Source organism: Pistacia vera, unplaced genomic scaffold (genome assembly GCF_008641045.1).
Source record: "Pistacia vera cultivar Batoury unplaced genomic scaffold, PisVer_v2 Contig19, whole genome shotgun sequence".
In the NCBI taxonomy this organism is placed as follows: Eukaryota; Viridiplantae; Streptophyta; class Magnoliopsida; order Sapindales; family Anacardiaceae; genus Pistacia; species Pistacia vera.
Genome location: NW_022195990.1, coordinates 163,646 through 217,912, shown reverse-complemented (window position 1 = coordinate 217,912; position 54,267 = coordinate 163,646). Strand labels below are relative to the sequence as shown.

Sequence of the window (54,267 nt, the reverse complement as noted above, 5' to 3'; positions counted from 1 at the left end):
CTCGAAACAATGCGTTGTGCGGAATTGGATTTTTGACTCTTCTTTGGGTTTGATTGGTTTGTTGGAGACTAAGGTTGAGCAGTCTCATTTATAGTCGGTGGTCTTGTCTGTTTGTCCTTCGTGGCAGTTTTTGTCAAATGCGACAGAGTCTATTGCTTGCCGTGTTCTGGTATGTTGGGACTCTTCTCTTTACTCTGTGCATAGTCTTCATTGCTCTCTTCAGGAGATTACTTGCAGGGTTACTCATGTTTCTGAGGGGTTCTCATTTGGGATTACTTTTGTGTATGGTTCTAATGACGCGTGGAATCGCTGCAATCTGTACATTTTGTAAAACGAAACAGAGTAAACCACTTCTTCCCACCCAAATAATGGTCTAATGACCATTTCACCCAAAACTTTTTAAAATATAATTTTACTACGCTAATAATTTTCCGTTAATTACAATAATATTATTGTGAAGACAAATAACTTACCATTTGACTAAATACCCCCTCTTAATTTAAATTACTAATATGCCCTGTAGTAATTCTGAGTAAGTACACCAAGAAGAAAATGATAATAAATTAAAAAAAATTAGAACTGATATAGAAAAAGAAGAAATGTAAATGAAAGGGAGAAGAAAGTAAGAAGAAAGGGAAGAGGAGAAGAGATGGAAAAACGAAAGAAGAGAAAAAACAATTAGGGTTCTTTTTAATAAAGAAGGAAGAATAAATATTTTATTCTTATTTATATTACATGAGGGCAATTAGTAATTTAATTTAAAGAGTGGGTATATTATAAGGACAATGATATAAAAATATATGCCTTCTAAATAAAATCTCAATTTTCTCACCGTCCAACCAAATCGGCAGGAGAAAGTTAGCTAGGTGGGGATTTTTAAACGAATAGTTGGTGTGCAAGCTGGTTGGGGAGTGACAATAGTGACTGGTAGGGTTAATCCGGCCAGACCAAACACAAGAATACTCAAATAAACAATCAAACAACACCCAAACTTCAATACAAACTCCAGAGTACTCCATCAACACAAAAAACAAGCCACACAAGAAAACCCGAAAATACAGAACACAATCACTCGAAAATACGAAAACAATCACGGCACTGCAGTTGGTAATCGGTGAGAAGGGTGACGGTGTGTGGGTGGGTTTTGAAAGCAAGTGAGGGTGTTGTGTGGTGTGACAGTGAGAAGTGAGTGGATGGGTAGGTGTTGCTATGCGGGAGATGTGGGAAGAGGTGGTGAGGAAGTGGAGCGAGTTGGAGGTTGGCAGAGCAGCGGGGAGGTAGTGGGAGGCGTAGTGAAGAGAGGAGAAGCGAGGGGAGACTGGCCATTTGGCTTTGGTTGGATATGAGAAAGAATACATAAGGAAGAAAGAAGAAGGATGAAAGGGCAAAAAAAGTGAAAGAAATAGAAGAGAATGAGACAAGAGTATGAGAAAAAAAGTAAAAACACGCGGCAACCATCAGCCCTACAATTACCTACACTTGAATTTAAAAATTTTGATTTTTGTATACAAAATATTAATTGACTATTCTGCCTTCCTTTTAACGAATTTTTACCACTCTATCCCTTTTCACAATAAAATTACTAACAAAAATTTGCTGTGGGTAATAAAATTGTATTTTAAAACGTTTTGGGTGAAAAAGTGTCATTATGCCGTTTTGGATGGAAAAAGTCCTTTACTCAACAAAATGTCTTAAATTTATAATTTATGGGTTATTTTGTTGTCATCAAAAATCGAAAAGTTAATTTTCTAAGATTTTCGAAAACTATAAAATATAGGTATATAGTTTCGTAACACATATTGTAAGTATTTTAACATAAGAAGATTAAATTACATTTCTTAGTTTATCTAATTAATTTTGAGTAAACAACTTTTCCCACCCAGGGTTTGCTTATTGACACTTTCCATCCAAATAATTTCAAAATGCACTTCTCACCAAAAGTTTATATTTCATTAATACTTAAAATACACTTCACTTTCTCAACTGGCATTCAGCAGTTACCAAGAGCCAAGATAAGAGGGATTTGTAGAATGGAGGTTGGTGGATCGAATGGTGGTATCGATTGAATATTCGCTACTAGAATCAGCCGAAAGTAAGCTAAGAACAGAGAACTCTAACTTTACGGTGGTCGAAAATCGGTGAGAATCAAGTGTTGAGTGAGAGGAGTTTCATAGAAAGAGACTGGAGGTTCAAATGTAGTGACATTATAATTTTTGCCATTGAAATCGTTCGGAACAGCTTTGGTTATTAATGGAATATAACTTTGGTAAAAAAAGTGGTATTTTAACCATTTGGGTGAAAAAGTCATTAAGGCAAACCTTGGTGGGAAAAAGTCGTTTACTCTCAATTAATATTTATTTGTTTATTAAGGTTGCGTTTGGTTCGGGTGATATAAGATTAATCTGTAATCTTGTTTAATTTTCAAGATTCCCTCGTTTGGTTGTCAAGTATAATAATATAACATAATCTTTTAATGCAATAGAATTTACTAGAGTATATTAGGGGTAATCAGATTACCTTCCCAATGGTTAATATAAGATTATCCAGGTAATCTTAATTTGACCCTATTTGCCCTTATCTTTTATCATTTCGAACACATTTGCCCTCATATGCTAACCAAATAACAATTACCCAGACCTCCTATATTTGAGAATTTAGCTAAATACCTAACCACAAAAAAGTTTAAAAGTTACAAAATACTCATAGTCACCTAAGACCACCGCTTGCCACAAGCGAAAGTCAACATATCGGTAGAAGGCTGGCGGGATCTTGCCGGTCGTGTGTCGTAAGGACGTTTCCGACCATGGATCACAGGAAACAACCAGATCGGCCGTTTCACAACCAAAGATGTGCTGTGAAACACCATAGATCTAGCCGTGAAACCCCATAGATCTGGTTGTAAAAGACCAGATCTTTGTAGAGATGGCAATGGGCCGATATTTCCTAGTACCTGACCGCCCGTCTGAAAAGGTCGAGCTTTACCCGATGTTCATGGGCTTGGCCTGATTTAAGGCCCAACCTCGGGTACGGTTGGCCTGGGTATGTCTTCAAGCCCGCTCAACAATTTTAGTATTAATTATACTAATACCCTTTACCATATATTATATAACAAGAGTATCTCACATACTCATTCTCCCAAACCCTACGATAGATGATGCACTTTGTGGAAAGTTATTTATATATTTGGTGAGTATTAAAAAATAATTATATTAAAAAATTGTTTCAGAAAAAAATTGAAATTTTAATATTTAAAAATTCACATTATAAAAATGGGCGGCTTGGGTCGAGCTTGAGGTTACAAAAAGCCTTGGGTTAGGATTGGGCTTTACTTTTCATACCCATCGGGCCCGGCCGGGCTTGGGCTTTTTTCATGAGGTCGCTTGGCCTAGGACAAGGGGTACACGGTCTTGGCCTGCCCATTGCCATCACTAGATCTTTGGCTGTGAAATGGCCGCTGTTTCACGGCCACATCTTGGCCGTGAAACAGCCATATTCACAGCCAGATCTAAGCCGTTTTTGCCATGGATCTTTGATTAGGCCTTACCGGCCACGACTAGCTAGATTTGGTCGGTCGTGCCCTATTACGGCGGCTGCCGGCAGTGGCTTGGGGTGGGTGGGTGATTTTACTATAAATTAAAGTTTTTATATGGTTGAGGTGTTTTAGCAAAATTTCAAATATAGGGGTTAAAAGAAATAATTAAAAAATAATATTATATTATTATTTAAAAGGAGGGCAATTTAGTAATCTACAATACATATCCACTCATTTATCACTCAACTAACATATTATTACATATTGTAAAACCTCTCCCTAGCCGGGTATTTCCTGATATCCCTTGGCCATTGAGAACCTAGAAACGCACGCCTAGAAAGAAGTTTACATTAGTCTTTATTATCCATAGATTCATTTGAACAATTACCTTGTTCTTGTCGTCACCTCAAATGACTCATGGTTCCCAAAGATTCAATTCCTCTGATCTTGGTTTATACCTCAAGAGACTTGTGGAATTCATTCTTTAACATTTCTAAATATTTTCATAAATCAACTAAATAGCTATATGCATTACCATTATGAATGCAAACAATGGGATAACATTCTCATGCTCAATCATACTATTCATCATTTAACATGTGACCTTGACCAATTGCACAACTCATCAATCAATTTAGCAAAACTCCATGACATGAATATTCTCCTACAAATTCATTATTTAAGTCATTCAATTTCTCATACAACGTAAGGAATTTAAACAGTAGATTATCAGTGGATATTAGAATATAAAAAAAAAATGGGAATTTTATTTAGGAGGTGGATGCCATACAGTTCATCACTTTCAATCAATTTTTTCCTCACTTTCAGTTCGAATTAATTTTGGCTAAAACATAAAAGTTTTAGGTCTATTTCTCAAATTTTACTACTTCAAGAATAACCTCAATCAGACTTTTATAACTTCAGTTAGACTGATTCAATGAGCATGTACATATAAGTCTTAAAAGCCAAATCCGAATTCTCTTCATTTTTAACCATGTCACCTTCATTTGCACATCCATAGTATTTGCCATATCATTCTAAGTATAAAAGGCCATAAAAACCTCCATTTTACATAACCAAAAAGTGCCAAACATCGTCCAACTACAAATCACTTAATTGGCATAATCATCCTCTAGATGTACACATACATCAATCACAACCCATTTACACAATCCATAACCAAAACATAGTATCACACTCAAATTAACATAAATAAATGTAAGTTTCATCAACCTTAGGGTTACAATTGTAGTCATAAGGGAAATTTTTTCTTACCTTAGTATTCAAAGTACAAAGACACTCCTCCTTAGCTTCAAGTTTACCCTTTCTACCTTACACACATAACCACTTATGAATTTCTCTTTTAACTAAAAATCAGAACAACTAGGGTTTTAAACTCACCTTAAACCCTGAAATTGAAGTTCTTAAAGTGTGAATGACGATCTCCTTTGAAATTCAACTGAAATCCTATGAAAATTTGAGAATAAAATGCTTGTTGTGGCTTTTATGTTGGATTTGAGAGATGAAGAAGAAGATGATGCATTTGAGTTACAAGGCCGACTCCTCTCTCTTAAAACCCTGTAGATATTATTCATTACTACTTTATTATGATTGGTCAATAAAAGTTAGATATAAGGGTCTTTGGCATAAAATTTTCATATACGGGCAGTTTGGTCATTTCTACCACAACAAATGATTAGCACTCATTAATGCCATTTGACTTATTTTACACCTTGGTAATTAAATCCTCCATTAGGTAAATGACTATTTACCCTTGGTACACTTTTATGGATACTTATTCATATAGATTTGTATGAAATACCATTATACCCTTGGTTACCGTGTACGCTATTTAACCATATCAATCACTTTATGATCATTCTACCCTCATTTCTCTTCAATGACATCACCCCTTACACTTTATAATGGCCACATCTCAAAATGCATGCAAATTGACCATTTTACACTTCCCTTCAAAAAAGAAAATTATATGAAAAAGTAAATTTCATACCTTAGGGCACAGAATAATAACGCTAGATTTACAAATACCCACCAATTTATTCCACACCAAACACATTTTCTAAGATTCCTTGGTAATCTATTTTTTTAGTATACAGCATTCCCAGTAATATAACATTCCTAAATCAAACGCACCTAATTGATACCTTTGTAGGATTGTGTGTTCGTCAAAATCTTGCAATCAATATGTGGCGTGAATATAGGAACTTCCCAGTTCCCACCCATGAAAAGAATTATATAAAGCAAATAAATTCAAGTGATTTGTTTTTTTTTACCGAGTGTTTAGGTCAGTATGTGCGTACCTTCATTAATCACAGCATATATCTTGAAATTAATAGTCAGGTATATCCCTCTGACAACCTAGAAGATCAACTCAAGACATTTTGAATAATATCCAGAGTTTTAGTTGACCGCTAAACACCTAAGGTTGTTTTCAAGTTAAAATTTTGAGGTGTGCTTGTTTAGAATAAGAAATAAATTTTTAAAATAAAATATGAAATCAATTTTATAGTTATATTTAATATCTTAAAATTTTAAATTCTAGTAGTATTATTTAAGAACTGTTTTTAGAATTAATTTTACACTGATTTTTTTGGAATAAAACTAATTATAATTTTATAAATTCCGATATTATTATTTGACATTATATCTCAAAACAATTACAATTTTTTTTTATTTCTTTTACTAAGAATTTGTATTTAAATTGTATATTAAATATCCCCTTAATTGTCATAATTGATGACTACTTTACAACAGGGTGGGCAAATTTTAGGGTAGAACCGGAATCGACGGCTACTCGGGTGTCGGTTTCGGTTCCTACTCGGAATGGCCGCAACAGGATATGTTTCGGTTTCAAAAAATTGGAATCGATACTGTGTGGTTTCAAAAAACCAGGACTAAATTGATATAATATTAAAGAATAGGGTTTTTTTTAGATATTTGCATATGGGGGCTTTTTTTTGGATATTTTGCATATGAGGGGTTTTTTGAATAGTTTACGTATCATATAAATATTGAGAAAATTTTGGTTTTTTTTTTTTATCTTAGTATCAAAAGTCTATTAATTTTCATTAAAAGATCAATTTCAAAATATTCTATTAATATTAAGTTTTACTTATAATTTGATTAGAAATTAATATCATTAAGAATATACGTTAAATAGCTTTTAAATGTTTGTTATCGGTGAAAACAAACAATTAAATACTTATATCAACACATCAGTAATATAAATAAATATATTTTAATGTTTTGCACTTAATTGTTAAGAGTGTAATTATAATTTTAAAGTTTATTTGTCATTTTTTAAAAAATAGGGATAATTGATATTTTTCAAGTTACCCGAAATCAGAACCTGTAACATAGGTTCCGTTCAAAGTTTTAGAAACCGAAACCGATGGTTCCGATCTTATTCCGAACAAGGAACCAGTCGTTTTGGTTTTAATTTCGATTCCTTTGACTTTGGAGGGGTACCCAAACTGCCCGCACTTTACAATGTCTTTGGGTTTAATGATGACGTAATCAAATTCTATGCCCAATTTTTTCTTAAAGATTAACCTACTACCTTATAAGCCCAAGAGGTAAATCACATAATTAACGTTAATCCTTTATTTATGATTTTAAATGACACGTGTTAATATTAATAAGCAATAAACGAATTTTAATAATATATTACTCAGAAAAATATTTCATTTTAAATTTTTTACTTTTGCTGCTTCAAGATTTACAACCTTGTTCTCCCATTTTCCTTCCAAATTCACGGAGAATTAATCGCCGCTTTACCCTCAGCTCTACTGAAATCCCGAAACAACCCTTCCAAAACTCGATCCTCCTCCCGTTATCGTCTTTTCACTTCTGTTGCGAATCCAAAATATCCTCTCTCCTTAAGAGCTAAAACATAACTAAAATAAATCTCCAGTAAATTAAAAAAGGTCCTTGGAGCCATCAAACCATCTCAAACAGATCTCAGCCCTTCATCTTTCAATCCAACGGCTCTCCTAAGTCGGCGTAGTGGTTTTCATCTAAACCCTAGCCCGCCACCCTTCCACAAACCACTTCCTCTCCCTCTCACAACAAGACTTACGTGAAACCCACAGCCCAATCGACCTCTCTTCGCCCCTTTTATCCACAGATCTTAACTTCTTCAGTTCTTTTCCGTCTCTCTCTTCTCCTTCTTCTTTTTGTTTTCTATATTTGTTGGATTTTAGATGTCCGAAGTCTTTTGTTATGCTGTCGTTAGGTTGTTGTTTACGATGTTGTGCTCGATTACTTTTATTTTTATTTAGTTTTCGTGGTTTGACTTGGATTCTGACTCGGGAAACAACTGAGTTATACTTCTAGATCGGTGTGAATGTCGAGTTTTCTGACGGTTTTTATTTAGATGTACTGAAAAACCGACCCGAAAGAGATATTCGAGGCTGGGGCAGATTTTGGACTGAGTCGGCTCGAAGCGAGTGAAGCTTTCTAACTCAGTGAGTCGAGGAAGATCGAGTCGGAAGAGTCGGTTGTTTTCAGAACCGTACGGCAATGCCGTCGGTGGGTATGCGACGGACTACTCGGGTGTTCGGAGTGGTAAAGGGAGCCGATGGGGCCCGCGTTCTGCGTTCGGGTCGTAGGTTATGGCCCGAGTTCGGTGACTGGTATCAACAACCGCTGGTCAAGAAGAGCAGTGGGAATGGGCCTGGTGGGCTTAAATGCAAGCCGAATGGGTGGACGCATGTGAAAAATTAAGCTGAAGCATGAAGAAGAAAGAGAAGAGAAGAGACAGATGTCACAGAGATTATAGATGAGAAGGAAACGAAAGTGTGCAAGAAAGTTAAGAAGAGAAGAAAAAGAAGGGAAGTTATGGACAAGATGTTTGGGATAGTGTATAGGAGAAAAAGGAAGAGACTTGGTGGTAAAGTAGTGAGCTTTCGGTGATAAAATGTATGGGATTCGGTTTCGGCGTAGACAGAGGAGGAGGAAGAGTGAGGAGAGTGGCGTTGGTAGTGAAAGATTGGCGGAACTTGTAGGGAAGACGAAGAAGTTGGAGGGTTTCGTGTGTTTGGTATCGGTTTGGAGAGTTCTTGTATTGGTAGGAGTAGTTGGTTTGCTCGTTTGTGAGTTTGGTTTTGAGGTACATGGTAAAGGCAAGACTTGAAATGCCTGAGCTTGCTTCATTTTTGCTTTCACAGCCGATCAACGAAGCACTCTCTACGTATGGAATTCGCTTTTTGTGGTATGTGTGCTGTTATTTATCTACATTTTGTGTTCTTTAGTTGTTGAGTTGCTATAGCCCTGTTTTGAATGCATTTCTTTCTTATTGAGTTGTTATTGGTATGTGTGTTTTTAGGATTTTGGTTTATACTGATTGCGGAAACCAATTCAATTTCACAGAGTTAAGATCTTTTTTGTTTGATGAGTTCTGTTGCTTTTTAATATGAGAATTAATTGAATGATTATGTGTTGTTCCTTGCCATTGAATTTTTTTTGTTGAATTTTATTTCAGGATCCTCCCATAGGTGTTGCTGGTATGTTCAAGCTTTTGGGGTCATGCAAGTCATGCCTTCGTTTCTCTGGATTTTTCCGCGTACCCTCCTGTTTTTGTACATTCATTGCAGTATGCTTATTAGGTTAAGCGCCTGCCACCTGTGCTTGTAATAATTTAGTGTCTTTGGACTCGAATGATGAAATAATTCCAGCATCAGAAGCTACCAAACTTACGAGTCTTCTGATGAAGATGTTAGACCATGATGTGACACCAAAACCATGATGCCTGTAGTTGATAGTACAGTGAACGAGTGGCATTACATCCTTCTGTCAGAGCTTCTAAGTTAACTGGGCGAAATGTGCAGCATAGAAATGCTCTGAATTCTCGCACAATTCAAGGAGGAGTTCGTTGAGGAGGAGGAGAGCCGAATCCTTCTCGGTGGTGCACAAAGGTAGTGGAACTTTAGTTTCTGATTTAGTTAGTAGTAGGAAAAATGGCATCCCCTTCTCTTCTGTGGTGTCCAAAAATAAGCTTAGGAGTTCAATTCGAAGTAGCCCTGCATCAAGATTCAAGGAAGTCAATTGCAACAAGGACCAAACACGCAAGACTTGGTTCCATCTTGTTGCTCTGCAAGTATATTGGTTATAGAATCAGACAGATGTTACAGGTAAGGAGCCAGTGTCATGTTAGAAGTGTCTTCATCAAGAGAGTGGCTTCTTGTAGTAAAGAAGATGGAGTAACAAGATATACCCACAGAGCGCAAAAAATGATGAGGCCCTGTTCTCTAACCGTGTCACCCATGATATTATATGGACTGGGATGACATTGGAAACTAGAGTTTCCCAACGACACAGACTGGCTAATTTTCAAGGATCTTTACAGGAATGTTCTGATCGCAACGTTCATGCTTCTGTAGCCAAGGTTATCCCGGTTCCTGGGGTTTGGGTGGTGTCAGGTTACGAGGAGTGTATTACTGTTCCTTTTTGCCGACCGAGTCATATATCTCTATTAATAATGATGAGTATTCTAGAGCTTTGACAAGGAGGACTGCGAACTATGACATGGATTCTGAAGATGTGGAATGGCTAAAGAAGTTCAATAATGAGTTTTTCACAGAAAATGAACTTCAGAACCATGTTTCGAGGATAATTTTGAGTTAATGGTTGATGCCTTTGAGAAGGCATACTTTTGTAGTCCTGATGATTCTCTAATGAGGAAGCAGCAGTTAATCTTTGCTTGGATCTGGGTAGGAGGGAAGTAGTGCAAGCTGTGTATAGTTACTGGGTGAAGAAACGGAAGCAGAAGCGCTCAGGACTACTTAGGGTTTTCCAGGTAAAGATTTCCTGCAAAGTGTATGCTTTATATTTGCTTGAGATTCTAGATATTTGGAAGAGTTGGAGTTACAACCCACTACAAATCAATATTTTGAACTTTTATTCTACAGATCCTTTTTCCCTGTCCTTCTTTTTAGTTTTCGGAAAACTTGGGTAGTATATATACAAATTCAGCTACATGTAGTTTTTGTTGCTTAGCAATTGGTTTATCTGATCGACCTGGATAATCCTTTCTAGCAGGGTCAGCAGTGAAAAAACCTGCTTTGATTCCAAAGCCTGCACTACGAAAAGAAAGATCCTTCAAACGGCAGGCTAGCCAATTGGGAAGAGGCAAACAACCTGTTCATGCAAGGTTTGTTCAGTCTAACCCCTGTAAATTTTTGTGCGTTACCTAGGTTGTTTATGCCAATATCCATTTCTAGATCCGCCCTGTAGGCTGGTTCTGGAACTCGATGAATTTATTGTTTATCAACTTTTGAAAACTGATTTGATTTAGATAGTCTTGCGATGATGCATCATTTAGGGTTGGCATGCAAATTTAATTAAAACATCCAATGTGAAGCACTGTGTTTGATTCCTCTTTAGTTCTTTTGATGGAGTATTTGATGGAAATATAAGAAACCAAAATGGTTACGAGTAAAATGCCAACGGATCTCATTCATTGCAATGTTTTACTTCATTTTGGTGACTTCCTTTCACTGAAGATATAAATCTGATGTTTCTTTCATTGTACAGCAATCGTAGAGCAGCAAGATGCCATGGAAGAACAGAATGCTATGCTTAGAGTTGAGGAAGCTAAGCCTCGGCAAAAAGATATGTTGAATCAGCAGTCGGTAAACGTCAGAGGCGCAACTGCTCATGGACGTTGCTGATTTGGCAACTTCCTCGTGGGTGGGACATTGAAATCATACCAATTATTATTTATTTATAATTGAATAAACTCAGTCAATATTCTACAAATAGCTATTTTAAATATTTAAAATTATTACCCTATTAAAACGTTAAAAAAAAAAAATCAGAAAGGAGAACAATATAATATCATTGTCCATTTCTTAATTTTTATTAAATAAAAAATAATTTATGTGGTGGATGTGAGCACTGAGCCGGTAGGTGACGTATACAATAAATAACTACACAGACTGAAATTGATGTGACGTCGTTTGGTCATCACTCATCATTGAGCACGCTTCATTAAAAACATGGGCAAATATGAACCATTAGTTAGTTACCAACAGCATTGACCAATTCACCTAATTCCCTTCATTTTACCAACACACGCAGGCATTTGAATGTACAGCCTATTGGGCCGAAGCATGGGCTGGCCCATTAGGTACAGCCCATATCAATAGAGTAGCTCCAAATACTCCCACTGCCTTGTTTCTGCATTATATTGCTAAATTTAGGGGTATTATGTCTTGTTATACAAATTAAACATAACTATTTAGTGTTGGAGCCAAGATATTCTCAAAATTAGGGGTGATTGGTTATGGGTACCATACATTTTTTTTAAAGAACTAGAACTGATCAATTCCAGTTTCTAAACCTGGAATTGGAACCTTAAAGTCTGAAATATAGGTTTCGGTTCCAGGTACCTAGGTAAATTTTAATTACCCTAAACTTTTTGAAAAATGACAAATACACCACCAAAAAATTACAAATATGCCCCCAATAGTTTGCAAAAATTATAATTTAGTCTCGGCTCCTACCCGGGTGCCCAAACCTGAGTTTTGGTTCCTGGTTCGGGCTCTATAGGCAGGGGCGGATCCAGCCCTTGAGGGCCAGGCCTACCCTCAGATTTTTTTTTTAAAAAAATTACTATTATATAGACCCACAAAAAATTGTTATTAATATATATAGTCAGACCCATCCTCAAATTTTTTTTAAAAAAAAATAAGAACTATTATACATATATCTAAGCCCACAAAAAACTTGTTATTAATATATATTCCAAACCCATATCACATTAAAAATTTAAAACTCTCTCCACTCTTCTTCTCTACGGCTCCACCTGCTTTATATGATTTTATCTTCAAAATTCTTTAGTCTCTCATTCTCTCTATCTTTTTCTCATAATATTTGCTCTTAAAACTTTTAAAGACTGAAATTATTGAAGTTTTCACTACTCAAGGTATCACAATTAGCTCTATTTTCTTTTATCAGTTTTAGGTATGTGTATTGCTCATTTCAATTTATATTATTTTAAGGTTGAATCATGCTTATTTTTTTGGAGGTTTTTTATTCGAACTTAAGAGAAAATGACATGAATCTTGTGAATTTATTTTGTGTTTTGTGTCTAACAATAAATCTGTTTTCCCAAACAAAAACATTAACTATGTTTTAAAGGAAGTTATTCTTCACCTTTCACCCACTATTTTTTTACATTTCAAACGTCACTGTTTAGTTGCTCAAAATAATTAAAGAAATTTGAGTTACTATCTATATTTATACCAAGAAAATTTCCTTTTTTTTATTAATTCATGTTAAAAGTCAACATAACGTTAAGTTGATTTAAGTTTTTGTTGACTTTAGCTTGGGTTGGGTCTTATCAAAGTCATGAAAATTAATATTATAATTTTTTAAAGCCAAAAATTAAAAAAATATATATTAAAAGAAGGTTTTGCTCAAGGTTTACTCAACACATTTACTCCAAATTTTGCTTCTCATAGGTTTATTCAAGTAGAAAAGTATTATGTCATTGCATTATTTTTTCTCAAATTCTTGATATTGTATTATTTTATTTGCTTAAAGTTTGATGATTTTTTAAAGTTTTCACTAGTTGTTTGACAAATAATGGCGAAACCATGGAGGCCCCCCCTCGACAGAAATCCTGGATCCGCCACTGTCTATAGGAACCAGAACTAGACCCGGGAATTCCTAGTTCCAATTTTTCGGAACCAAAACCGAACCCTAATGTAATCGATTCCGAATCTAGTTCTACCCTTTATCCATGCTCACCCTACTCAAACTCAAAATATCAGATACAATTTATTTTTACTATTTAAAAATATGTTTTATATAATATTTAAACTGTTTTTGACGTTAAAAACTAATAAATAACGGGAAAAAAAAAAATCTCTTGTTTTTTCATTTTACTCTACTTTTTTGGTATTACATCTCAAATCACTTTGCGGAATATATATTTTATTTATATCCTTTATTTTCAGTAATGTATTTAAATATTAGGTTAAAAATATAAATTAATTAATGGGAATATGTAACAAAAGTTTGTATAGTAATAGATAGAGAGCCCACAACTCATAGATTCCTTAATCTTTTATTTTATGAAAAGTCACTTTCAATTACTAAAAATATCTATCTAAACTGACATCTAGCCTTTTATTTCTCACGAACCCTTTCATGATAAACACATGAAATATCCAACATTTTGTAAAACCAAACAGAGTAAACGACTTCTTCTCACCTAAAACTTTTTAAAATACAATTTTACTACCCAAACGTTATACTCTGTTAATAATTTCCGTTAATTACAATAATATTTATTATGAAGATAAAAATAACCTTTACCATTTGACTTAATATACCCACTCTTGAAATATAAATTATTAATATGCCCTGTAGTAATTCTTGAGTAAGTACACAAAGAAGAAAATGATAAATAAATTAAAAAAAAAATAATGAGAACTGATATAAGAAAAAGAGAAGAAAATGTAAATGAAAGGGAGAAGAAAGGGAAGAGGAGAAGAGATGGAAAAAACGAAAAAGGAAAAAAAGGAAAAGAAAAGAAATGAAAAAACAATTAGGGTTTTTTTTTAATAAAAGAAGGGAAGAATAAATATTTTATTCTTAATTTATATTACATGGGGGCATATTAGTAATTTAGATTTAAACAGTGTGTATATTAATAATTAACAATGATATAAAAATAATATGCCTTCTAAAATAAAAATCTTCAATTTTCTCACCATCCAACCAAATCGGCAGGAGAAAGTTAGCTAGGTGGGGATTTTTAACGAATAATTGGTGTGCAAGCTGGGTTGGGGAGTGAATGGTAGTGACTGTTAGGGTTAATCCGGCCCGAACAAGCATAAGAATACTCCAAATAAACAATCGAACAACACCCAAACTTCAATACAAACTCCAGACTACTCCATCAACATCAAAAAACGAGCCACAACAAGAAAACCCAAAAATACAGAACAACAATCACTCGAAAATATAGAATAATAATCACGGCACTGCAGGTGGTAATCGGTGAGCAGGGGTGACGATGTGTGGGTGGGTTTTGAAGAGCAAGTGAGGGGTGTGGTGTGGTGTGACAGTAAGAAGTGATGTGGGTGGGTAGGTGTTGCTATGCGGGAGATGCGGGGAAGGAAGGTGGTGGGGAAGTGGAGCGAGTTGAGGTTGGCAGAGCAACGGAGGAGAGGTAGCAGCGCGTCTCAAGAACATTTGTAACCCTCGGCAAGAGTTGTTTCAGGGCCTTCCAATAATATAAGTATATATTAAAAAATTATTTTAAATTTATTTTTCTTGTCTTTTGAGATGTAAAATTATTAATTAAATTTTTATATTCAAACTTAGAAACCAAATCTTTTTCAATTGATAATATATCTAAATTACCTAATCTTTCTTGTGACATAGTTGAACGCAAATAAGATTTATTAGCTTTAATTTTGAAAAACTTCTTTCTGCTGAAACTACAATAACAGGAATAGTTAACAGTTTTCTATAAGTTATCCATGTATTTGGAAAAAAATTTACCTTTTTTTTATAAAATCTAGTATTTCAAGTGGTGCTTTAATTTCCACGTTTATAATTTCTTTTAAAACTTTTAATTATGAATATAAATCTAAACCATCAATGTCAGAGAGCATGTCATGTTTTAAAAAGTTTTCAAGATTTAAACAATGTTTATACAAACTATCATCATCAAGCAATTTTAACTTTTCTATATTATAAATGAAACCAAAATTATTACTATATATTTCAAATTGTTCAAACCTACTTTGAAGTGAGGAAATAGCATAATCAACTAAATATGTGAAATAATTTATTCTAAAAGATTATTCAGTAGACAATTTTATCTCTTTGTTTTCATTCTCATCAAATTGTTTTTTTCTCTTTATTATACGTTTTTTATGGAATTTGGTTCTATATTCATTTGCTTTGCAATCTCTTTAGTAGAAATAATAGAAGATATAAACCCATTTTCTTTATATTTTTTTAAAAATAAAACAAGACCTTTCAACTAATCTGTTGCAATAACAATGTCCATATTTTTAGATAGATTGTAAATATTTACTAACCACATTAACAGCAAAAAACATTTCATACCAAATATTCATGCCTAATAGAAATTCAAAATTTTCAATCTCATACGTTACTAAAGAAATAGTTTTACTTTTTATTTTACGATCTTCACTAGTTTCTGCTAATTGATATAAAGCATCTCTTATTTGTGGAGCTTGAAATTTTATTGTTTTAACACTTTCAACACGACTTTCCCAACATATTTGTGATAATGGCTTAAGTGTCAAATTAGAGATATGATCTTATAAAATTTTCCATCATTTTGTAGAAGAAGAAAATAATGAGTATATACGTTGTGTCACTCCAAAAAATGTAATAACATTAGCACATGAATTAGCCCTATCACAAAGAACTAAATTAAGACTATGACAACCACATGTATATAAAATGCTCTAGAATTTCTATCTAATAATTTTTTTTGCACACGTTGATGTTTACCTTTAATATTAGACCCATTATCATATCCTTATCCTCTCACATTATTTACATCAAGTTCAAGATTTTTTAATATATTTGTGAGAACATTAAAAAGGCCTTGACTAGAAGTATCATCCACTTTTATAAAATCTATAAAGTACTCTTCTGTTTTTATTGGAAAATATCTACACATCTTAATATAAGTGACATTTGTTCTTGATGACTTGTATATGGGGTACAATCAAGTATAACTGAAAAATATTTTGATTTTTTGATTTTTTTAATAATGGTATTTCTTATTTCTAATGCTAAAATATTTATCAACTCATTTTGTATATTATGACCAATATAATGAGTATGAATTTCTCCATTTTGAATACGTCTAAGGCGTTCTTGCATTATTGGATCAAACTCAGCAATCATTTCAATTAAACTCAAAAAAATTTCATTATTTTTTTGAAAAATCTTTTCATTTGTACCACGAAATGCCAAATTATTTTTTGAAATATTTTTTACGACTGCTATAATTCTTAATAGTACATTCTTCTAATGCTCTTTCTCTTTATTTATTTTCTCTTGTAAATATTTATCAATTGTTTGGTTTTTAAGCAATCTCATCTCAACATCAACCCAAATGTTCATATTTATAGTATGTTCATTGCTTATTTCGTGACTTTTAAGCTTGACACTAAGATTTTTCCAATCTCCACACCCTTCATTTGCTAATTGAATTGTATTTGCTTTTAAACTAAATAATTTACAACAAAAACAAAATACTTTATTTAATTCTTTTGAATATATTAGCTATTTTCTATCATGTTTTTCTCCATTTGGTAATTTTCGAATGTAATGAATTGTAGAAAATTGTCTAGAATTTTCATCTCTTGGAAAATCTAAAACTTGTATAATTGGACCTTTCTCAACTATAAATCACATAAATTTATGTCTAAATTATTCCAGTGTACCGGGTCATAAATATTTTTAATAGTTGTTTCATCTTTATCATTAATATTTTCATTTTTGTCGAATGGAATTTCTTCTTCTAAATTTTCATGAGACTTTACTAGTATTTGATGAATTTGAATTTTTATCTTTAAAAATTTCTTCACAATTTTCAATTGTTTTTTCATTTAAATCTTTATTTGGTTTTTCTAGCATTTGGTGTTTTGTATTATTAACAAATTTATCAAGTGCATATTTTTGGGATTGAATTAGTTCTTTCATTCTTTTTTTTTTTTTCCTTACGTTTTTCAAATCCAGATTCACACTTCCTAGTAGACATCTATATTCAAAGAATAAATAATTTAGAGCTCTTAATATTATTTTGCTAAACTAAAAATAATTATAAAAATTAAGAAGAAATTTTAGCACCTGATTTATGCTCCTGATTTTGCTTTTTGCTATGCTAATACTCAAAAATCTTATATTATTACCCTGCATAAAAATAATAATGTAAATCAGTTGATCAAATATAAAGTAAAATCAGTTAACAATGCTAAGAGTAAAATGATTTAAAACTCTTAATATTACCTTGCATCAAAATAATAATATAAATCACATTCACTTTATAAATTCATGTAATAAAGATGAGAAAGGAGAGACAATAGATGAGAAAGGAGAGACAAAAGAGTAAAATAGATGAGAAAGGAGAGACGGGAGTAAACTGAGGTAGAATAATAAGAGTAAAAGATGAGAAAACCTTGAATGAAATGAGATTTATATAAGAGATGGTGATTTCGATTTGGGGGAGAGATGAGGTGTGATTTGACATTTGAGAGTTGGAGAGTTGCGTGAAAGTGTTTCAATTTGCAACGGAAAAGTGAGCCGCAATTTGTGTTTTAAGTTTAAGAGATAGGCATGGCTGATTGGACGGATGGGGGAATTGATGGGAATTGAGAAATTATAATTATATTAAAAAACTCTTAAAAAAATCATTTTGGATAGAGGTAGGCATAGGCGAGCAAATGGTGGAATTGATGAAAATTGAAAAAATTATAAATATATTAAAAAGTACTTTAAAATATAATTTTGGGGCCCCTTTTTAACACCTTTTTTTGGGGGCCCTAGGTAGGTGCCTAGGGGTTAAGCCGGGCCTGGGAGGTAGTGGGAGGCGTAGTGAAGAGAGGAGAAGTGAGGGAGGACTCTCTGTTTTGGCTTTGGTTTGGATATGAGAAAGAATACATTAAGGAAAGAAAGAAGAAGGATGAAAGGGAAAAAAAAAAGTGAAAGAAACATAAGAGAATAAGACAAGAAGTATGAGAAAAAAACACGTGACAACCATTCAGCCCTACAATTACCTACACTTGAATTTAAAAAATTTTGGTCCGTTTGTTTTATTATTTTGGATAGGATTTTGGGAATAATATTAGGTAGTTGAATAAGGGAGTATTACGAGGTAAAATTTAAAAATTTCCAAAAAAAACCCATATGTTTGCTAATTTAACTAAACACCCCAATATATAAAAATTTTGTAAAATGACAAAAACACCCCCATCCACCCACAGTGCTAGATTCCGGCCACCACCACCGGAAAATGGCGTTACCACGTAAACCGATCGGATCTAGCAGGTAGGGTGTCGATATGACCTTTTTCGGGAAAATGCCAGATCTACGGTGAGACCTAGTCGTCGATGGCCATAAAAGTCCAGATCTGGCTGTCAATGTGTCAGCGATGGCCAAAGATATGGCCGTCGTTGACGGCCAGATTTGGCCTTTTCCGGCCAGATCAGTGAATTACATGTCAGTTCCGGTCGTTGTGATAGATTCTGGCTATCACCGAATTCCGACAACCACTGTCGGTGATAGCCAGAATCTGGCAAGTATGGGTGGATGGGGGTGTTTTTGTTAATTTTTAAACTTTTTTCTGGGGGTATTTAATGAAATTAATAAATTTAAGGGGTCTAAAAGTAATTAAAAAATATACTAATATTTCTCAAATAACAAAACAAACAAGTATTTTGAGAATAGGATTGAGAATATGGGTAGAAATAATAAGCCAAACGGTGATTTTTTATACAAACTATTAATTGACCATTCTGCCCTTCCTTTTAACAATTTTTACCACTCTATCCCTTTTCACAATGAAATTTACTAACAAAAATTTGTTGTGGGTAATAAAATTGTATTTTATAACGTTTTGGGTGGAAAAGTGTCATTACACCGTTATTTGGATGGGAAAAAGTCGTTTACTCAACAAAACATGTCTTAAATTTATAATTTATGGGGTTAATTTTGTTGTTCATCAAAAATCGAAAAGTATAAAATTTCTTAATGATTTTCGAAAACTATAAAAGATAGGTACATAATTTCGTAACACATATTGTAATGTATTTTAATATAAGAAAGATTAAATTACATTTATTAATTTATCTAATTAATATTGAGTAAACAACTTATTCCCACCCAAGGTTTGCCTTTTTGACACTTTTCCATCCAAACAGTTTCAAAATACCACTTTCTCACCAAAAGTTTATATTTCGTTAATACTTAAAATACACTTTACTTTCTCAACTGGCATTCAGCGAGTTATCAAGAGTCAGGATAGGAGGGATTCTGTAGAATGGAGGTTGGTGGATCGAATGGTGGTCATCGATTGAATATTCGCTACTAGAATCAGCCGAAAGTAAGCTAAGAACAAAGAACCCTAACTTTACGGTGGCCGAAAATCGGAGAGAAATCAAGTGTTAGAGTGAGAGGAGTTTCATAGAAAAGAGTCTGGAGGTTCAAATAGTGGTGACATAGATAATTTTTGCCATTGAAATCGGTCGAAATCAGCTTTGGGTATTTAATGGAATATAAACTTTGGGTAAAAAAGTGGTATTTTAAAACCATTTGGGTGGAAAAATCATTAAGGCAAACCTTGGGTTGGAAAAAGTCGTTTACTCAATTAATATTTATTTGTTTATTAAGGTTGCGTTTGGTTCGGGGTCATATAAGATTAATCTTGTAATCTTTGTTTAATTTTCAAGATTCCTTCGTTTGGTTGTCAAGTAATAAAATATTACATAATCTTTTATTACAAATAGTGTTTACTATTGGTAATATTCGGGGTAATCATATTACCTTCTTAAGGGGTGTTAATATAAAATTATTGAGGTAATCTTAATTTTGACCCCATCTTACCCTTAATCTTTTATCATTTCGGACACATTTGCCCTCATATGTCTACCAAATAACAATTCCCCAAACCCCCTATATTTGAGAATTTAGCTAAAATACCCTAACCACAAAAAAGTTTAAAAGTTAACAAAATAACCCCAGCCACCTAAGACCACCGCTTGCCACAAGTGAAAGTTGACATATCGGCACAAGACTGGCGGGATCTTGCCGGTCGTGTGCCAATAAGGACGTTTTTGACCATGTATCTATGATCCATGGCCGAAAACAACCAGATTTGGCCGTTTCACGACCAAAGATATGGCTGCGAAACGCCATAGATCTAGCCGTGAAACGTCATAGATCTGGCTGTGAAAAAACCAGATCTTTGTAGAGATGGCAATGGGCTCGATATTTCTTGATATCTGACCCGACCCATCCCGAAAAGGTTGGGCTTTACCCGATGTTCACGGGCTTGGGCTTGGGCCTGATTTTAAGGCCCGACCTTGGGTACGGGTCGGGCCTAGATATGTCTTCAAGCCCGGCTCAATAATTTTAGTATTAATTATACTAAATTACCCTTATACTATATATTTAATTACAAGATTATCCTACATATATATACTCTTTTTTCCCAAACCCTACATCGATGGATGGATGCACTTTGTGAAAAGTTATTTATATATTTGGTGAGTATTCAAAAATAAATTAATATTTAAAAATTGTTTCTAGAATTAAAAATATAAAAAAAATTGAAATTTATTAATATTTAAAAATTCACATTATAAAAATGGGCGGGCTTGAGGTTACAAAAAGCCCGTCGGGTCGGGCTTGGGCTTTACCTGTCATACTTGTGACGGGCCCAGGTCAGGCTTGGGCTTTTTTCATGAGGTCGGGCTTGGGCCTGGGCCAAGGGGTACCTGGTTCTGGCTTGGCCCATTGCCATCACTAGATCTTTGGCTATGAAATGACTACTGTTTCACGGCCACATCTTTGGCCGTGAAACGGCCATATTCACAACCAGATCTAAGCCGTTTTTGGCCATGGATTTTTAGGCCTTACCGGCGCACGACTAGCTAGATTCGGTCGGTCGTGCCCTATTACATCGATTGTCGGCAGTGGCTTGGGGTGGGTGGGGATGATTTTGCTATAAATTAAAGTTTTATATGGCTGGGGTGTTTTAGCTAAATTTCAAATATAGGGGGTTAAAAGAAATAGTTTAAAAAATAATATTATATTATTATTTAAAAAGGAGGGCAATTTAGTAATCTACATAACATACCCATTCATTTATCCTCTCAACCAAATATATTATTATAACATACCCATCAATTTGTTCCAACCAATCAAACACATTTCTCTAAAGATTTTATAGTAATCTATATTTCTAATAATACAACATTCTCCAGTAATATAATATTCACTGAACCAAACGCATCATAATTGATACCTTTGTATGATTGTGTGTTCGTCAAAATCTTGCAATCAATATGTGGCGTGAATATAGGAACTTCCCAGTTCCCACCCATGAAAAGAATTATATTAAAGCAAATAAATTCAAGTGATTTTTTTTTATTTTTTATCAGAGTGTTTAGGTCAATATGTGCATACTTTAATTAATCATCCGAGATCTTGAAATTAATAGTCAGGTAAATCTTCCTAGTGACAACCCAGAGAATTGAACTCAAGACCTTTTGAATAATATATCCAAAAGTTTTAGTTGACTGCTAAACAACTAATGGTTGTTATTCAAGTTAAAATTTTGAGGTGTGCTTGTTTAGAATACGAAATACATTTTTTTAAATTAAAATATGAAATGAATTTTATAGTTATATTTTAATATCTTAAAATTTTAAATTCGCAGTAGTATTATTTAAGAACTGTTTTTAGAAAATTAATTTTACACTGATTTTTTTGGAATAAAACTAATTATAATTTTATATATTATGATATTATTATTTGATATTATATCTCAAAACTAATTACAATTTTTTTTTTATTTCTTTTACTAAGAAATTGTATTTAAATTTTATATTAAATATCCCCTTAAATTGTCGTTAATTGATGACTACTTTACAATAGGGGTGGGCAAAATTTTAGGATAGAACTGGAACCAACGACTATCCGGGTGTCGGTTTTGGTTCCTACTCGGAATCGATCGTAACAGGATATGTTCCGGTTTCCAAAAATTGGAATCGATACTGTGCGGTTCCGGTTCCAAATCAAAGGAACCCAAACCGGAACCGAAATCTAAACCGGGACTAAATTGATATAATATTAAAGAATAGAGATTTTTAGATATTTTGCATATGGGTTTTTTTTGATATTTTGCATATGAGGGATTTTTTTATATTTTTCATATGAGGGGTTTTTTGAATATTTTACATATTATATAAATATATAAGAAAATTTTGGGCCTTTTTTTTTTTTTTTATCTTAGTATCGAAAGTCGTATTAATTTTCATTAAAAGATCATTTTTCAAAATATTCTTATTAATATTTAAGTTTTACTTATTATTTGATTAAGAAATTAATATACATTAAGACATATACATTAAATAATAGCTTTTAAATGTTTGTTATCGGTGAAAACAAACAATTAAATACTTATAATCAAACATGAAACATCAAGTAAATATAAACAAATATACTATTTAATGTTTTACACTTAATTGTTAGGGGTGTAATATAATTTTATAAGAGTTTCTTTGTCATTTTTAAAAAAATAGGGGGTAATTGATATTTTTCAAGTAACCCAAAGCTAGAACCTGTAACATAGGTTCCGCTTCAAAGTTTTAGGAACTGAAACCGATTGTTCCAATTTCGATTCCAAATCAAAGGAATTGGTCGGTTTTGGTTCTAGTTTCGATTCCTTTGACTTTGGGCGGGTACTCAGATCGCCACCCTTACTTTACAATGTCTTTGGGTTTAAAGTGATGACGTAATCAAATTCTATGCCCAATTTTTTCTTAAAGATTAACCTATTATCCTATGAGAGTGTTTGTCTGAGCTTATGAAAATTAGCTTATAAGTATTTAAAATTTTAAGCAATTACATGTTTGGTTAAAATACTTATAAGTGACTGATAAGTTGTTGACGTGTTTGGTAAAATATGACTTATAAGTATATTTTATTATAAAATGACTAAAAATGGTACTACATTAAAAAATGGTATATTATGGAATTTTAAAATTAAACAAGGATAATGTGGTAATATACTTGGTCAAACTAGCTTATAAGAAAAAAAAAAATAAATGTACTTTTCTCCCAACTTATTATTATTATTTTTTTGCTTATAAACTCAACTTATAAGCTCAAAAAAATTACAAACAAACATGTGAGCTTAATTTTAGAGCTTAGAAATTAGTTCAAACCACCCCTATGAAAGTCCAAGTGGTAAATCACCTAAATTAATATTAATCCCTTATTTATGATTTTAAACGTGACACGTGTTAATATTAATAAGCAATAAACGAATTTTAATATTAATTACTCAGAAAATATTTCATTTTAAATTTTTTACTTTTACTGCTTCAATATTTACACCCTTGTTCTCCCATTTTCCTTCCAAATTCACCGGAGAATTAATCGCCGCTTTTACCCTCAGCTCTATTGAAATCCCGAAACAACCCTTCCCAAACGATCGATCCTCCTCCCGTTATCGTCTTTTCACTTCTCTTGCGAATCCAAAAATATCCTCTCTCCTTAAGAGCTAAAACATAACTAAAATAAAATCTCCAGTAAATTAAAAAAGGTCCTTGGAGCCATCAAACCATCTCAAACAAATCTCAGCCCTTCATCTTTCAATCCAACGGCTCTCCTAAGTCGGCGTAGTGGTTTTCATCATAAACCCTAGCCCGCCACCCTTCTCTACAAACCCACTTCCCTCTCCCTCTCACAACAAGACTTACGTGAAACCCACAGCCCAATCGACCTCTCTTCGCCCCTTTTATCCACAGATCTTAACTTCTTTCAGTTCTTTTCCGTCTGTTCTTCTTCTCCTTCTTCTTTTTGTTTTCTATATTTGTTGGATTTTAGATGTCCGAAAGTCTTTTGTTATGTTGTCGTTAGGTTGTTGTTTTACGATGTTATGTGCGCGATTACTTTTATTTATTATTTAGTTTTCGTGGTTTGACTTGGATTCTGACTCGGGAAACAACTGAGTTACAACTTCTAGATCGGTGTGAATGTCGCGTTTTCTGACGGTTTTTATTTAGATGTACTGGAGAAACCGACCCGGAAAGAGATATTCGAGGCTGGGGCAGATTTTGGACTGAGTCGGCTCGAAGCGAGTGAAGCTTTCTAATTCAGTGAGTCGAGGAAGATCGAGTCAGGAAGAGTCGGGTGTTTTCAGAACCGTACGGCAATGCCGTCGGTGGGTATGCGACGGACTACTCGGGTGTTCGGAGTGGTAAAGGGAGCCGATGGGGCCCGCGTTCTGCGTTCGGGTCGTAGGTTATGGCCCGAGTTCGGTGACTGGTATCAACAACCGCTGGTCAAGAAGAGCAGTGGGAATGGGCCTGGTGGGCTTAAATGCAAGCCGAATGGGTGGACGCATGTGGAAAAAATTAAGCTGAAGCATGAAGAAGAAAGAGAAGATGAAGAGACAGATGTCACAGAGATTATTAAGAATGAGAAGGAAACGAAAGTGTGCAAGAAAGTTAAAGAAGAAGAAGAAAAAGAAGGGAAAGTTATGGACAAGATGTTTGGGATAGTGTATAGGAGAAAAAGGAAGAGACTTGGTGGTAAAAGTAGTGAGCTTTCGGGTGATAAAATGTATGGGATTCGGTTTCGGCGTAGACAGAGGAGGAGGAAGTGTTAGGAGAGTGGCGTTGGTAGTGAAATATTGGCGGAATTTGCGAGGGACGACGAAGAAGTTGGAGGGTTTCGTGTGTTTGGTATCGGTTTGGAGAGTTCTTGTATTGGTAGGAGTAGTTGGTTTGCTCGTTTTGTGAGTTTGGTTTTGAGGTACATGGTAAAGGCAAGACTTGAAATGCCTGAGCTTGCTTCATTTTTGCTTTCACAGCCGATCAACGAAGCACTCTCTACGTATGGAATTCGCTTTTTGTGGGTATGTGTGCTGTTATTTATCTACATTTTGTGTTCTTTAGTTGTTGAGTTGCTATAGCCCTGTTTTTGAATGCATTTCTTTCTTATTGAGTTGTTATTGGTATGTGTGTTTTAAGGATTTTGGTTTATACTGACTGCGGAAACCAATTCAATTTCACAGAGTTAAGATATTTTTGTTTGATTATGAGTTCTTTTGCTTTTTAATATGAGAATTATAATTGAATGATTATGTGTTGTTTGTGTTGTTCCTTGGCATTGAATTTTTTTTGGTTCAATTTTATTTCAGGATCCTCCCATTGGTGTTGCTGGTATGTTCAAGCTTTTTGGGGTCATGCAAGTCATGCCTTCGTTTTCTCTGGATTTTTCTGCGGTACCCTCCTGTTTTATGTACATTCATTGCAGTATGCTTATTAGGTTAAAGCGCCTGCCACCTGTGCTTGTAAATAATTTAGTGTCTTTGGACTCGAATGATGAAATAATGTCCAGCATCAGAAGCTACCAAACTTACGAGTCTTCTGATGAAGATGTAGACCATGTATGTGAGACCAAAACCATGATGCCTGTAGTTGATAGTACAGTGAACAGAGTGGCATTACATCCTTCTGTCAGAGCTTCTAAGTTAACTGGGCGAAATGTGCAGCATAGAAATGCTCTGAATTCTCGCACAATTCAGAAAAGGAGGAGTTCATTGAGGAGGAGGAGAGCCAGGAATCCTTCTCTGGTTGGTGCACATAAAGGTAGTGGAACTTTAGTTTCTGATTTAGTTAGTAGTAGGAAAAATGGCATCCCCTTCTCTTCTGTGGTGTCCAAAAATAAGCTTAGGAGTTCAATTCGAAGTAGCCCTGCATCAAGATTCAAAGAAGTCAGTTCCAACAAGGACCAAACATGGCGAGACTTGGTTCCGTCTTGTTGCTCTGCAAGTATATTGGTTATAGAATCAGACAGATGTTACAGGGTAGAAGGAGCCAGTGTCATGTTAGAAGTGTCTGCATCAAGAGAGTGGCTTCTTGTAGTAAAGAAAGATGGAGTAACAAGATATACCCACAGAGCGCAAAAAATGATGAGGCCCTGTTCGTCTAACCGTGTCACCCATGATATTATATGGACTGGGGATGACAATTGGAAACTAGAGTTTCCCAACAGACAAGACTGGCTAATTTTCAAGGATCTTTACAAGGAATGTTCTGATCGCAACGTTCATGCTTCTGTAGCCAAGGTTATCCCGGTTCCTGGGGTTTGGGTGGTGTCAGGTTACGAGGAGTGTATTACTGTTCCTTTTTGCCGACCAGAGTCATATATCTCTATTAATAATGATGAGGTATCTAGAGCTTTGACAAGGAGGACTGCGAACTATGACATGGATTCTGAAGATGTGGAATGGCTAAAGAAGTTCAATAATGAGTTTTTCACAGAAAATGAACTTCAGAACCATGTTTCAGAGGATAATTTTGAGTTAATGGTTGATGTCTTTGAGAAGGCGTACTTTTGTAGTCCTGATGATTACTCTAATGAGGAAGCAGCAGTTAATCTTTGCTTGGATCTGGGTAGGAGGGAAGTAGTGCAAGCTGTGTATAGTTACTGGGTGAAGAAACGGAAGCAGAAGCGCTCAGGACTACTTAGGGTTTTCCAGGTAAAGATTTCCTGCAAAGTGTATGCTTTATATTTGCTTGAGATTCTAGATATTTGGAAGAGTTGGAGTTACAACCCACTACAAATCAATATTTTGAACTTTTATTCTACATGATCCTTTTTCCCCTGTTTCCTTCTTTTTAGTTTTCTGAAAACTTGGGTAGTATATATATTCAAATTCAGCTACATGTAGTTTTTGTTGCTTAGCAATTGGTTTATGTGATCGACCTGGATAATCCTTTCTAGCAGGGTCAGCAAGTGAAAAAACCTGCCTTGATTCCAAAGCCTGCACTACGAAAGAGAAGATCCTTCAAACGGCAGGCTAGCCAATTGGGAAGAGGCAAACAACCTGTTCTCATGCAAGGTTTGTTCAGTCTAACCCCTGTAAATTTTTGTGCGTTACCTAGTTTGTTTTATGCCAATATTAATCCGTTTATAGATTTGCCCTGTAGGCTTGTTCTGGAACTCGATGAAATTTATCGTTTATCAACTTTTGAAAACTGATGTTGATTTAGATAGCTCTTGCGATGATGCATCATTTAGGGTTGGCATGCACATTTAATTAAAACATCCAATGTGAAGCACTCTGTTTGGATTCCTCTTTAGTTCTCTTGATGGAGTATTTGATGGAATATATAAGAAACCGAAATGGTTACGAGTAAAATGCCAACGGATCTCATTCATTGCAACTGTTTTACTTCATTTTAGGTGACTTCCTTTCACTGAAGATATAAATCTGATGTTTCTTTCATTGTACAGCAATCGTAGAGCAGCAAGATGCCATGGAAGAACAGAATGCTATGCTTAGAGTTGAGGAAGCTAAAGCCTCGGCAAAAAGATATGTTGAATCAGCAGTCGGTAAACGTCAGAGGGCGCAACTGCTCATGGACGTTGCTGATTTGGCAACTTACAAAGCAGCAATTGCACTTAGAATCGCAGAAGCTGCTGAAGTTGCAGAATCAGCAGAGGCTGCAGCTGCTCATTTTTTAGATGGAGAGGCATAGCTATTGACACTTCTGATGCTATTATTGATTGCTGATTGCTGAAGTTGATCCACAGCCTCAACATGGCTGTTTTTGAAGCCTTTGGAGGACAACCTATGAAGAGGAAACAAAGTACTGTAATCATGTATAGATTTTTGATTGATTGATGTACATTCTGTATTATTATTATAGCCTCACACCAAATATTTTACAAGGGGATTTGGTTTATTTCCTTGAAAAAAAATGGCGAAAAAAAAAGAAGAAAATTATAACCAAAAAAAAAAAAAAAAAGGGTTTCTAGCTTCTGCTTGGTTGAGATAGATTCCTTGTGTACATATTTTAAGCTAGAGTGACCCATAATTTTCTTCCTGTACATTCTTTTAGTGTAAGAGTGATTTATAGTTTTCTTAGCGCTTTGGAATAGACAGAAGAAATCAGGCTGTAAATGACAAAATTCGGAGTTCTGCAATAGATGAAGGTACAGTATTTTATATTAATGGTGGATTAGGTTCAATTAGAACATTCCATTGTTAATCTGTTGAGATAAATACTACTTTAGAATATCATGAAAATCTACAAATGGGGGAACCAAAAGCTTCGTTTGCTATACTGGGATTGGAATCAGAGACTTGTAGATAAATAGTTAATAATCTTCTTATTTATTAAAATATTTTTTGCAGTGTCTTGGCCGCAAAATGGCCTATCGCAGCTAAGAGTAGTGCTGGCCACCGGTGAGGTGGTTGGCGATGGACGATTCCGTTTGAAATTTTTAATGTGTTCTAATTTTGAATTTGTGAGATACCGAACTTGAAGTTGAAGGAGATAGGTATTAGAGGGCGTTTGGTTGGAGGGTATTTGACATTACTGGGGCTAAGTGATCTTATATAACTTGATTACCATGTTTGGTTGTCAAGTAATATAAGATACCGGTAATCTTTAAATACCAATAGTTGTTACTATTGGTAATATTGGAGGTAATCTGATTACCTTCATTTTCTTAGGTATTTTAAGATTACCAGGGTTATCTTCTTTTATTACAATTTTATCCCTTATTAATAAAAGTTTTGGACAATAATGCCTTTATTTTAAAAGAAATTTACATTAATATCCTATTTCAATTTTACCCTTGTTTAATAAAAATTTTGGACAATAATACCCTTATATTTAAAACAATTTACAGACCATCACTGTCACCCAGCCACCACCACCACTGCCACCCAGTCGCCACCGTCGACAGCGGGCCAACCACCACGGACCGCCTATGGAAAGTTGCTGGAGTCACTAAAAAAGAACGAGATTCGGTGAGAGGCTCCGGGAGGCTTCGATATGTCAATTTCCAGCCATATTGATGGCCAAAAACGGCCATATCAAGTCAGATCTGGCCGAAAATGGCCAAATCGATGGAATTGGCCGTTAACGGCCAGATCCTATCTGGCCGATAATGGCTAGGGATCTTCCCTGATATGGCCGTTTTCGGCCATCAATATGGCCAAAAACGACCATATAAGAGCCTCTTGGTCACGGCAAGCGATTCGCAGGGACTTTCGGAGATTTCCTGAGATGGTTTGCGGTGGTGGCAGCGACGGCAGGAGGTGGGGGTGATTTCATAATAAATTAAAGTTTTATATAAACGGGGGTGTTTTAACTAAATCTAAAATATTGGGGGTTAAAGATATTATTCAAAAATTGATGATAAAAATAATATTATATTAATATTTGAAAAGGGGACAATTTAGTAATTTCAATAACATACCCACCAATTTATTTCCCATAACCAAACATATTAATATAACATACCCACCAACTAATCAAACACATTTTCCTAAAGATTCCTAGTAATCTTCCAAGTTAATCTATCTTTCCAGTAATTCAACATTCCCAGAAATTTAACATTCCTGAACCAAACGCCCCTTTAGTGTTAGCCCCTTTCTTTGTTTATATATGTTGAAGAATGATAAAAATGCCCCTTTTCTACCAAAGTTGATGTCTGAAAAGTCTGAAACTGAAAAAAAGGGGTCATTTTTGGGAAATCAAGGGGGAAAAAGCTCCGTTTTAAAACCCGGACCAGACCAGCTGATCGAACCGATCGGATTGGGACTTGGCAACCTCTTCGGTCCAGTTTAGGCTCTAGGGTTTTTTTTTTTTTTTTTTTTTTTTTTTTCTATATTTCATATTTGTGGAGACTAATTAATTTTTTTAGGGGTGTTTTTAAAATATTTCAAAGATTTAGGGACTAATTCGTATTTTTATGGCATTTTGAAATAAATTAAACTTTTAGAGACTAATATATAATTTTTAGGGGTATTTTGTAATATACTAAAATTTAAGGGACTAATCAAACTTTTTAAAAATATTTTTATGGTTGACGGCACTAGTCCAACTGACTGGACCGGTCCACCCATGATGACAGGTCAAGTTTTAAAACAATAGGGAAAAGTTATTTCATGATAAATTGGGGGTCCGAACATTATATAGCCTTTTATATTATTTTAAATTTTTATGTACCACACTAAGTGAGCATTTGGTTTAGTGTCATAATAGATAACACGGATAATCTATCTTTTAATCTGGTAATTACTATATTTGGGTGTTAAGTAATAAAATACTTCGGTAATTGAATAATACCAATAGTGATTACTGTAGGTAATTTAGGGGGTAATTTGATTACCGTATGAAAGAGTGTTATTTTTTTATTATTAGGGTGATTTATTATTCATACCAATTTTACTCTTAATTAATAAACATTTTGGACATAAATGCCTTCATATGTTTACTAAATAACAATTAGCCTAAATGTGCGAAATGACTTTTGTAACCTCATATATTAATTTTTGGACATAAATACCCTCACTATTTACGTGAATAATACCCAAAATACACCTGACACCTAAGAAGATTATCAATCATCAGAACGACTCACGACCGGTCGGATCTGATTGATCGTGCACCGATCTAACTATTTTCGATCAGATCAAAAGATCGAAAATGGCCAAATGATCGTGGATCCGTTAATTTTCGATCAGATCCATGATCGTGAATGGCCACAGATCTGACCATTAATGACCAACACATTAAATAATAGTAATTTAATCTTCAAGGTAATCTATCTCAACATTAATCTTCTACTATATAAAATTCCTAAACCAACGCACTAAGTAATAGTAATTTAAAAATAATATTTAAGAGAATCATGATGCATGATAGCACAAATGCAAAATCCATAATTCGGTATCAATTATCTCCTTTTGTCTTTATAATTAATCCATCTCACTTTCATACAATGAAAAAAATATTAATTTCGCGGAACTTAATGCTTCAACTAGCAGACAAAACACGGCATCACACCATGCAAAAATCTCTCTCCTCTCTTCAAACTCTTCAATACCCTTCTCTGTCATCACCATCCCCATATCCTCCTACTTAAACCATCCCCCAAATCAACATCCATATCCAGCATTTCAAGCTTTCCCAGCTCAACTCTTGCATGCATTCATGCATGTCAATAAATAACTCTCAGAAACTCCATTAAATCATTCTTTTTCATATGTTATTTTTCTTCTTCTTTGTGTTGCATATATTTTTTTTTTAAGTTCGTCAGCATGGCAACTGCACTGGCTGGAGATGATCTTGCCAGGGCGCTTAGCAACCGCTCGACGAGCCGGAGAATGAGTTTGACTTCGTCGGCTAGCAAGAGAGGTTGGGCCTCAGCTAGTATCCGTGAGGTGTGGAATAACCCCACTGATGTGTTCCAGAAAAGTGGGAGAGAAGAAGATGAAGAAGAGCTCAAATGGGCTGCCATTGAGAGGCTGCCAACTTATAATAGATTGACCAAGGGACTCTTGAGGCAAGTTTTGGACGATGGAAAGATTAATTATGAAGAAGTTGATGTTACCAATCTTGGTATGCATGACAAGAAACATCTCATGGAGAGTATTCTCAAAGTTGTTGAAGATGATAATGAAAAGTTCCTCCTCAGGCTCAGGGAAAGAACTGACAGGTGACTCTCTCTCTTGTACTAATACCATTTTTCATCATTTGTTGCTTAACTTATTGCTGAGTGTTTTGAGTTTGTCATTGAAAAGGGTTGGAATTGAGATTCCAAAGATTGAAGTGAGGTTTGAGCATTTATCCATAGAAGGAGACGCATATGATGGAACCAGGGCACTTCCAACTCTGTTGAATTCTTCCTTAAATGCAATAGAGGTAATCATCTTATTTTACTCATAAAATTTCTAGATGCCAGTTTCATTTATGAAATGAATTTTTTTTGCTCAAAAGTACTTATATTTTCCTGTGATGCACAGGGATTCCTTGGATTTTTCAGACTTTTCCCATCTAAGAAAAAGGTTGTTCAGATTCTTCAAGATGTGAGTGGAGTAGTCAAACCATCCAGGTACCTATACTTTACACTGTGCTAAATGAAGAAATTGTGCTCTTCTCATTTATATGAAATTTGTTTACTAATTTAATAATGTTTTGTAATTTTTTTTTCCAATTGTCAGAATGACACTGCTTCTAGGACCTCCAGGATCCGGAAAAACTACATTGCTTCAGGCTCTTGCTGGGAAGAAGGACAAGAGTTTAAGGGTGAGTCATTATAGATTCTTAAAGTTGTCCTTATATGACCTGTTCTTTACTCATTTTGTCTCAATTCTCCGAATAAATTCTGAGTAATTTTAGCGCTCAAGGTATTTTTGATTTTGAACACTTTGTAATCTGTAACTTTATTGAGCAGGTGACAGGCAGAGTCACTTACTGCGGTCATGAATTTTGTGAATTTTTTCCTCAAAGAACATGTGCTTATATCAGCCAGCATGATCTTCATCATGGTGAGATGACGGTTAGGGAGACAATGGATTTCTCCGGGCGTTGCTTGGGAGTTGGAGCCAAATATGAACTCTTGGCGGAGTTGTCAAGGCGAGAAAAGGAAGCAGGCATCAAACCTGATCCTGAGATAGATGCATTCATGAAAGCCACTGCAATGGCCGGCCAAGAAACAAGTCTAGCCACTGATTATGTGCTCAAGGTTGGTTGCTTTCATCTCCAATTGAAACTTAACCTTTTAGCTTAATTTTCCCCAAGTTTCCAAGCTTGACTTGTTAACATAAATACTGTGATAGATTCTTGGATTGGATATCTGTGGTGATATTATGGTGGGTGATGAAATGAGAAGAGGCATATCAGGTGGGCAAAAGAAGCGTGTTACTACAGGTATGTAAATTGTAGTTGATAAGTTTAAAAATGCATTATGAATTAATATTGACATTCTTGTTCCACATTTAATCATGTACAGCATTTTAAGAAAGGGTAAATTGTATAAATGCAGGAGAAATGTTGGTTGGACCTGCCAAAGCTCTTTTCATGGATGAGATATCAACTGGTCTGGACAGCTCTACCACCTTCCAGATTGTCAGGTACATGAGGCAGATGGTTCATATTATGGATGTGACCATGATAATATCTCTTCTGCAACCTGCACCTGAAACCTATGATCTTTTTGATGATATTATCTTACTCGCCGAGGGTCAGATTGTGTACCAAGGTCCAAGGGATAATGTGCTAGAATTCTTTAAAAGTGTAGGCTTCTAGTGCCCTGAAAGGAAAGGAACAGCAGATTTCTTGCAAGAGGTTACTTCCAAAAAGGACCAACAGCAGTATTGGTGCAAAAAGGATGAGCCTTACAGATATGTTTCCGTACCTGAATTTGTGGATCACTTCAAATCTTTCCATGTTGGTCAAAAACTTGCTGAGGAACTTAGAGTTCCCTATGATAAATCTAAAGCTCACCCTGCAGCTTTGGTTAAAGAAAAATATGGAATCTCAAACTGGGAACTCTTCAAGGCATGCTTTGCAAGAGAGTGGCTTCTGATGCAGCGCAATTCTTTTGTGTATATATTCAAGACAACTCAGATCTTCATCATGTCAATTATAGCCTTCACCGTCTTTATAAGAACACAGATGAAGTATGGTACCATACAAGATGGAGGAAAGTTCTATGGTGCATTGTTCTTCAGTCTCATTAATGTTATGTTTAATGGGATGGCAGAGCTTGCATTGACTATATTTAGACTTCCTGTGTTTTTCAAACAAAGGGATTTCTTGTTTTATCCAGCTTGGGCTTTTGCCTTACCAATTTGGGTCCTTAGGATTCCCCTCTCCTTGATGGAGTCAGGGATATGGATCATCCTCACATATTATACCATTGGGTTCGCTCCTTCCGCAAGCAGGTCTGTCTTTCCTTCCATTACTCCTGATGAATGAGTAAAACTCATCTGCATATAACTCGCAAAACACATATACGCTGTCATGTATCAATTTCTTGTTTATATTCACTAACACATTAATATGTCACAGATTTTTCCGTCAACTATTGGCATTCTTTAGTGTGCATCAGATGGCTCTATCTCTCTTCAGATTCATTGCAGCACTCGGAAGAACACAAGTTGTCGCCAACACGCTTGGCACCTTCACTCTGCTGGTGGTTTTTGTACTTGGTGGATTCATTGTTGCCAAAGGTTAGTGTTCATTCCCTTATGCTGTTGATGCTTCTTCATTTGCTTAAGCTATCTGCAATTCTAGTATAGTAGGGATGATTTAAACAATTTCAATCCTTCTGCAGATGACATCAAACCATGGATGATATGGGGTTACTATATTTCTCCTATGTCGTATGGTCAGAATGCCATTGTCCTCAATGAATTTCTTGATGATAGATGGAGTGCAGTAAGATTTCTGAAGCTAATTTGTCACTAGCACCAACACTTTTCCATTTTATGCTAATAAATGGTGTGTTGTTTTTTCTTGCAGCCCAATCATGCACGTTCTCTAATTGATGAACCCACCGTTGGAAAGGCTCTTCTCAAATCCAGAGGCATGTATACTGAAGACTACTGGTATTGGATTTGTATTGCGATACTCCTCGGATTTTCTCTGCTTTTCAATCTCTTCTTTATAGCAGCATTAACTTACCTGAACCGTAAGTATTGTTTCTCATACTACTACCATATCAAGTATACAAACAATTTTTGATTTTGACAATACTTCTAAATTAAAATGCAGCTTTGGGAGAAACTAAATCTGTTACCGTGGAAGATGGCGAGGGTAACAAGAGCAGGAAGCAGTCGTCTCCTTATGGACAGAGAAAAGTGGGAGCAACAGAAATGAGTGCAGCATCTACAGCCCCATCGTTTGAAGGTTCCAAATCTCACAAATTTTGTTTCTAAAACTTGTCATTGATTTGTCTTCTTAATGGTAGTTGCTGATAAAGATGATTTAACACTGTATATATCTGAAAAATACTATGGGAACTTAACTTGCTTCTATATGAGTTGAAGAGTTTTACCTTATAAGTTAAGTAATCCACTTTGCATTACAGAGATTCTTGTTGATCACATTTCGAAGGTGCAATTATGGTCATTGTGTCTTGTGTTTCATATGTGCGTAACCTTACATTCATCCGGTGGAATTGATGGCGGAGCGTAAACCTTTAGCTAGCAGAAACCCAATGAGCCAAGTTTCTGCTTTCTCACTTAAGCTATGCGCATGAATGCAGGTATTGATATGGCAGTAAGGAATCATCCAGAAAACTCCAATTCTGGTGCCACAGAAAATGCAGTTACGAGGAAAGGAATGGTGTTGCCCTTCCAACCGCTGTCACTTGCATTTGATCATGTCAGTTACTTTGTTGATATGCCAGCTGTAAGTCTCTTCTCCGATGTCTCTATTGTCTATGTATTCTAGTTTTTAAGTTGACCTTGTTCATTGGTCAAACACTGTATTCCATATGGGAAAGATTTAGAAATATTTCAAAGAAAGGCAACTCCAAATCAATTAGTAAATAATGCAGTGGTGAAACTTTCGCAGGAAATGAAGAGCCAAGGAATTGAAGAGGATCGCCTCCAACTGTTACGAAATGTTAGTGGTGCTTTTAGGCCTGGTGTTCTAACAGCATTAGTTGGTGTAAGTGGTGCTGGGAAGACTACTTTGATGGATGTTCTAGCAGGCAGAAAAACTGGGGGATATATTGAAGGAAGTATCAGTATTTCTGGTTACCCCAAGAACCAAGAAACTTTTGCTCGGGTTAGTGGTTACTGTGAACAGAATGATATTCATTCTCCAAATGTTACAGTATATGAGTCTCTACTGTACTCTGCTTGGCTGCGCCTACCAAAGGATGTCAATGCAGAAACGCGAAAGGCATGTTGTCTTACACCTAGATCTTGTCCTCATTAAGTCCAGTATTTTAAAGTTTTACCAACATTTTATTGATATCATTATTTTGGTAATTTATTCCGCAGATGTTTGTTGAGGAAGTCATGGATTTGGTTGAGCTGAATCCGCTGAGGAACTCTCTAGTTGGCCTTCCAGGAGTTGATGGTCTGTCAACTGAGCAGCGAAAGCGACTCACAATAGCTGTAGAGTTGGTTGCCAATCCATCCATCATTTTCATGGATGAACCAACATCAGGTCTCGATGCTCGAGCTGCTGCAATTGTGATGCGAACAGTGAGAAATACTGTGGATACAGGACGGACTGTCGTCTGCACAATTCACCAACCGAGCATAGACATTTTTGAAGCTTTTGATGAGGTATTTGAAAATTTTAATATCTTCAATTTGGTTTCTGCCTTTAACCTTGCGTCTTATTGATATGATTTCACTTTGCCTATAGCTATTCTTGATGAAAAGAGGAGGACAAGTCATTTATGCCGGACCTCTTGGGATCCAATCCCACAAGCTTGTAGAATATTTTGAAGTGAGTGTAAAATTTTGGCGTGCTTGTATTGTGATCTATGAAGACTGCTTGAAAGATTGAAACTAAATGTTCGAGTTTTGTTCATTACCAATATCTATAATGTTTTGCAGGCTGTCCCAGGTGTACCAAAGATCACAGATGGTTACAATCCTGCTACATGGGTGCTGGAAGTCAGTTCTAATTCAGTGGAAGCTCAACTTGATGTCGATTTTGCTGACATTTATGCCAACTCTGATCTGTATCGGTAAATGGCGTTATATAACTTTATCAATTCACCTTCATTTTAATGTCTTCTCTTAACTATAGAAATAGATTTACATTGTCATCTTTCTTTTCACCAGGAGGAATCAAAGACTCATCAAAGAACTGAGCACGGCAGCACCAGGATCAAAGGACCTTTATTTCCCCACCAAATATTCACAAGACTTCATTACTCAATGCAAGGCTTGCTTCTGGAAACAGCACTGGTCCTACTGGAGGAACCCGCCTTACAATGCCATTCGGTTCTTTATGACAATATTTGTTGGACTTATATTTGGAATGATTTTCTGGGATAAAGGAGATAAGATGTAAGTAAAGATTTTTATTTTTTATCCTATCATTGTTACAGTGGATTCCTGAGCAGGACATTATTTCTGATTCGTAAATTGATATTGAGTCAACTGCAATACATAATGTAAACAGACACAAGGAACAAGACCTGATAAATCTGCTGGGGGCAATGTATTCTGCTGTCCTTTTCCTTGGAGCTACCAACACTTCTTCGGTGCAGTCTGTTGTGGCGATTGAACGAACAGTCTTCTACCGTGAAAGAGCAGCCGGGATGTATTCACCTTTGCCTTACGCATTTGCTCAGGTGAAAAAACCTGAAACTTTGTACTGCAAAATATTTGAAAGATACTTGTAGCATACTTCAATTCAGGGGATGGAAACAGAAAAAACAAAGAACACAAGCACATTTAACTGACCCTATATTATGCTTTGCAGGTTGCCATAGAGACAATATATGTTGCAATCCAAACATTTGTATACACTCTATTGCTTTACTCGATGATCGGGTTCCATTGGCAGCTTGACAAGTTCTTGTGGTTCTACTTCTTCATCTTGATGTGTTTCATGTACTTCACCCTCTACGGAATGATGCTTGTAGCTCTCACTCCAAACCATCAAATTGCTGCTATTGTTATGTCTTTCTTCCTAAGCTTCTGGAACCTGTTCTCCGGATTCCTCATTCCAAGGACAGTAAGTATCAAACACCAAATACCATGTTAAGGATTAATATGCATATTCACCTTACCTTTTTTTTGTATGAAAATTGAAATTCCATACCTGAAATTTGCAGCAAATTCCGATATGGTGGAGGTGGTACTACTGGGCATCTCCGGTGGCCTGGACAATCTATGGCCTTGTGACATCTCAGGTCGGTGACAAGCTTTCTGAGGTTGATGTAGCAGAAGAAGGTTGGATGACAGTGAAGGAGTACATTAAGAAGCATTATGGATTTGAGCATGACTTCCTTGGAGCTGTTGCTGCAGCTCATATTGGTTTTGTTCTCATGTTCTTCTTTGTCTTTGCTTATGGAATCAAGTTCCTCAACTTCCAAAGAAGATAAGAAAAAGTTGTTGAAAATGTTTTTGCATACGTATGTGCATGAGAATAATTGAAGCGAAGAGGAAACTTAGAACTTTTCTGTGTCTTCAGGGCTTATGCATTCACCCCATGTAATAATTTATTGTTCTTTGATTGAAAATTCTAATAAAAGGTACAAGCCTTGTATTGATTGAATAATTTGAATGAACAATCTTTACAAGCCTTGTATTGATTGAATAATTTGAATGAACAATCTTCCATCACAAATGTGAAATACGATATTCTAAGTTATGTCCATTATTTGTATTTTTTCTTAAATATTACCCTCGGTTAATCCTTTATAGAAAAGAGTAATTTAAGGTTGCAATATAGGTGTCCTCAAGTCAAGTAGGGGTCGGAGTCTGAATAAGTGCCCTAAAATTAAGTAGGTGTCCGAGTCTAACTTTTTGATTAATCGCCTCCAACGTTACGAATGTTAGTGGTGCTTTTAGGCCTGGTGTTTCTAACAGCATTAGTTGGTGTAAGTGGTGCTGGGAAGACTACTTTGATGGATGTTCTAGCAGGCAGAAAAACTGGGGGATATATTGAAGGAAGTATCAGTATTTCTGGTTACCCCAAGAACCAAGAAACTTTTGCTCGGGTTAGCGGTTACTGTGAACAGAATGATATTCATTCTCCAAATGTTACAGTATTGAGTCTCTACTGTACTCTGCTTGGCTGCGCCTACCAAAGGATGTCAATGCAGAAACGCGAAAGGCATGTTGTCTTACACCTAGATCTTGTCCTCATTAAGTCCAGTATTTTAAAGTTTTACCAACATTTTATTGATATCATTATTTTGGTATTTTATTCCGCAGAGATTGTCAGGTACATGAGGCAGATGGTTCATATTATGGATGTGACCATGATAATATCTCTTCTGCAACCTGCACCTGAAACCTATGATCTTTTTGATGATATTATCTTACTCGCCGAGGGTCAGATTGTGTACCAAGGTCCAAGGGATAATGTGCTAGAATTCTTTAAAAGTGTAGGCTTCTAGTGCCCTGAAAGGAAAGGAACAGCAGATTTCTTGCAAGAGGTTACTTCCAAAAAGGACCAACAGCAGTATTGGTGCAAAAAGGATGAGCCTTACAGATATGTTTCCGTACCTGAATTTGTGGATCACTTCAAATCTTTCCATGTTGGTCAAAAACTTGCTGAGGAACTTAGAGTTCCCTATGATAAATCTAAAGCTCACCCTGCAGCTTTGGTTAAAGAAAAATATGGAATCTCAAACTGGGAACTCTTCAAGGCATGCTTTGCAAGAGAGTGGCTTCTGATGCAGCGCAATTCTTTTGTGTATATATTCAAGACAACTCAGATCTTCATCATGTCAATTATAGCCTTCACCGTCTTTATAAGAACACAGATGAAGTATGGTACCATACAAGATGGAGGAAAGTTCTATGGTGCATTGTTCTTCAGTCTCATTAATGTTATGTTTAATGGGATGGCAGAGCTTGCATTGACTATATTTAGACTTCCTGTGTTTTTCAAACAAAGGGATTTCTTGTTTTATCCAGCTTGGGCTTTTGCCTTACCAATTTGGGTCCTTAGGATTCCCCTCTCCTTGATGGAGTCAGGGATATGGATCATCCTCACATATTATACCATTGGGTTCGCTCCTTCCGCAAGCAGGTCTGTCTTTCCTTCCATTACTCCTGATGAATGAGTAAAACTCATCTGCATATAACTCGCAAAACACATATACGCTGTCATGTATCAATTTCTTGTTTATATTCACTAACACATTAATATGTCACAGATTTTTCCGTCAACTATTGGCATTCTTTAGTGTGCATCAGATGGCTCTATCTCTCTTCAGATTCATTGCAGCACTCGGAAGAACACAAGTTGTCGCCAACACGCTTGGCACCTTCACTCTGCTGGTAGTTTTTGTACTTGGTGGATTCATTGTTGCCAAAGGCTAGTGTTCATTCCCTTATGCTGTTGATGCTTCTTCATTTGCTTAAGCTATCTGCAATTCTAGTATAGTAGGGATGATTTCAACAATTTCAATCCTTCTGCAGATGACATCAAACCATGGATGATATGGGGTTACTATATTTCTCCTATGTCGTATGGTCAGAATGCCATTGTCCTCAATGAATTTCTTGATGATAGATGGAGTGCAGTAAGATTTCTGAAGCTAATTTGTCACTGGCACCAACATTTTTCCATTTTTATGTTAATAAATGGTGTGTTGTTTTTTCTTGCAGCCCAATCATGCACGTTCTCTGATTGATGAACCCACCGTTGGAAAGGCTCTTCTCAAATCCAGAGGCATGTATACTGAAGACCACTGGTATTGGATTTGTATTGCGATACTCCTCGGATTTTCTCTGCTTTTCAATCTCTTCTTTATAGCAGCATTAACTTACCTGAACCGTAAGTATTGTTTCTCATACTACTACCATATCAAGTATACAAACAATTTTTGATTTTGACAATACTTCTAAATTAAAATGCAGCTTTGGGAGAAACTAAATCTGTTACCGTGGAAGATGGCGAGGGTAACAAGAGCAGGAAGCAGTCGTCTCCTTATGGACAGAGAAAAGTGGGAGCAACAGAAATGAGTGCAGCATCTACAGCCCCATCGTTTGAAGGTTCCAAATCTCACAAATTTTGTTTCTAAAACTTGTCATTGATTTGTCTTCTTAATGGTAGTTGCTGATAAAGATGATTTAACACTGTATATATCTGAAAAATACTATGGGAACTTAACTTGCTTCTATATGAGTTGAAGAGTTTTACCTTATAAGTTAAGTAATCCACTTTGCAATGCAGAGATTCTTGTTGATCACATTTCGAAGGTGCAATTATGGTCATTGTGTCTTGTGTTTCATATGTGCATAACCTTACATGCATCCGGTGGAATTGATGGCGGACCGTAAACCTTTAGCTAGAAGAAACCCAATGAGCCAAGTTTCTGCTTTCTCACTTAAGCTATGCGCATGAATGCAGGTATTGATATGGCAGTAAGGAATCATCCAGAAAACTCCAATTCTGGTGCCACAGAAAATGCAGTTACGAGGAAAGGAATGGTGTTGCCCTTCCAACCGCTGTCACTTGCATTTGATCATGTCAGTTACTTTGTTGATATGCCAGCTGTAAGTCTCTTCTCCGATGTCTCTATTTTCTATGTATTCTAGTTTTTAAGTTGACCTTGTTCATTGGTCAAACACTGTATTCCACATGGGAAAGATTTAGAAATATTTCAAAGAAAAGCAACTCCAAATCAATTAGTAAATAATGCAGTGGTGAAACTTTCGCAGGAAATGAAGAGCCAAGGAATTGAAGAGGATCGCCTCCAACTGTTACGATATGTTAGTGGTGCTTTTAGGCCTGGTGTTCTAACAGCATTAGTTGGTGTAAGTGGTGCTGGGAAGACTACTTTGATGGATGTTCTAGCAGGCAGAAAAACTGGGGGATATATTGAAGGAAGTATCAGTATTTCTGGTTACCCCAAGAACCAAGAAACTTTTGCTCGGGTTAGCGGTTACTGTGAACAGAATGATATTCATTCTCCAAATGTTACAGTATATGAGTCTCTACTGTACTCTGCTTGGCTGCGCCTACCAAAGGATGTCAATGCAGAAACGCGAAAGGCATGTTGTCTTACACCTAGATCTTGTCCTCATTAAGTCCAGTATTTTAAAGTTTTACCAACATTTTATTGATATCATTATTTTGGTAATTTATTCCGCAGATGTTTGTTGAGGAAGTCATGGATTTGGTTGAGCTGAATCCGCTGAGGAACTCTCTAGTTGGCCTTCCAGGAGTTGATGGTCTGTCAACCGAGCAGCGAAAGCGACTCACAATAGCTGTAGAGTTGGTTGCCAATCCATCCATCATTTTCATGGATGAACCAACATCAGGTCTCGATGCTCGAGCTGCTGCAATTGTGATGCGAACAGTTAGAAATACTGTGGATACAGGACGGACTGTCGTCTGCACAATTCACCAACCGAGCATAGACATTTTTGAAGCTTTTGATGAGGTATTTGAAAATTTTAATATCTTCAATTTGGTTTCTGCCTTTAACCTTGCGTCTTATTGATATGATTTCACTTTGCCTATAGCTATTCTTGATGAAAAGAGGAGGACAAGTCATTTATGCCGGACCTCTTGGGATCCAATCCCACAAGCTTGTAGAATATTTTGAAGTGAGTGTAAAATTTTGGCGTGCTTGTATTGTGATCTATGAAGACTGCTTGAAAGATTGAAACTAAATGTTCGAGTTTTGTTCATTACCAATATCTATAATGTTTTGCAGGCTGTCCCAGGTGTACCAAAGATCACAGATGGTTACAATCCTGCTACATGGGTGCTGGAAGTCAGTTCTAATTCAGTGGAAGCTCAACTTGATGTCGATTTTGCTGACATTTATGCCAACTCTGATCTGTATCGGTAAATGGCGTTATATAACTTTATCAATTCACCTTCATTTTAATGTCTTCTCTTAACTATAGAAATAGATTTACATTGTCATCTTTCTTTTCACCAGGAGGAATCAAAGACTCATCAAAGAACTGAGCACGGCAGCACCAGGATCAAAGGACCTTTATTTCCCCACCAAATATTCACAAGACTTCATTACTCAATGCAAGGCTTGCTTCTGGAAACAGCACTGGTCCTACTGGAGGAACCCGCCTTACAATGCCATTCGGTTCTTTATGACAATATTTGTTGGACTTATATTTGGAATGATTTTCTGGGATAAAGGAGATAAGATGTAAGTAAAGATTTTTATTTTTTATCCTATCATTGTTACAGTGGATTCCTGAGCAGGACATTATTTCTGATTCGTAAATTGATATTGAGTCAACTGCAATACATAATGTAAACAGACACAAGGAACAAGACCTGATAAATCTGCTGGGAGCAATGTATTCTGCTGTCCTTTTCCTTGGAGCTACCAACACTTCTTCGGTGCAGTCTGTTGTGGCGATTGAACGAACAGTCTTCTACCGTGAAAGAGCAGCCGGGATGTATTCACCTTTGCCTTACGCATTTGCTCAGGTAAAAAAACCTGAAACTTGTACTGCAAAATATTTGAAAGATACATGTAGCATACTTCAATTCAGGGGATGGAAACAGAAAAAACAAAGAACATAAGCACATTTAACTGACCCTATATTACGCTTTGCAGGTTGCCATAGAGACAATATATGTTGCAATCCAAACATTTGTATACACTCTATTGCTTTACTCGATGATCGGGTTCCATTGGCAGCTTGACAAGTTCTTGTGGTTCTACTTCTTCATCTTGATGTGTTTCATGTACTTCACCCTCTACGGAATGATGCTTGTAGCTCTCACTCCAAACCATCAAATTGCTGCTATTGTTATGTCTTTCTTCCTAAGCTTCTGGAACCTGTTCTCCGGATTCCTCATTCCAAGGACAGTAAGTATCAAACACCAAATACCATGTTAAGGATTAATATGCATATTCACCTTACCTTTTTTTTGTATGAAAATTGAAATTCCATACCTGAAATTTGCAGCAAATTCCGATATGGTGGAGGTGGTACTACTGGGCATCTCCGGTGGCCTGGACAATCTATGGCCTTGTGACATCTCAGGTCGGTGACAAGCTTTCTGAGGTTGATGTAGCAGAAGAAGGTTGGATGACAGTGAAGGAGTACATTAAGAAGCATTATGGATTTGAGCATGACTTCCTTGGAGCTGTTGCTGCAGCTCATATTGGTTTTGTTCTCATGTTCTTCTTTGTCTTTGCTTATGGAATCAAGTTCCTCAACTTCCAAAGAAGATAGGAAAAAGTTGTTGAAAATGTTTTTGCATACGTATGTGCATGAGAATAATTGAAGCGAAGAGGAAACTTAGAACTTTTCTGTGTCTTCAGGGCTTATGCATTCACCCCATGTAATAATTTATTGTTCTTTGATTGAAAATTCTAATAAAAGGTACAAGCCTTGTATTGATTGAATAATTTGAATGAACAATCTTTACAAGCCTTGTATTGATTGAATAATTTGAATGAACAATCTTCCATCACAAATGTGAAATACGATATTCTAAGTTATGTCCATTATTTGTATTTTTTCTTAAATATTACCCTCGGTTAATCCTTTATAGAAAAGAGTAATTTAAGGTTGCAATATAGGTGTCCTCAAGTCAAGTAGGGGTCGGAGTCTGAATAAGTGCCCTAAAATTAAGTAGGTGTCCGAGTCTAACTTTTTGATTAAACCAAGTTATTAAGAGTTTTGATTAACCCCATATGTCCAAGTCTGATCATCCAATTAACCTAGATGTCCAAGTTTTGATTAATCCCAGTTTAACTAATCATAGGTGTCCACATCTGATCATTCAATTAACCGTGCATGTCCAAGTGTTATCATTCGATTAGACCCTTTAGTAAAACAATATAATTTAATTACTCACCACATAACAATGTCATTTGTAAGTGTTCATTACCTTTTTTAATAGGATGTTAGATGATGAGACTCATTCAATAATAACATTCATACTTGTGGTCATTGTTCTGAAACCCAGCTTGGCTCGGCTAGCCAGAACCTGAGGCCTTCTCTAGGCTAGGTTACCACTGTCCACTGTTTCAAAATCCCTAACTTGATCGTCGGCTACTTGTGGCCACTTTCTGGCGCCCCTTACCCCTTGCCCCTTCCCACTCACCCCCACCCTCACTTGGCTGCCGACCACTCCTTGGTGTCAATAGCGGTTGGAATCTAGTTGGAAAAATCAACCCAATCGTGATGGTATACCCAAGTCACAAACAACGAACGAGGGGCTTCCAAGTGCCAAGGTTAGAGGGGTTTTGTAGAGTGATGGTCGATGGTTCAAATGGTGGTGTTGGATTGAATTTTCGACGTTGAATTTTGGTTGGAAAAATCAACTCAATTGCGATGATATATGCGAGTCAAGACCGATGAACGAAGGACTACCAAGTGTTGGGGTTAAAAGGGTTTTGTAGGGTGGAAGTCAATGGTTCCGGTGATAGTTTCAGATTGAATTTTGGCTATCAGAATCAGTCGACATTTAGCCTAGAAAAGCAAAACCCTATCTATGCAGTCAGATCACGAAGGTGAGTTTGTTGGATTTCAAACCTGTAGGGACTGATGCGTATTTATCAAGGGTGTGTTTGCTAGATTTCAAACTTACTGAATCATCAGTTAGACCGCTAGTTTAACTAGTCGAACCGGTCAACAATCGGGTTTCAGAACACTGCTTGTGGTTTCAACAAATGTGAAGAAAGATGTAACAAATGAGAATTAAAGAGGTAGAATAATCGAATTCATTCAAGGGAATCCCCAAAGGTCACCCTAATACATGTAGCAAAATACTTAAGAAATTAGTAGCGGATGATAATAAGAAGTTTTCAGTTTCACTTCTGTATACGTTACTTAAGGTAGAGCAATAACAATACAAAGGAAAGAGCATACAGAGGAAGGAATCTCTTGACTAGGAACATATAATTCCAGCTCCACCCTCAAGTAAATCTTTCCAATTGGCTTAACTATCGTTGGGTTTGACAGGGGCGTTCGCCAAGTCCATAATCTCCGCCTTGCTCTTTATAACACAATATTTCTTGGTATTATAATCCACGGTATCCAAATCCTCTGAAATGCCCATGTATCCGTACAGCAGGTGTTCCTCCACTTTGTCTCCTGGCATTCTGGTTTCAGCAATGTTGATGCCTTTGCCATTGTTGATTAATCGGTTGAAATCTTTTCTCCCCTGCTTATTCTCGGCAAAATACTTATGAAGCTTCTCTGCATTTGCCAGTCCAGAAAATGTTCCCAAGAACTTCACCACCATAATACTTTGGTCAGCAGGCCTCCCCAGGCACACGGTAATTTTTCCCCCAACAATACCTTTACCTGCAAATACTCCAAGCAATAAAAAGGGGTAATGTATGAAAACAAAAGATTGCAAGTCTGTTCATTGAATTGAACAAACCAAATTCCTAACATAAATTTAAAAAAAGTTATGACATTAGGCCTATCGCCCTTATTATAATGGTTAATTCAAAGCACATAATAAGCACATATACCAACTTAAAAAACTCACATATTGGAGTATAACTTTTAATCCAATTTTCCTTTTTCTTGATTTTTCTTTTTTATGTCCTTGGTGTCAGATGGATAACTTAATGTTTATTGTTTAACCTCAGGTTACCTCTTATAAAGGCCTCAACCCCTTCGATAGGTATGACTTTCTGTTCTTTTGGATTGTTGTTTGACATAGAGATGTTGCGGATGATAACAACTGGAGGCCAGAGGATCAAATCCTCCTTGGCAGCCATAGCTTCTTCATCAGACAAGACCTCTGGAACCCATGTTATTGTTTCTTGGGGCACATCACTACTCCACCCTAACAAAATACATATCGCTTTGTGAAGACCCAGGTGCTGTGCTCTCAACCCAACCTTGTGAGACATAAAGGTATGTGTTACCAAGCGTTGAGTGTTTGCAAACTCCTTTGACATGCTGTAAGAGAAGAGACATATAAGCAATTGATAATGGATTATAACAGAGGCAACAGGGAATACTCGACAGGTCTCCTATCTGTAACTTCAGAAGTAGAAACATTGATTCTATTTGGTCTTTCAGACGGAAAATGAGAGTTTGAAAACAACTAATCATTAAAGTATTAATGGCAAATATGGTGATAGATTTATAAAGTAAACAAAGCAAATAAACCACCATTACTATTTCTATCAGAGAGACTACAAAGCAAAAATTAAAAACAAATACCATCTTTATGAAACCTAAAACCGTATGCATGCAACATCCCAGGAATTTAAGCTGGCAATGGAATGAGTTTACGAAGCTCCAAATCTTTTCTCAAGCCAATCTGATCTTTTCATCAGAGTCAAACAGCAGCCAAACTTGCAATATCTAACTGAGACAATTAGACAAAGCATCTAAAGAAAATCTTCCCCACAGGATGCTTTCTTTCAAAAAGCAGAGCATGAATAGGAGCTTTTTTTCACAAATATACCAAAGAAAAACAAGTTTGTCACAACTGTTCAACCAACTCCATAGATGCAAACAAAGGCTCACTAAGAACAAAACATGCCAAATGCCCGGGGTTGACATTCAAAAGAATGTCATAGTGTCTCAAAGCTTAGAAAATCAATTGATTAAAAATGAATCAATAATACTGACAGATTTTCTTTAATATAACCACTTCTCTGTGAAGCTACAATTCCAATACATGAAGCTATGTTCGAAGGTGAAAAAGGTCCTCATACTAATAAATATGCATCTATTTCTTCTTGCAGCCAATATTAATTCAGAAATTCTTGATTCTGTCCTTGACTTGGATTAGAACTTGAAGAAAATAGACTTTGCCAAATAATGAACAAAATTCTAAATGAGCTGACTAAAGAGGAGTTTATAGCTTGCTTCCATGATCTACAGAGGCTGTTGTCAGGTCAATATTATTTGTCTCCCTCTTAAATGATGAAAACTTGAGAGTTAATCTCATGTAATCTAATCCACGAAAAGCTGCAGCAAGCTAAACCCAGCAATACCTGCTGCAACAGCTTCCCTCAAGCTAACAGAAAAATCATCATCCAATATCACACCCACATCATTTCAAAAGATTCTAGTTAAATGACCCTACCCTGTCAGTGAACTTGCCATGGAAAATGCGATGCATAGACAATGGAAAAATACTCAAGTAGTTGCCTATGCGTTCTTGAAAATTGGAAAATACTACAAGCTTAGACCTATTAAATACAATGAAGACTCAACCCCTGTCCCACTCCACCCACATAGATGTCTTCATCACTACAACAAATCAGATTTTGCAATCATATTATTGTCACTAATTTTTCCAAGCATGGCATGTCTAGTATAAATTGTCCATCCAACAAAAAGATTGCTACATTCTATTATTGCTAAAAGGCTAGAAATCACATTACAGACAGAAACTGTATGTACACGCTAAAACAATACAGACACCCTATCCTTGTGCAAATCCAAAAGATCATATCAGCACATTTCTATACAGCAACCCCAAATGTCGAATCCTAGAACTCTTAATATCATCCAAAGTCTCATAAATGGATGTTAGATACTTATAAAACATGTTTAGCATTTTTTCTCATGTCTACAAAAGAAGATTTGGAATTCTTAATCAATTCTTTTTACTAATGACAGAAGCTTTTAATCCATATATATGGAGTCATTCCTCTCAACTAATCCACTTAACCTCAAAATATTTACATCAATTGACCAAATAACTACTCTGGAAATGAATAATAAAGTTTACTTAAATCCACCAACCTATTCATGAAAGTACTGCATGGCTAATAGAATGTTCATCTACAATAAGAGCCTCCCGATCTAGCTTCATGAAGTAACATTTATCCAAAGAATTAACAATATATCAGAGCTCCATCACACAACTTTGATAAAACTAAATCATCGAGCTCTAGAAGTTGCAGGAACACTAACAATTAAACCTAATATTATTTTACGAAATCGCACATATCCATAAAAGTAAAAACCCCAAAGAAACCTAAACAGCTAGACCTATAAGACCACCGTGCATACTTACTTGACTGCAGCAGTAAAAGTTATGCTAGAGAACTCCTGAATCAATAAATGAAAACATGTGCTCCACTTTTAGAATGCGTGTGAGAAAAGAATACAGACCTTCTGCCGCATGCAATGCAGAATAAACTACCAGCTTTTCCTTGCTCCTGGTATCTTCTTCGAACAGATGAATTCACATTCAACCTTTTAGAGTACTCTAAGAAGGCTTTATGTGCCAATTGTTTGAATTCCTCAGAATCTTCTGACGGCTCCGACTCCGCAAGATTCAACCAATCCTCTGATTTGTCCCCATCATTATCATGCACATCCTCATCATAATCCTTATTTTTTTTCCAAAGTTTGTGCTGTTTATAAAGGCCACTTCTTCTATCACTATGGTATGAGTTATGCCATCCTAAAGAAACAGGTCTTGTATGATCCTTTACATATCTGCTATTAGGCTTATAAAATCTGGCTGAATACCTTTTTGAATTTGCCAAAGAATCTCGGGAAGAGAACCAATCATCAGATGCATAATTTCCAGGATGTTCTCGACCATCATATGACCTTCCAGTCTTTCTGTATTCATTGTCGTTAAATCTCCGAGTCTTTGGAAAGTGTACACCACTCATATCTTCTTCAAAATACTCCTCATCACTCCCATATAGATCCTCAAACTCTTCAGGTATGTTCCTTTTGCTTGACATAATAATTCTATCATTATGCCTATATATGTCATCCTCCAAGCTATGTTTCCTTTTAAAAACATTTTCAGATGGCTCATGTATGCCAAGCTCCCCTTCCTTAATTCTCCGCGTTCTTACAGCAAGTTTGTGCCTTTCTGAATCATATAGTAGGTCAGAAGAACTTTGCAATCTTTCTTTCTGAATCTCTGGACCTGGATCTCTCCCAAAAGCGTAATCTGATCTTATATATGAGATTTGACGATCCTGTGGTACACCCAAATGTGATATTCCATAGTTGTGGGGCAGTGTCTTCTCAAACTCCGCATGAGTAGATCCAGGATTCAAATACTCCTCACTTTGCTTTAATGGATATGATTTTCGGCTCATATCAATGTAGTCTGAAACTGTCTGCTTTTGTAAAGTAGGATGGTCTAATGCACTGCTCCTTCTCAAAGAAAGCTCTGGGTTATCGATCCTGTCTACAACTGGGAGCATATTACTTGCTCTTGGCAAATCTCTATGATCGTAATCCTTAAGTGCATTATCATACTCTAGTCGAGTGTGTGGAGATATCATTCTGCGTAAATCATCAGACAGATATCCTCGATCATCATTTGCTAACAATCTGGTTTTAGGATACTTATAATCCTCACGCTCAGTCCTGGAGGGGCTATATGCCCCATGCTGGTAATACGTCAAGTTTCTTACTTCAGCTTCAGTGTTTCTCAAAGTATCCACAAGTGGCCTTTGCCTATACGCATTAAAACCAGTAGATTCTGTTAGTTTTATACTACTTCTTGGATATCCATCCGAAGTAGGCAAGGTCACATCATCCTGGTAAGAAACTGGAAACTCACTCATTGCTGTTCCTGAAGAGGAGCCCACTTTGTATTGGGAGTTGCTCAAGAAATCTTTAGAATTCCCTGATGGCACAGTAGTGTACACAACATCTCTGGAGTGATACATAGGTTTCTCCTTTCCAATGTAGGATTCAGTTCCTGCGAACTTATCCCTTGAAAGATACAAGGGTTTCTCTTCTGCTTTGTAGGCATCTGGTATTGGCTCTCTATACTGAAGCTTTTCATGCTCAAACCGACCAATATTCATGCTCCGAGATGACAGTGGTATACTTCCACCATGCTCACCATAATTTTTTGCATGACCTTTATCTGGAGGCAACTGATATGATCCCCTTATCTCGCCCTCTTCCGGTAGCACTGATTTCTCACTTAACATTCCATGACCATCAATTTCCACAATCCTGTTTTCGTTATAATCCTTCTCTTTACTAACTCTTGAACTACCATGATCATACCCATAAACAGGCTTCAACCTAGAGTTTGTACCATGATCAAAATCCAAATCTTCATGATAACCATATTTCCTAGGCATACCATCATCGTCAAACTGAGGCCTTTTATGCAATATCCTGTACTGAGGCGGTGACTTTGAACGGACCTTTTCGGTCCTTCCTCCACCTATATTCCAACCGTAATCCCTCCTCTCAATCGATCCACTTGTCCTTTGCCCATCTGAAATCCTCCTAGAACCATCTACCTTATGCGGACTCACACTCCTCCGAGACCTATCGGGTGCATCGTGACGCGAAACCAGATATGGGTCATGACCCATGCCACTTTTTCCATGTTGATTACGTAGTTTCGATGATGTTGACATCGTCATATGATCTTCATGCCTTCTAGATTGCATCTTCCTAAATCACTTATCAACGGAACAAAAACTACCACTACGACTTAATCACTGATCAATTCTCTATAAATTACAAAACCCTCAAGGATTTTGACCGAATTAAGTCTATAAACACACAGTTTATCACTAGATTCAGTTTCGATAAGCTCAATAATCGAAACCCTAAAAAATACCAACTATTCAGTGAAGTTTTCGACAAAATTGCCAAGTAATCTTTAACTTTACAACGCTAAAAAGTAACAATTGCAAACACAGATCTAATCAAATCAAAACCCTAACCCTGATAGGGTTTTGAGTTTTGAAAGTAAGAAAGTGAAAAAAGATCATTTCAAACCTTGTTTTGGGACGAATCACGAGACCCCATGATGGATTTGTATCAAATTTTTCGATTTTGTTGATCAATTTTGAGTGCAGATTTTTTGTTTTTCTAGTTCAGTTATAAGTTGAAAGAGAGATCCACAGTCGTATGAAAGGTACCTCTCAAGTATTCCAAATCGATTGATTAATCAATTAAATTAATAATCGGTGCTTTCTGAGTGGACATAAAGCAGCTTTTAATTAGAGGCGAATATTGTGGGCCGTGGTGGACCGGTTGCTAAGATAGGGTTCCTTACAATTAGAGTAACCGTTCAAATTAGTTTTTGGGTAACCCGGCCCAGTCTTCTTTCTTAATTTAAGCCCAAATATATACATAAGGTTAGCAATTCGTAACTTAAATTCATATAAATCTCTGACCAAAACCCAAAAAAAAATAAAAATAAAAAATCATATAAGTCGTTTAGCATTATCAATTCATTGGTGTGATAACAGAGGGTCACCTTTTGCTAATTTTTTTTTTTTTTATGATCGAGGTGTCTGTGCCAATTAGCGCACACCTCAACTAATTCTTGAGGTCATTAAACACCTTACGGTCTAATGTTTCAAGATAAACCACAAATGTGTTAGATGGTTCCAAGGTAATTCGAATCTAAAAAGTCAATAAAAAGACTAAATTTTATTGACCGTCAGACCAACCACTTGGGGTTTATAAATGCTTATTAAAAAAGGATGAAATTAAAATAATAATGTTACATTAATAAGATTAATTTCACCCCCGGTCTTTGAGAACCATTTTTTTACCACATAAGAAAAAATTGAACAAAATTACCCTTCTTTTTTATAACTTCAATCGCATTCACATTCCCTAAAAATCACTAACTTTGTAACAAAGCCATTCTTATGGCTATAAGAATTGAGTCCATTTTTATAAATTTTAATCTTTTTATGGTTATATATATGTATAATCAAGAAATATGTACTTGTTTTAGCTATGTATATTGGATAGTTATAACAATGTTTACTTTATCATTTTGGTATAAATTCACTTTTTTTTTTTTTTTTTTTTATCATCACCCTTTTATATTGTTAATATATATTCACGCTTTATTTAAAAATACTGAAATTGTTGTTTGTAAAATTCGATCCGATCCTTAATCAAACCACTTCTAGATCCAATATTAATCTCAAAAGGTTAAAAAGGTACTTAAAAATATGTTTTTGTTCAATGAATAAATGGAAATATTACCTCATCATTTATACTATTGCATTTTCACATAGTCTTAATCGGGGAGGGCTCATACACACAAACAAAACATTCATTTCGGGCTAATTTTTCTCACTAAAAGAAAAATCTCCTTAAAATACAAGGTCACGGTATGGGCTAAGAAGAATTCGATGCTACATTTTAGTTATTCCTCCATGGATCATTAACTACAACATGGTTTCGTAACATATTAGGGCATTATATTGATATAGATTCTTCAATTTTCGTATTATTCATTATTTGCATCAAATCTTTAAAAAAAAAAAAAAAAATGTATCATCTTCATTTGTCACTATAGATTTTTTTTTTTTTTTTTTTTTTTTTGGAGATAGGGGTGTTTGGGAGCTTGTGTGCACCTTAGCTAGTCTCTCGGGCCTTGAAATTAACAGTCAATAAGCCTTCATGGCTAGTCGTGGGGATTCAAACTAGGACTATTGAGTAATAACACCCAAGAGTCCAAGCGAACGTCAAGTTGCTAAGGTAGTTTTAACTTTAAGATTTCATTACATCATACCCTTTTGTTAGAGTAGATGCCTTAGAGCAATCAATATTGTAGAATTAACTCTTTATAATAATGTTCATTAATCAATAAAATGCATTTTATTCTATATCGCGTAAATCATTATATTGAAATATGTATTGATATATGTCCTTAGAATGGTAGAACCGTGACAGGGTATCAAGTGTTTCAAATCTTGATAATGGAAACCCTATGAGCAATATATGGTGGCCATTCTAGAAACGTCCGTAGCCCCAATATTATTCTGAAGTAAGGGCACATATAATACGGTAAGGCTATCATAGTGTTGAACGACCCTGTCGAAAGACTGACTGATCTTACTTGTCAAGGTTGTTTGGTGACACCTGGTGCACCACATGGGTGCTTGCTGTCTGTAGCAAGTTCACTGGACTGACCCCACCAGAGGATTCCATATGGATGGTAACCCCAGTGTCTATGACAAATCCTCTAACGATGGTGGTACATGTGACCTTAGACTTGAGATCACCAGAGCACTTTGTGCACCGATTGGTGCAGTTTGACACTAGCCTAACGCAGTTCTATTCAGACTGTCAATATGGTGGTGATTGGCTTATCAAGGAGTGTATCAAGACTATGGTGGATAGACAGAGGATTCATCACTCCCGGGTACGGAGAAGTTACTCCTCACGGCGTAATTCAGTATATGGCAATGACACTAAAACTGTGGCCACGGTGGGATTAGTTGTTGCTCTATCTAGTTTATATTGGTCTAGAGACTGAATACATAATATCGAGAGTAACTAAGGTTGACACTATTTCTATGCCTTCGTCTCGTCAAGATAACGTATGATGAAATGATCGAATTGTACGGTAACCATATCGTTGACCATGTAGCTACTTTGTTGAATCCGAATCTATCGAGTGGCCACGATGCCTTGCTAGGGGCCAATCTTGGTCTGTGTATTAGTGAGACGATAATTGGTGTTAATTGCGATACTATACACTACCGGTATGATGAGGAGCCTATGGGTCACACACATAGAAGATAATTTAGACTCAAGAAGTAAGAAGGGCGTTTTATTC

General features: G+C 35.9%; 4 protein-coding genes across 5 annotated transcripts; 3 read left to right on the top strand and 1 right to left on the bottom strand.

The window, feature by feature from the left end:
* The first annotated feature begins 24,834 nt into the window (after positions 1-24,834).
* Positions 24,835-28,306, top strand: LOC116127197. 2 transcript variants are annotated; one of them, XM_031412845.1, is made up of 4 exons: positions 24,835-25,202; positions 25,488-26,831; positions 27,077-27,194; positions 27,590-28,306. In XM_031412845.1, the coding sequence occupies exons 1-4, from the start codon at positions 25,104-25,106 to the stop codon at positions 27,832-27,834; spliced, it is 1,806 nt and encodes a 601-aa protein (XP_031268705.1). In that variant the 5' UTR covers positions 24,835-25,103; the 3' UTR covers positions 27,835-28,306. The 2 variants fall into 2 exon arrangements, with proteins under 2 accessions (XP_031268705.1, XP_031268706.1); XM_031412846.1 differs by having other exon boundaries at positions 24,837-25,202; positions 27,080-27,194.
* A 3,106-nt stretch (positions 28,307-31,412) lies between these two features.
* Positions 31,413-38,179, top strand: LOC116127198 (pleiotropic drug resistance protein 2-like). Its single transcript, XM_031412847.1, is given in 20 exon segments — positions 31,413-31,810; positions 31,896-32,016; positions 32,118-32,206; positions 32,316-32,400; positions 32,549-32,839; positions 32,934-33,024; positions 33,140-34,040; positions 34,168-34,328; positions 34,433-34,536; positions 34,621-34,789; positions 34,873-35,007; positions 35,366-35,511; positions 35,677-36,009; positions 36,111-36,401; positions 36,484-36,567; positions 36,678-36,811; positions 36,909-37,136; positions 37,252-37,423; positions 37,555-37,809; positions 37,910-38,179. Coding segments are annotated over 20 exon segments (4,458 nt in total).
* Positions 38,180-38,629: 450 nt separating this feature from the next.
* Positions 38,630-43,976, top strand: LOC116127182 (pleiotropic drug resistance protein 2-like). The gene is made up of 16 exons (XM_031412833.1): positions 38,630-38,913; positions 39,015-39,024; positions 39,200-39,837; positions 39,965-40,088; positions 40,190-40,333; positions 40,419-40,587; positions 40,671-40,805; positions 41,164-41,309; positions 41,475-41,807; positions 41,909-42,199; positions 42,282-42,365; positions 42,476-42,609; positions 42,707-42,934; positions 43,050-43,221; positions 43,352-43,606; positions 43,707-43,976. Exons 1-16 carry the CDS (start codon positions 38,630-38,632, stop codon positions 43,974-43,976), a joined length of 3,417 nt encoding a protein of 1,138 aa, XP_031268693.1.
* A 1,467-nt stretch (positions 43,977-45,443) lies between these two features.
* LOC116127196 lies at positions 45,444-51,449 on the bottom strand. The gene is made up of 3 exons (XM_031412844.1): positions 48,846-51,449; positions 46,357-46,667; positions 45,444-46,058 (listed from the first exon to the last, which is right to left on the bottom strand). Exons 1-3 carry the CDS (start codon positions 51,119-51,121, stop codon positions 45,691-45,693), a joined length of 2,955 nt encoding a protein of 984 aa, XP_031268704.1. The 5' UTR covers positions 51,122-51,449; the 3' UTR covers positions 45,444-45,690.
* Positions 51,450-54,267: the final 2,818 nt, after the last annotated feature.

Bases quoted from the DNA above. Each gene is read 5' to 3' on its own strand.
- LOC116127197 (XM_031412845.1), top strand. From the start codon at position 25,104: ATGGTAAAGGCAAGACTTGAAATGCCTGAGCTTGCTTCATTTTTGCTT. The intron at 26,832-27,076 runs GTAAAGATTTCC...AATCCTTTCTAG, and splicing joins GACTACTTAGGGTTTTCCAG to CAGGGTCAGCAAGTGAAAAA. The intron at 27,195-27,589 runs GTTTGTTCAGTC...TTCATTGTACAG, and splicing joins ACAACCTGTTCTCATGCAAG to CAATCGTAGAGCAGCAAGAT.
- LOC116127182 (XM_031412833.1), top strand. From the start codon at position 38,630: ATGTTAGTGGTGCTTTTAGGCCTGGTGTTTCTAACAGCATTAGTTGGT. The intron at 39,838-39,964 runs GTCTGTCTTTCC...AATATGTCACAG, and splicing joins TTCGCTCCTTCCGCAAGCAG to ATTTTTCCGTCAACTATTGG. The intron at 43,222-43,351 runs GTAAAAAAACCT...TACGCTTTGCAG, and splicing joins TGCCTTACGCATTTGCTCAG to GTTGCCATAGAGACAATATA.
- LOC116127196 (XM_031412844.1), bottom strand. From the start codon at position 51,121: ATGCAATCTAGAAGGCATGAAGATCATATGACGATGTCAACATCATCG. The intron at 46,668-48,845 runs GTCTGTATTCTT...CTTCTCTTACAG, and splicing joins TGCATTGCATGCGGCAGAAG to CATGTCAAAGGAGTTTGCAA. The intron at 46,059-46,356 runs GTAACCTGAGGT...GAGTATTTGCAG, and splicing joins GGTTGAGGCCTTTATAAGAG to GTAAAGGTATTGTTGGGGGA.